At 45.3% G+C, this 55,875-nt stretch overlaps 1 protein-coding gene across 2 annotated transcripts; it reads left to right on the forward strand.

Moving 5' to 3' along the window:
• The first annotated feature begins 5,879 nt into the window (after nucleotides 1–5,879).
• On the forward strand, nucleotides 5,880–40,254 carry LOC146035468 (torsin-1A-like). 2 transcript variants are annotated; one of them, XM_083158946.1, is made up of 6 exons: nucleotides 5,880–5,996; nucleotides 14,810–15,091; nucleotides 17,961–18,226; nucleotides 19,259–19,434; nucleotides 35,597–35,724; nucleotides 39,999–40,254. In XM_083158946.1, the coding sequence occupies exons 2-6, from the start codon at nucleotides 14,929–14,931 to the stop codon at nucleotides 40,241–40,243; spliced, it is 978 nt and encodes a 325-aa protein (XP_083015072.1). In that variant the 5' UTR covers nucleotides 5,880–5,996; nucleotides 14,810–14,928; the 3' UTR covers nucleotides 40,244–40,254. The 2 variants fall into 2 exon arrangements, with proteins under 2 accessions (XP_083015072.1, XP_083015073.1); XM_083158947.1 differs by lacking the exons at nucleotides 5,880–5,996; nucleotides 14,810–15,091 and adding an exon at nucleotides 17,769–17,865.
• Nucleotides 40,255–55,875: the final 15,621 nt, after the last annotated feature.

The raw sequence follows: 55,875 nt of genomic DNA on the forward strand, positions 1-55,875 counted from the left end.
GCAGGGAGCTGCTCAGCCTCTCCATACTGCCGCCCTCTGTCAGACAGGCGCTGTGGGCGGCATGCAGAAGGCAGTGACAGTGAGGGCTGAGGCAGCTTTAGCAGAGCAGGGAGGGAGACAGCGCCTTTTCAGCATGGCGCCTCCCTGCTTTGCAGGAGCTGCTGAGTGGGTAGCGCCGGCCCTGAGTGAGAGATTTGGTAAGAAATCTCCCATTTTTTTTTTAAAGCGGCAATCATTTACACTGCAAAATCAAACTGGTTTTGCAGTGTAAATGATTGCTGCTTTAAAAAAACCTGGAGATTTGTTACCAAATCTCTCACTTTCTGAATCTCTCATCCTATTAAATTTCACCCTTATGCTGAGTACACACGGTGCAATATGATTGCTAGCGATATATTGCTAGCAATATATTGCCAGCAATCATATTGCTCAGTGTCTCAAGGAGACACTGCTACTGTCAGGGGGCGGGGGGGGGGGGGGGGGGAGCAGCAGCGTCTGATTGCTGCTATCACGCAGTGGGGTGGGGGAAGACCCAAACAGAGGAGGGAGGGAGGGAGGGAGCGAGCGAGGGAGCAGCAGCAGCAGGGAATCCTTCTGCCGCTGATCTCCGCTGACCTCCTGCTCAGCGCCAGGGGAAGTCGCTGGTCGCAGGAGCATGCTCCTGCGACCATCAGGGGCTGCACACGGGAGCACGCACCCGGCGATTCATCACCGACAGCACACACAAATCACTGGCAATATGGTCGCTCAGCGACCATATTCCCAGCGATATGTGCTAAAATTGCACCCGTGTGTACGCACCATAAGTATCCCTTATCCAGATATCTGTTATCCAATTATTGTGAAATCCAGTTTCCAGAATGTACTTTATTTTTTTTTAAATAAAGTTATTTTTATTGAGAGCAGTATATTACAAATAGAAAGCATAGTAAATTAAGCTTATGGTAAATCTAATCATAAGTATTAACAAACAAAAGATGTGGACATCAACAACATAATAAAAATGATCATACCGTGCAATGTATAATGCAATCCAGGATTTACTAATTGAACAAAATAAACTACAGCAAATACCTATGTTTCAAAGCGGTGTCATTTCTATTCTTATATTGGAGAAAAATAAAGAGATTATGTATATTTTATGTAATTATAACCTACTCCTTAACATAAAAACAACAAACAAAATAAAATTAAGACTATTAAAACTGAATACATAGATATATAAAGAGGTGTGCTAACCAATTCAATAAGGGTGTGGTATTGGACTCCGATAGTCGGGATCCCGACAGTCATTATCCCGACGTTGGGATCCCGACTGCCCGGAGTCAGACAGCATGGCGAGTGCAAAAAAGCCCCTTGCGGGCTCGCTGCGCTCGCCACGCAGCGGGCACGATGGCTCGCTACGCGAGCCACCTATTCTATTCTCCTTCTATGGGGGTCGTGGACCCCCACGAGGGAAAATAGCGGGTGGCCGTCGGTCACCCGGCTGCCGGCGTTTTGACAGTCGGGATGCCGACGTCGGGTAAATGACTGTCGGGATCCCGACTGTCGGGAACCCATCCGGCACCCTTCAATAAAGTATCTTAATAAACACAGGTAGAATCCATAGACGTATGTAATGTGCAATGAAAATCGTGAGGCATATACCGTACTTTAAACATGCAGCTGGTAGTCTGTGGAGTCATCAGTGCCACTCAAACCATTGAATGAAAATCTCGCAGAAGAGTCTAAAGAGGAGTAGACAGACTCAAGCCATTTACATCAGATTTTATCAAATTTGGTGCTGGCATTGTACCTGTCATTCATGAGTAATGGAGTCATTCACCAAGTTCGCAAATTGAGTGAAATTAGCGCTTCTAGAATCCAACCACAGTCTAACAATACACACCTTAGCAAGAGCACAAACATTAGTAATATACAGTATTACATCTCCCCATTTCCTCAGCAACTCAATTTCAGCATCTCCAATAATACACATTTTAGGAGTAAGTATTGACAAAGGTACTCCGTCTCCACTGACTACCAAAGCGGGTTTTAACCTGACACCAAAATGACTGTAAGATGGAACAAGCCCATATGAGATGCCAGAAAGTACCAGTGTCAACACCACACTTGGGGCAGACATCTGATTGTCTACCTCCAAATGTTACCATCCGTACTGGAGTCATAAAGGTTCTGAGCAAAATAAAGAGTTGTACCTGTTGAAACCATACAGATTTAGTGGCGACTCGTGGAGTGTCTGTCGTTAAGCCCACTCCTCATCACTCATAGATCCCACATTCCCCATCCCACATTCCCCCTCCCTCACCCCTTTTAAGGAAGTTAAGGAATCGGTACTCTTTACCTAGCACGGCGCCCACGATTTTGATCGTGGTCATCGCAGGTAAAAAAATCGCGGCCATCGCGGGCATTGAATGCACTAAAAAAATCGGGTGCGATGCGACCGACGCGATGCCCGCGATTTCCCATAGGGAACAATGTTAAATGTCTCGCGGTCATCGAGGGCATTGAATGCACTAAAAAATCGGGTGCGATGCGACCGACGCGATGCCCGCGATTTCCCATAGGGAACAATGTTAAATGTCTCTATTGACCCGATTTTCCTGTTCAATGCCTCAATTGACCCGATTTTTCCATAGGAAACAATGTTAAATGGCCCACAGAGGCCAAATAGGCACCCTCAAGTGTGAAATGGCCCCCACAATTGTTAACGCCACCCCACGATCAACGTAAACCCAAAGTGTGGCCATTTCACACTTCAGGGTACCTATTTGGCCTCTGTGGGCCATTTAACATTGTTTCCTATGGAAAAATCGGGTCAATTGAGGCATTGAACAGGAAAATCGGGTCAATTGAGAAATTTAACATTGTCCCGTATGGGAAATCGCGGGCATCGCGTTGGTCGCATCGCACCCGATTTTTTAGTGCATTCAATGCCCGCGATGGCCGCCCTTCTAGGTAAAGAGTACCAAGGAATCTTTATGACACTAAGGGCAGTATTCAATGAGAAAAATTCGCTGTGATTTCTGGAGAGTTTGTGCTTTTCACGCGGTGGAGAGAGGTTTTTTTTCTCCAAAGGCGAGCCACCCTATTCAATGTGAAATATTCTCCGTCTTTCTAAGTGATTCTCGCCGTCTCTCTCCGTGTAGAAATTCTCCATCTTTTGATGGAGAGCAGGAATGTGAACTTTTAAACTAAAAGGGTGTTTTTTTTAATTTTGGTGTCAAAAAAATCAGGTTTTTTTTTTCTGTGAAGGGCCATGTTATTTTTATTCATGTGCCTATAGCACATGAATATATATTTAATTTAAAAAAAAATATTTTTTTACATTTTTTTTTTTTTTTTTTTACACAGTGCAGCCAGCAGGGGGCCGGAGCGCTCGAGCCGCTCATTAGATATTCATATATTCACTGCACCCGAAGCACGTTCGGGTACAGTGAATACTGGGTCCCCCGCTGGCTATAGGGGGGGCAGCCTGTGCTGCCTGGGTCCAGGGGAGCCCTGCTCCCCTCCCCATATCCCCTGCAGCAGCCAAGAGAGACTTTAATCTCTCTTGGCTGCTACGTCCCCCGGCTCCCTGACAGCTCCCTGCCGCGGACGCTCGTCCGCTGCAGGGGTTAAGACTCGCCGCGAGTGGCGGCGAGTCTTTAACACGTTGAATAGGGGGAGCAGGAGTGGCAGCGAGCCCTCCGGAACACGGAGAGTGCACGGCGAGCAAAAAAAAATGCTCGCCGTGCACGGAGAATATCTTCATTGAATACTGCCCTTAGACGGGAGAAAATAATATGGTATCAAGACAGTTTTCACAGAGCCCAAGTTAACAGTAAAAGTTTTAATGGGGCATGGCGTAATTAATGGAGGAGCATCACAAATCTGTGTCTGTAGACCATGTCTAAGCTGAAGGAATTGAACAAAATAAAAATTTGGCAAACTAAACTCTTCCTTCAATTGTTGAAAGGAGTGAAGAGTCCCAGGCACACGTGCATGCGCAGAAATGGGAATACGCATTTCACAAACATTGTGTTCGCATGTGAGCGTACGGACCTGAATAAGGCCCTTAGAACAATTTATGAGAAGTCTAGAAAACTTTCCAAAAGTACCCATCACCAACAAAACAGGCATGGCTATAGAGTAATCCTGTAAAAATAACAAGAGATTATCTGCATACAAAAGGAACCGGAGCAGTGCGTTCGACACAAGGCTGATCAGCACAAACAGCCGGGAACCCTCTCCAGACGTGGGCTAAAGAATCAACTCCAAACAGTGGATTACAAAACGGAGCCTAAGTATCATTCCTATTGCATCTATTTTTAACAAAGCTTACTAACATCTTTAAGCTTATAAAGGGCTTTATTGACTGAGTTTAAATGAGAGAAAGTTTGGCTGGAAATCTAACCTTTGGCTGTGCATAACAAAGTGTGGTTGGTTGAAGTGCTTTGAGCCTCTACTCACAGACTAACATTGTCTTATACCAAAGACTGCTGAAAAATTAACCCTATGCATGCCTAAAAACTTCCTAATTGAGCTCTGCAAAAACGTATGTGCCATATCCTATGGTTAGCCATAACATAGGACAGCCTTTAAGTATTGCACAAATTTTGTGCAAAAAAATATATATAATATATTAGAGATGCTTTGATGGATTAGAGGTGCACCAATAGCTTTTTTACTGTTTAAATAATACCGGCCGGTGTTTTCAAGTTTATAACCATTATTGTGATAAATTGTCTTAAATAAATTTGCATTTTGTTTTTACTATAATACTATGTGTCTATAGTGTCCTTTAGCGCCGTCTACTTTGTTTCTACCCTTTATATCCAGTTGAGATCTAATAATACAAGCAAACGGCTCAAACAAAGAGAATAGGCGATTGAGGGCACCCCTGTCTAATATTTACACCCATTTCTCTAGTGTAATCTAGGGTGTTGTAGTACCCTTAATCAGTGAAAATTGAGAAGAGTTATACCCATTTACAGTAGTGATGGGAAATCTAGTTCGTTTTGGTGACTAGTTCATTATGATCTAGTTCACCCAAAAGATTAGATCAGAAGATTAGTTCATCTAGTTCATTTAGTTCATTATTCCAGCACTGACTCAGAGACTGAGAGGAGTGAATGGATCTAGATGAACTAGACTAGATTATGACACACAGAGCAGGCATTGTAATACCAGCTCATTGTAGGAGTTTAGTCTTGTTAGAATGATCATATACTGTAGGTTTAATAAATCAGATTATTTTAGAAAAGCAATAAATTATACAGCACACTTATAGTGACATGTTTATTGTTTAGCTCTGCAATATTAATCCCATTGTGGTGGTTATTTTACCTTCCATAATATGCAAGTAAAATACCCAAATTCAGAGTAATTTAAAAAGTCAATTTTTTTCTGCTTTTAAAATACAGTAATTAGAAAAAAACATGTCCCCTTGCCCCAATTTAGCTGACCTTAGAGAGAGATAAAGTAGAGACTTTGCAAAGTAACCAGTTGCTGATTGGTTGCTAGGGGCAACTGCTCCACTGTATGTATCATGAAGGTTCATACATATCCATCTCTGACTGTAATGTGGAGTAAACAGAGCTACTACAGTATACTGTATAACATGCAGCAGCCAGCACTGTGTCTGTGGCTGCATAGACACAATACATGTGCCTGAGCACAGCAGTGCCACACATGGTAGCTCACAGGTACTGTACAGTCTCATTATGGCTGTATAGTCAGAGATTAGTTCAGGGATCTGTATGATCAGTGAACTAATTGAACTACTGAACTATTTGCAGGACTCATGAGTCATCAGGACAATGTAGTTCATTTGGATCCGCAGAGTCCAGACCATGTGTGAGCTCAGCACTGCCATCTTTGGCAGCTAACATGTACTGCCTCCTGTGTATTGCATGAGAGCTGATAACATGGCTGCTGCAGAAGCTCCTACCCAGATCCCAGCAGAAGATTTAGCACAGCAGTATGCTCAGGACCCAGTACCAGAAGCAGCAGCAGTAAGTGTTTGGACATCTGAACTAATCATATAATGATAGTATCACATAAAGGTGAGCAGCATGAGCACACATTCTCACTCACAGACACACCACACATAGACTTTGGCTAGGCAGTGCATATTTATATTTTATTAGATTTGTATTTGCTGGGCTTTATTGTACTTTTACCTTTAGATTCAGAAAGTAAAGATCCAGTAAATGAGCCTTATGGAGCTGCTGGGCTCTGTCTGTCTGTGTTACACTGGGCTCTGTCTGTGTGTGTGTTACACTGGGCTCTGTCTGTCTGTGTTACACCTCCCACTTGCTTTACTTCCTGGTGAACTAAATGAACTAATCTTTGCCAGAGCAGTGATCTGAACGATTTAGTTCACTTTGAAGATTAGTTCATTTTGAACTAATCATTCACGAACTACCCATCACTAATTTACAGAGACCCGAGTTTAACCCCAAAACCCGCATGACCTCCCAAAGATACCTCCACTCCACAGAATCATAAGCTTTGGCAGCATCGTGAGACAATGTAACTGTGTTAAAAGTATTGCCATGCGGGGCATGGAGATGGGTGTACAACCGGCGCAGATTAATAGTAGACATGCCCGGCATAAATCCAGACTGATCTGGATGTACTATAGTAGCAACAACAGAATTAAGTCTAACAGACAAAATCTTTGGCAGTATCTTGGCATCAGTGGGAATTAAAGAAATTGGTCTATAGGAATCAAGGCGTAAAGGATCCATTTCTCGCTTGGGAGGACAATAATAATAGCCTCTGAAGCAGGAAATGTATTTGACATAAATAATTGTGAATGTAGAGTAGCAACCGAGGTACAAAAGTGTTAATATGTTTTTTTTTTTTTTGTATATTTCAATGAGTATGCCATCACTGCCAGGAGCCTTGCACCGGGAAAGGAACCGATAGCCATTGTCACCTCCTCCAAAGTTATAAGAGCATCCAAACTAGCAGCAGCCTCAGGGTTAAGCCTAGAGGCTTAGAGAGAGCAATAGAACCCAAATACTGTATGGGATCATCTGGAGAACAATGTAAACGAGATTTATAGATATCTTCATAGAAGGATAGAAAAATGTTAGCAATAGCTGGGGTAGTAGTCGCTATGTTTCCCACAGAATCAGCCAATAGGGTGATAATGGTCGAAGGATGTCAGAATGCACTAATAAGCTAGAAAGCTACCAGATCTATCGGCATGCATCTATAAGTTATTGGATCTAAACAATAAACTATGGGCATTTTTATCAGCCAGATGAGCCAACCATGCACTTTGAGCTGACAGCCACCGAGCCTTCGATACATTCGAACCATCACTTAAATACTGCATCTCTAGACCTCAGAACTCAAACTCCAATTTATTTTCAGTGTTCCTAAAAAACAGTTTGAAATCAGCAATACGTTTAATAAGTGTACCCCACATCTAAGCCTTAAATGAATCCCACACAATCGCAACTGATGCAAAACCCACATTATCAGAGAAGCAGCGGCGGTTTTTACCTATGAGCTGCAGCCCCCCAGGTAAAATCCTCCACTGTAGTGAAGCCAGGATGCAGTCTGTGAGACTGCACTGGCTTCACTGTGACTGGCAGTGACTTCCTATTGGAAGTCCGACCTGCCAGTCACAAAGGCAGTCCCATTGGGAGGTGTTCCCTCCCTCCGGGACACCTTTCTGCGGGCTGCCGTGCGAAAACGACGATTGCGCATGCGCAGTACTTATATCAGTACTGCGCATGTGCTTGCCCTGGTGCCTGTAACTTATATTGTACAGGTGCCGGGACCAAGATTCCTTCTATGGGCTGTTGCCCAAGCAGCCCATAGAAGCTGGCCGCATGCGCAGTACACATGTTTGTACTGCGCATGTGCCAGTACCGGCGCCTGTCATCCCAGAACAGGCGCCAGGAGGAGAGGAAGTAGCGGTAGCGACAGGGGGAGGGGGGTGCCTGAATCACGGTACCCCTGCTGCGGCCAGAGGCAGCCCCCCTCCCCAATAAGGTAGAAGCCGCCACTGCAGAGAACCCTCCCATAAACTCTCCAAGTCAGAGTTAGCCTTTAATTTAAGTAGCCATGAGCGATGAAGCTGCCAATACGACTGTTCCCTCTGGCTCTCGACCAACATGGTCATCAATAAAGGGGAATGGTCAGAAACCCCTCTAACCTCATAATGCACGTCAGTTATTCTAGGGAGAAGAGCAGGGGAACAAATGCTAAATCAATTCTCAAGAAAGAGAAATGAGTTCCGGAAAAATCAGGAATACTGTTGCACTGTGGGGTGATGGGATCTCCAGACGTCAATCCAACCCAACATCAATAAAGCTAGCAAACCCAGACACGCTGCTATGTGATAAAGTTATATGAGCGGAATTCCACTTATCCAAAATCAAAACCATGAGATTATTAAAGTCACCCACACAAATTACAGCGGCGGGAAGAGGAAGCAATAAAAGCGGCATCTTTTTTAAGAATATAATAAGAGAATAGGGGAGGGATATATACTGCCAAAATAAAATAGGGCTGGGAATATAGCCTGCCACCCCCCCCCCTCCCCCCGAAAAAGTGGCCAGATTTAATAGAGATCAACTCAAATTTTTCATTAAAATAGATACCACCCCACCCCCACCCCCCTTGAGTGAGAGGAGTGTGAGGCATGATACTCCCACCCACTCCTCAGAGGAAGCCGCTGACTAAGGAGAGGCGGGGAAACGCGTCATCAGCCCCTGTTTGTTTGCACGAGAGGCACCGCTGTGTGGAGACCTGGAAGCCGGAGCGTTCTTGATAAAGCTGGAAGAAATTGTCACCAACTCAGCTGGGAACCCGCTCAAGGCAGAGCCAGTCACCATTCCCCAAAGTGGATTATAAATGACAGCATCACACAAGCCGCAGAGCAGAGCATAAGTATACCTGTTTGCTTTATTTCCTGCTTGATTCAATTTATGTGCCAAATCTGTCACTAACTATAACAAAAACGTATGGCTGATTGACTAACCAATTACCAAGCTGCTGAAAGCAAGGTCTGTGCAGGCAGCACAGCGACAAAATCTGTCAACTAACAGCCCTTTGGCAAAAAGCTTGAATCCATCTAACCCTGCTTAAACGAGCAATTAACCCTATGTATGCTTAACCAAGCCGAAATGATTCATTGCTGAATTTTGCTCCCATTTTTATTTATTTATTTATTTTTATCATTATTTTTTAGTTATCTTGTGTAAAATGCTATTCTCATGGTACCATTTATGTATTGTGTGAATCCCACCGGCCGGTGACCTGTTTTAAAAGCTTGATTATATTTCTAAGAGATTTGTATAAAATAAACAGATTTAAATTTTAAACCAATGGGTTACTAAGTGTGTCCAGTCTGCGCTGTCTATTTGTGTGTAGATATGAATCAGGCCCTTATTGTGAGTTGCACACGGTACGATATACTTGCCTACTTTTGAAAACTAGTTTCAGGGAGATTATTGAAGAGGGCGTGTTATGCTCCACCCAAGGGGCTTGTCTAGTTCCATATATGGAGAGATTGTGAAAAAAGATTGTGAACGTGGCACCTAGAAGCGTGGCTGTGTACTGCTACATCTGAGAGGAATCTTTTAAAATGACTTAAATCTAAATGTAAATGGGCCCCAAAGCAGTTAGTAAGAGATACTATACTTGCTAAAGAAAAGTCGGTACTTGTTTTCTAGCATGGCGCCCATCGCATGCCTTAATTAGTGGTATGCGATGGGACCCGATTTTCGGGTCCTAAGAGCCGCACTGTACAATTTTTAAATCGCATCAATGGCATGCGATCAAAATGATGATTTAATTGTACATGCACCCTGATGGGTGATTAGTATGTTATATGCACCCCCATCGTTAATGCCACAGCCACTATTAACGCCAACCTGAAGCGGGGCGAGCGCAGCGGCGATAAGCGTTCTCCGACCTTTTCATACCCCCACTATCTACGTCGGCGTGGAGTTGATTTTAAATAGTGTGGCGATCGCAGCGAGCCCGAAGCGTGGCTAGCGCACGTGGAATACATGTGAAGTTATCCACGTCCGCTCGCCATGCTTCGGGCTCGGTGGCTCGCTGCGCTTGCCACACTATATAAAATCAACTCCACGCCGACGTGGATAGTGGGGGTATGAAAAGGTCAGAGGACGCGTACCGCCGCCCCTCGCGGGCTCGCTGCGCTCACCACACTTCAGGTTGCCGTTAATAGTGGCGGTGGTATTAAGAATGGGGGTGCATATAACATACTAATCACCCATCAGGGTTATTGTACAATGAAATCATAATTTTGATCGCATCGATGCAATCAAAACGATGTAATAAGATTAAAATCGTGGGCGCCGTGCTAGGAATCAAGTACCGAAAAGTCAATGGGCCAGAGTCTCTAAGCTTCAAATGTGATAAAATGGAGAGTGATAAACAGCCAGCCAATCATCTCCTACCTGCCATGTCACAGACTGTGTTTGAAAAATGTCAGGCTGGAGCTGATTGGCTGGCTGTTTATCATTCTCCATTTTATCACTTTTGAAGCTTAGAGAATCTGGCCCATTGTGTTTTATCACCAATGCTGGGAAATGGTGCCGATGATATATGTATCTCTTTCTCTCTGTTTCCTTTTATTCCCCCAAAAATGTAACGGCTACTTAATGTTGGCAAGGTGAAATGAGGGAGATTGCTAGACTAATGAGGGAGAGGGAGATTACTGTTATTTGAGGGAGTCTCCTGCAGAATGCAGGAGGGTAGGCAACTATGCCGTATGGAGAACCTGCCAATTTGATTACTGCCTAATACAGTGGTTCCCAAACTTTTTTGAATCACGGCACCCTAGAGCATCAAAATGTTTTCAAGGCACCCCTAGGCCAAATGTTTCTTATTGAGAAATTTAGAAAAATATATATTAATTTAAGTGCATTGTGTGTATATGTCTCAGTTATGTGGTGAGGGACAGGACTTGCTCCTGTTTGTCCACATATATTATGACTGGCAGCCACCAGCACTAGTTTTGCCTGTTACATTGACCATTAATAATATGAATCGATCCTGGTCCACCAACCCAAGGCACCCCTGCAAGTGTCCTGAGGCACCCCAGGAAGCCTAGGCACACAGTTTGGGAACCACTGGCCTAATATCAGCTTACCTTTGCGCAATATGGAGATGGATGGAAATAATTACTGCACATATGCTGGATCTCCATTATACACATGTGTAACTCTCAGGTCTGAGGTTACAGAGATTTACCTTGCGGGAACATCTTCAGTGGCAACTCAGAATTCTTCACAGAGAGGCAGGAATCAAACAGGTGACAGTGAAATAAAGGGGTTTTATTACAATTTCAGCTTCTTCAAGAAATAATAGCAATTGACACCATTTACTTAGAATACAGGTTCGGAGGAGTCTGCATTAGTCTGTGTGTCTCTTTACAGAAGCCACAGTTAAACAGTCTCTTTGTCATTAATGGGCCCTACACACATAGCGATGTGTGTAGGGCGACCTAGCTATGCTAGGTCGGGCTGTGCTGCGCCACTATCGCATAGCACACAGAGCTGACAGCCCACACACAGAGCGAGCTGTCAGCTCTGTGTGCTAAGCGAGCAGACAGCGCCAGTGTTCTCCGGTGGGAGAACACTGCCGATGCCGAGATTGATGGACACTGTCCATCAATCTCGGCCAGCGATAAGACGCGCGGGGACGCGCACGGCTGCCGATATAGCCCACACACATACACTGATGTGAGGGCATTTGCTAAGCGACTTTGCCAAACTAAGCAAAATCGCTTAGAAAATGCCTTAATATCAGCATGTGCGTAGGCCGTATAAGGCTCTGAATCCTTGCTTTTGCAGCCACAATCTCAAGTATATATATACAGTATCTAAAGTCTCTTCCAGCATTCTCAAACTACAGAATCAAAGTCTGCAGATGCAACCTTTAGTATCTTGCCTTATGTTCAGTACATTATCCGGATGGCACAGTGTCCAAATGTTAAACCAACAGTCTATGCATGGACTTGTCTTTTGCAGTATCAGGAATAAACTTTGTAGTATTATAATACAAACAGCAATAGCAGAAACTTGCAAAGGCTGGGTGACCAAATACAGACTAGTCACATATAAGTGCTGATTCAGCTGCTTGACTGGGAATGTCTTTAATGCTGGGGCTGTATTACAAACAAATGCCTGGCCATCACTGGTTACTTACTCACAGCAGCCAGGGTGCTCATCTCCTCTCAGCACTACCTTATAGTTTCGCTCACTGTGGGTATAGAGGGATAAGATAAACTCCAGGGCCTCCCAAAGTCTTTCTCTGCAGCTTAACTTAGACTCCATGGGCAGTATTCAATGAGGCTGATTCGCCATGTTTTATGGCGATTCTGTGCTATTTTCGTGCTGTAAGGCGATTTTTTTGACTAAAACGGTGAATCACCCTATTCAATGACCAGATGGCGCATACATTTCAAGGTTTTTATCGCCATGATTCACCGAGTAGCAATCGCTATCTTTTTATGGTGAAATGGAATGTGAACTTTTAAAATAAAGTGTTTTGTTTTTTACATTTGGTGTAAAAAAATCAGGAATTTTATTCTGAGGAGGGGCATGCTATTTTTATTCATGTGCTGTAAGCACATGAATATATATTTAATTTAAAAAATATATATATATATTTTTTTTTACACAGAGCAGCCAGCAGGGGGCCGGGAGCCGAGCCGCTCATTAGATATTCATATATTCACTGCACTCGATCATTGCATATGCACGATCGGGTGTAGTGAATACCCGGTCCCCTGTTGGCTATCACGGGGGGGCAGCCTGTGCTGCCTGGCTCCTGGGGAGCCCACCTCCCCCCCACAAACGTTCTGGGGCAGGCAGGGAGACTTCCATCTCCCTGCCTGCCGCCGTCCTCAGGCTCCCTGCGGCATCGCCGTAGGAGTTAAAATTCACCGGTCAGGGGCAGTGAGCCCCTGACTCGTTGAATACTGAAGCCGGTGAGGCTCCGGAACGCGGCGGGCAGTGGCGAATGTGCAGCGAATCCTAAACAGGATTCGCTGCACATCGTCAAAATTCTCATTGAATACTGCCCCATGAGACAGTGCCCTTGCTCCTTGAAATGCTGACTGCTCCTGCAGCTATCACTCAGCAACCATCAGCTCTCTCCATGGGCCTTATTTTGGTTCATTCTTTCTGACAAAATCCTTCTTAGATGGGCAAAACCATGTGCACTGCAGGTGAGGCAGATGTAACATGTGCAGAGATAATTAGATTTGGGTGGGGTTTTACTTCAAAGTGAGATCTATATTGCAGTGTAAAAATAAAGCAGCCAGTATTTACCCAGCACAGAAACAAAATTACTCACCCAAATCTAATTCTCTCTGCACATGTTACATCTGCCCCCCCTGCAGTGCACATGGTTTTTTCCATCTAAGAAGGATTTTGTCAGAAAGAATGAACCAAAATAAGGCCCATATGCTGGCTGACTCAGACCTCTCTTTACTTTCACTTTCTATATACATGTGGACACGTGAGAGAAGAAGGTAACCTCTGCAGTACCCAGAGTGTCCCTGAAATGAGGCAGCAGAGTAAATAAAGCACATGGATGTTTTCCATAACAAAACAACAGATATTCATACACATTCCTGTACATTGCTTACAAAAAACAGTCCCAGTATTTCTTTCTGGGGTGCTACACATGTGTACATACCTCCCAACTCTTGAAGCTCTGGAGGCGGGACGATGCTCCTGCGCGCCGGAGGCGCGTCGAGATTTTCGGGGGGCGTGACCTAATTTTGGGGCGTGGCCTATACTCGCTGCTCTTCCGCGAGGCCACGCCCCCATTTTGCCGCTATGGGGGCATGACCAAGAGGCTCTGTGAGCCTCTAGCCATGCACCCAGCCCCCTTGCTGCGGGAATAGACGCTGTGCGCGTGCGCACAGCGTTTATTCCCCGCTGCTTAGCAGCTGACAGGGGGCACTCCCAACAGCCCCCCCACACCGCGGGACACTGCCGCCCGCGGGTGGGACATCGGGACAGGCCCTGACAATCGGGACTGTCCCGATAAAGGCCCTTATTCTGATTCGGTCGGTACGGCCCGCGTGCGGCCGTACCGCCGATGTTTGGACTCTGCACATGCGCAGAGGTCAATCTGCGCATGTGCAGCCCCCTTCGCCGCAGACGTATTTCGTCCGCCGCAAAGGGGGCGTATAGGGGCGTGAGAGGCTTCATGCCCTCATTTCCCTATGTGTACGCCCCGCGTTTCATGGGCGTTCCCATGCAAACGCGGGGCGTATGCATGGTAATGAGGGCATGACGCCCTCATTACCATGACATGGGGGCGGAAAGCTGACGTCGCCGGATGTCAGCTTTCAGCCCCCATACAAGCTACCACACGGACGATTGTCCGTGTGGTCTTAGCTTGCGGGAGCTGCCGCGGCGTGCGGGCCTGCCTTCGATGGTCGACGACCATCGAATGCAGGGGGCAGCTCCCACCATGGTGGAGGCGTAGCCTCCACCATTTTAATGCGGATCGCCAGCCGTCCGTGTACGGACGGCCGTGGCGATCCGTCTGGTGGGCGGCCCTTGGTTTGTGCGGTCGGAGCCCCGTGTGCGGCTCTGACCGCACCAACCAGAATAAGGGCCAAAATCGGGACTGTTGGGAGGTATGTGTGTAGTAGACTGCAGTGCCACAAAGCTTTAGACTGGACTCTGCAGCACAGCATTATTTGAATAGCGAAAGGAAGGAACGAAGTGTAATTTACTGCAAAGTGAAACTGCAGAAACGAAACTTCCTTAAACACTTGCACATATAATTGGCTGCTCCCTTTCCTTAGGTCACAGACAAAAAAAATATGCATCAATACTGTACATAAGACACAACCGTGACTTCCTCCTGGAGACAGCAGGGATCCTGCACTGGGACACACAGCCTGGGTCATTATCTGAATATACAATGGCTGTAGCTCAGGGGTTCCATACTCGTACATGTGTCCTGCTCACATCGCTGGTTCTACTGCTGAAACCTACTGTGGCCTTTTCAAGTTACTTCTCGCCCAGTGGCTTGTACTGCAGCGTGATGGCATGCTGTGAGCAGGAAAAGCCATATAGCAGCACAGGTAAGAACCTCAGAGGGAGATGTATCAAACCTTAGCAAGGGACAATGTGAACAAGTTGCCCATAGCAACCAGTCAGTTCCTACATGTTATTTTATAGACGGTGTAGTTAAATGATAGCTACTAAAGAAAGAAATTTAATAGAATAGAAATAAAATTCACTGGTTTCTCCTGGGGGTTATTCTGGTTCACTTGCAAAAGGTACAATCACTCTCTAATGGACAAAACCATGTGCACTGCAGGTGGGGCTGATGTGACATGTGCAGAGAGAATTAGATTCGGGTGTTGTATTGTTTCTGTGCAGGGTAAATACTGACTGCTTTATTTTTACACTGCAATATAGATATCTGTTTGGAGTACAAACCTCACCCAAATCTAACTCTCTGCACATGTCACATCAGCCCCACCTGCAGTGCATATGGTTTTGTCCATTAGAGTGAATTTGCCTTTGCGAGTGAACCAGAATAAACCCCATAGTGTAGTCATTCTCAAATAAGGTTTTAAAGTTATTTTTGATATTAAGGGTCTCTGTCCCCAATAAGGGTGGTGGTTCTTATTCTTTATGGGGTCACCTCGGTGGGGATTCAACGATACAGCTCACAATCTGCTTACTTTACAATAAACGATGACAAGCATATAAAGGTATCTATCAATCATCACTCGCAACCAGGTTGCTTCTAAACAACGTTTCTTTATCCTTATCGGTAGATGATAGTGGATGATACAATAGTGCAGGTATAAAAGAAAGAAAGTATAGAAGATATAAAGGTACTTGTTTCCTAGCACGGCCACAATCGTAAGTAATCGTGTCCCTTAATTAAGGGACACGATTACCCCGATGGACCCGATTTCTTTTGAAATCAGGTCCATTTTGCCGGCTAGGAAACAAAAATCGGGGGCATCGCGTCGGTCGGGACCATTAACATTGGTCCCGACGCGACCGACGCGATGCCCCCGATATTTGCATTGACTTCAATGTTAAAAAAAATTTTAACATTGAAATCTTGTCGGGAACGGTAAAATATCGGGGGCATCGCGTCGGTCGGGACCATTAACATTGGTCCCGACGCGATGCGACGCGATGCACCCGATTTTTACATAGGATTCAATGTTAAAATTTTTTTTAACATTGAAATGGTGTAAAAATGTTAAAAAATGTGAAATGGGTCAATATGACCCATTTCACATTATAAATGTCCCCGTCGTCGCCCCACGATAGACGGCAACCCGAAGCGTGGCGAGCGCAGCGAGCCCGCGAGGGGCGGCGGTACGCGTCCTCCGACCTTTTCATGCCCTACTATCCACTAGGGCGTGGAGTGAGAATAGAATAGTGTGGCGAGCGCAGCGAGCCACCGAGCCCGAAGCGTGGCGAGCGCAGCGAGCCCCGCGAGGGGACGCGGATACCTTCACAGGTAAACGCGTCCCTTCGCGGGCTTCACAGGTGTCCGTGGCGACGCGGACACCTGTGAAGGCCGCGAAGGGACGCGATTACCTGTGAAGGTATCCGCTGCGCTCGCCACGCTTCGGGCTCGGTGGCTCGCTGCGCTCGCCACACTATTCTATTCTCACTCCACGCCCTAGTGGATAGTAGGGCATGAAAAGGTTGGAGGACGCGTACCGCCGCCCCTCGCGGGCTCGCTGCGCTCGCCACGCTTCGGGTTGCCGTCTATCGTGGGGCGCTGTGTACGCGCTTCAATTTGGGGGGGTTTGGAATTTTTTTCATTCAATCCAATGTAAAATTGGGTCCCAGGGACCCAATTTACATTGGATTTAATGAAAAAATCGGGTCAAAAATCGGTCGGATCGGTCGATCGCATCGCATGCGACCAAATCGCATGCGATGCGATCGACCGATTTTTTTCAGCACGACCACCCCGATCTTAATCGGTGTGGCCGTGCTAGGAAACAAGTACCGATATAAACAAATGAAAAAAAAACGGAGGTCACACCAAATGATAAACGAGCGCAGACTGCAATGGGAAGATGGAAAACCTGGGTAGTGGCTCACCAAATGTGCGGATCACTCCTGGATGAGGTATTAATCCCAACGTGTTTTGACTGATGAAGTCTTTATTAAGGCATAACCAAAGAGGATGTAATAGAAGAGCTTCTGTGCACTTTCACTTCCTCCTCTCCCCCTGCTCAGCACCCTGAGCCTCCGCTATGTCTTTACTGCTGCTTCTGCTTCTCTGATCAGAAAGTGCACAGAAGCTCTTTCCTATTACATACTCTTTGGCTATGCCTTGATAAAGACTTCACCAGTCGAAACGTGTTGTTTTTACCTCTTTCAGGAGTGATCCACACAATTTGCGTTAAGCCGCTAGCTGAGCAGCAAACAACCGTTGCTTAGCAAGCGGTACTGAATTAGGCCCTTAGAGCAAGGCTGGACAAGCCCTGGAGCTTGGTGCCCAATGCTCCTAAAGCAAGGTTGCCGACCCTCCCGGAATTTGCGGGAGTCTCCCGATAATCGGGTCCTTCCTCCCGGCCCCCGGAAGGGTGGGCAACCCTCCCGGAATCAGGGGGACCCCCACTGAGCCCCCCGATCGCGGCATTTATATGCCGCAATCCGCGGGTCTCGGGGGAGGGGGCGGAGCTAAAACGGCACAATCGTGACGTTTTAGCCCCGCCCCCTCCATGGATAACTGTTATTCAGGCTATGTGTTGTAATAGGGGCGGGGCTTAATGACGTCACAGTTAAGCCCCGCCCCCAAATCGCGTAATGCAAGATTCCTCTCCGGGCTTCTCCCGGAGAGGATTTTTTGAAAGTCGGCAACCCTGTATGTTACCCATAGCAACCAATCAGATTCTATCGATGATCTTCTATCTAGAAGATGCTAAATAAATAATTAATATCTCTTTCTCCTCTTTCTAGCTTTACGGGCTGACCTTAGTAACAAGCTGTTTGGGCAGCACCTGGCCCAAGATGTCATCTTACGGGCACTGACAGGATTTATGAGCAAAGAACACACCAAGAGACCACTGACCTTATCGCTACACGGCTGGACCGGAACCGGCAAGAACTTTGTCAGCAAAATTATTGCAGAGAATATATATGAGCTGGGGATGAAAAGCAAATCTGTCCACCTCTTTGTATCAAGCCTGCATTTCCCACATGACAGTTTGATCTCTCTGTACAAGGTACTTTTACCACCTGCAAATTGTACAGATCTGATTTATACTTTCATCTTACAGTACTTTCCATGGAAATGGAAGCTATGTCATATATGCTGGTATATTGGGATGTTTTATGAATGGGCCAAGTGGTTTTAGGCTTGCAGGTTGTAGTAGACGGTTTTTGAAAAGTGTTAGAAATAATTTTTTTAAAGTCTATCTATGTATCTATCTATCAATCAGATATATACTTCGGGGCCAATTCAGATCCATTCGTATGAGTCCATATTTGGCCATGGTGTCTCAATGGTGGGGGTCTGTCGGTGGCCAGCTCAAAACCGGCGGAGCAAACGCCTTCAGTGAGTTATACACTCACCATGGTGTTCCCAACATGATGTGCAGGCAGGGGATGGGAGCAGGGCACAGCCCAGTGCTGTATGGGCACACCCATAGCAACGCAAGGTGTACCCCTGCAAACACAAGCTTACGTCAACCCCCCCCCCATTCAGTGGAAAGTGACCATCTGAAAAGTACGTGTAGACTCCCTTTTCAGACCGAAGGCTTGAAAAATCATTCAATGCATCTGCATTGAATACCTCTGGTACCATTAAAGTGGGTAATAACTGAATTGCTCCGGGAGCTAAGTCTGCAATCTAAAGCTGATTGAATCTGCCCTTTGACTTAGTAGCAAATATAATCTTACCAAAGCACTGTAGTGCAAATGTTGGAAATACAGTTGATACAAATGGGCTGCCACAAGGTACCCTAGTGGCAAGTGATTGAGAAATATTGCTTTAGACCAGGCATGTCCAATCTAGTCCTTCAGCTGTTTTGAAACTAAATATCCCAGCATGCCTTGCCAGCTAGTTTTAGCATTCCCTAATAGCAAAACTGTGGCAAGGCATGATGGGACTTGTAGTTTCACAACAGCTGAAGGGCCACAGGATATGCCTGGTTTAGAATTAGGTCATGAAGAGCAACAAAATAATTTTTCTTGCTTTTGTTTAAAATCAGAATATAGTATTTGACATTAATCCGAATACCCCCTCCCTGTGACAGGACCAGTTACAGTCTTGGATACGGGGTAATGTCAGCAGTTGTGCTCGCTCCATATTTATATTTGATGAGATGGACAAGCTTCACCCTGGTCTCATTGATGCCATCAAACCTTTCCTGGACTACTATGATCACCTTGATGGAGTATCTTACCACAAAGCAATCTTCATCTTCCTCAGGTGATGGACACAAAGTTCCACTTTAAAAGGCTACAAAAATAATATATTAATATGATCATTTTATCAGATTATGGGGTAAGTGTAATTTGCAGAAGTAATTTACCGCCGCTAATTGACCCACTCTGGGTCATTCAGTTGTCTGTAATGCTGGCACTGATTGGGGATTTTTAATTTTCCTTGTTGCTTGAGTTTTGTTTAAAAAAAAGGTGATTTTGCCTACCTAACTATCCACGTGGACACTTACAATGTCCAAGTCGACAGGCACCAATTTTTTTTTTTTAGAAAATGATGCATGTCGACCTTTTGACCACGTCAACCTAATGCATGTTGCCTATTTCATGTGTTGACCTTTTAATTGCCAACCATAAGTAGTTGACCTATTGTCTATTGACCTAATTACTGTCGACCCTACGACCCATACCCCCGCAGAGCACCCAGGCCACCTAGGATAGCCATTCCAGGTAACGGAACGATGCCTAAATGATAGCTGATAAGCTGCAGAGCACCAAGGCCACCTATGATTATCGGGTACCTATGTAGTATCTGGATACCCGATTAAAAAAATCGGGTCCATCGCATCACATCGCATGCGACCAAATCGCATGCGATGCGATGGACCCGATTTTTCCATAGGATTCAATGTTAAAATGGACTGAGTCCATTTTAACATAGGATTCTATGGGAAAAAGGGTCCTTTTCATTTCCCCACTATCCAACTACACATGGAGTTGGATATAAACCGAGCCCGAAGCGTGGCGAGCGAAGCGAGCCCCGCGAGGGGATTCGGAATACTTTTTAACGAATCCGCTTCGGGCTCGGTGGCTCGCTGCGCTCGCCACAGGTTTATTCCAACTCCATGCGTAGTTGGATAGTGGGGAAATGAAAGGACCCTTTTTCCCATAGAATCCTATGGAAAATCGGGTCCATCGCATCGCATGCGATTTGGTCGGATGCGATGCGATAATCGGGTGGTCCAGATACTACATAAGTACCGATTATCGTTCCGTTTTCTGAAACGAGGCACACCCCAACTTAGATAGCCAATCCTGTGCTAGAACTGGCCACAGAGCACCCAAGGGCAACTATTATAGCCATTCTGTTTCAGGAATAGAGCCCATAGCACTTCAGTTAGCCGTTCCAGCGCCGGAATAGGTAAATACCACTTCAGATAGCTGTTCCGGTGTGAACGGCTCCAGAACAGGCCCATTCCATGTCAGATAGCCATTCCAGCACCAGAATAGCGCCAGAATGGGCCCATCCAACTACATCTGCCGGTATAAGTCTATGCAGCTAAGATAGCTGTTTCGGTGCCAGACAAGCTATTTGAAGTGGCATAAACTGATACCACATCAGACAGCCGTTCCACTGCCAAATGTTTACAGAATGGGTAAGACTTCATATACCTTATCCGGCTCCATAATAATACAGGAATGGATCCAAACAACTTCAGATAGCAATTCCGGCGACGGAATAGTACGGGAATGCGCCTATACCACTGCAGATAACCGTTCCAGCGACGGAATAGTGCCGGAATGGGCCCATAACACTTTAGCGATCCATTCCGGTGCTGGAATAGTGGCAGAACAAGTCCAAGACTCCTTAACCCCTTCACGACATTTGACGTATATATACACGTCATGGCCGGGAAGTACTTCCCGACCGTTGACGTATATATACGTCATGGCTTAAAACTGTCACTGCGTCTAGAGACGCAGTGACAGAGGGACGATGTCTGCTGTCCCTGACAGCAGACATGTCCGTGCATGCCCAGGGGGGGCTGCGATGCCGCCCCCCCCGTCGGCGATCGCTGTGATTGGCTGTTCAGTGTGAACAGCCATTCACAGCGTTTTCTGTGTCACCGGCGAATAACGTTCGCCGGTGACACGGGATCGGAGGTGATTGGTGCTGTAAAGTACAGCACCAATCACCGCGGGGTGTAAGGGTGACACTGGTGTCACCCCACCTCACCCCGCCCGCCCCCAAAGGCCGTGATTGGTTCGTCGGACCGACGGACCAATCACAGCCAAGGAGGGGGGTTTAAACTAACGGTGACTGCACTGCAGACGCCATTCCGGTCTGGAATAGCGTGCAGTGCGGTCACCGTGCCCAGCTGCCACCAATACTGACCAGAACCCATCCAAATACTTACCTGATCACTGCCTAGATATTGCTTATTCTTGTGACATCTTGTGACATCCTGTGACATCTTGTGCTGCTGCGAGTTATTAGATAGAGAGAGAGATAGAGAGAGATAGAGAGAGATAGAGAGGCCTAGTGCTATATTTTGTGCTGCTGCAGTGTGATAGAGCTATAGATAGAGAGATAGAGAGAGATAGAGAGAGATAGAGAGAGAGAGATAGTGACAGATTGTGCTATATATTTTTTATATAACTGAAAGAGATAGAGAGAGATAGAGAGGCCTAGTGCTATATTTTGTGCTGCTGCAGTGTGATAGAGCTATAGATAGATAGAGAGAGATAGAGAGAGAGAGATAGAGAGATAGTGACAGATTGTGCTATATATTTTTTATATAACTGACTGCTGCCCCCCCTTTTGTGCTGATCAGTATAAATTAACTGATCAGCAACTTTTTGGGGGCACAGGTTTTTTTTTATATATAGATATACCTGTCAGTGCTGCTGCTGCAGTGTCATAGAGTGATAGATAGTGAGAGATAGAGAGATAGAGAGAGATAGTGACAGAGAGTGCTAAATTTTGTGTCTGCTGCCCCCGCCTTTTGTGCTGATCACTATATCTGAGGTGATCAGCAACTTTTTGGGGGTACAGAGGTTTTTTTTTTTTATATATACCTGTCAGTTGCTGCCAGTTGCACTGTCAGTTGCACCAAAGGTTGTGCACCTGCTGCCCCTCACTGGTAATCAGTGTCGCATCACTGATCACCTTTTTTTATTTTTTGTGAGTGCTGTGGGGTCTTTTTTAAATTTTTTTTTTACACACACTGTGATTTTGTGTGTGTCCTGTGGCCACTGTGCGCTGATCAGTGACGTACATCACTGATCAGCTTTTTCGGCACAGGGTTGATCTATTTTTTTTTTTTTTTTTATCAAATTCCTGTTGCCTTTGAGCGCTGTTCAGTGACGGACGTTACTGACCAACATCTGTGCTCAATTTTTGGCGCAGGACCTTTTGGTACTTGTTTCCTAGAACGGCCACAATCGTGAGTGATCGTGGCTCTTAATTAAGGGACACGATCCTCACGATGTGGCCGATTTTTTACAATTTTTTCACTTTGATTGACAGAAATCGGGTCAATCGGTCGGTCGCGACCAATTAAAATCGGCCGCGATGCGACCGACCGATTGACCCGATTTTTCCATAGACTTCAATGTTAAAAAAACTTTTAACATTGAAATCGGGAGGATCGCGTCGGTCTTGTGCCATTATAATGGCACAAGATGAGATGGACTTGATTAAGTCCATCTCACATAGGGTAAAATGATAAAAAAGGTGAAATGGCCCAATATGACCCATTTCACATTTTTTATGTGCCCGCCATGACCCCACGTGGCGAGCGCAGCGAGCCCGCGAGGGGCGGCGGTGCGCGTCCTCCGACCTTTTCATTCCCCTACTATCCACTAGGGCGTGGAGTGAGAATAGAATAGTGTGGCGAGCGCAGCGAGCCACCGAGCCCGAAGCGTGGCGAGCGCAGCGAGCCCCGCGAGGGGACGCGTATACCTGTGAAGTTAGACACGTCCGCTCGCCACGCTTCGGGCTCGGTGGCTCGCTGCGCTCGCCACACTATTCTATTCTCACTCCACGCCCTAGTGGATAGTAGGGGAATGAAAAGGTCGGAGGACGCGCACCGCCGCCGCTCGCCACGCTTCGGGTTGACGTCTATCGTGGGGTCTAGCCCACTTAGTAACATTTGGGGGGGCAATTGAAACAAATCTGGTGAAAAAAAAAAAAAAATCGGGTGAAAAATCGGTCGGTCGGATCGGTCGCATCGTATGCGACCAAATCGCATGCGATGCGATCGATCCGATTTTTTATCTTACGACCACAACGATCTAAATCGTTGTGGCCGTGCTAGGAAACAAGTACCGACCTTTTTTTTTTTTAACCCCTTCCATTTTTTTTTTTAACCCCTTCCATTTTTTTTTTTTTAACCCTTCAATTTTTTTTTTTTTGTATTTTTTTTTTCTGCACTACATACACACTACACACTACGGTTGAAATAAAGTTTGTACCCCCCCCTACACTATACACGTGTTGAAACATTTCACTACCAGTAACACAAAAATATAAATGGCATCCCAAATGTCATCCCAGTCATCCAGGAGAATGTATTCAGTGGAGGAGGCATATGCCATGCTTGCCTCTGACTCTGACACAGCCAGTGAGGCAAGCGGGGAATTTGAAGGATTCGTCTTAAGCTCTTCTTCCTCCTCTGGTGATGAGGGACCCCCTCAAAGACGCCCCCGTAGAGCAGCTGAGACCCCCCCCCCCCAATAATTGATCTCGTATGGACCCCACCACCAGACAATTTTGAGCCCCAGGTTCCTGAGTTTTTGGCCATCCCAGGAATCCAATTTGATTCAACAGGTCTCAGAGAAATTGACTTTTTCAAATTATTTTTCTCTGATGATTTTAGAAATTTAATGGTGGACCAAACTAATTTATATGCCCAGCAGTTTATTGCTCAAAACCCCACGTCATCATTTGCTAGGTGGACCCCTGTAGATGCAGTAGAGATGATGACGTTTTGGGGTCTGGTGTTACACATGGGCATAGTAAAAAAGCCACAAATTAGGCAATATTGGAGTACAGATGTTCTGTACAGCACCCCATTTCACCGTATGGCCATGCCCCGGGCTCGTTTTGAGGCAATCCATAAATTTATACATTACACCGATAATGCACAGTGCCCACCCAGAGATGATCCCACCTTTGACAGGCTATTCAAAGTCAGGCCGGTCATTGATCATTTCAGTGCCAAATTTGCAGAGCTATACATCCCTGATAAATGTATTAGTATCGACGAGTCCCTTATACATTTTAAAGGAAGGGTTAAATTCCGCCAGTACCTTCCCAGTAAGAGGGCAAGGTATGGCATAAAAATGTATAAGCTGTGTGAAAGCACCACAGGGTACACCCACAAGTTTAGGGTATATGAAGGGAAGGATTCAAGAATTGAACCACCAGAATGCCCCCCCTCCCTCGTAGGTGTTAGTGGAAAAATTGTCTGGGATTTAATGCACCCCTTCCTGGATAAGGGTTATCACCTCTATGTGGATAACTTTTACACCAGCATCCCCCTGTTTAAGGCCCTTGGTTCAAGAGGTACAGCAGCTTGCGGTACTGTGCGCAAGAACCAAAGAGGCCTCCCCAAAACGCACATTGCCCAAGTAATGAGAAGGGGTGAAAGCAGGGGAATATGCACCGAAAATATGTTGTTGGTCAAATATAAGGACAAGAGGGATGTCCTTATACTGACAACAATTCATGGAGACAGTACCACCTCCATCCCTGTACGAGGTACCAGTACCCACACCTCAAAACCAAATTGTATCCTAGATTACAATAAGTACATGGGCGGAGTGGATCTTTCAGATCAGGTACTGAAGCCGTACAGTGCCCTGCGGAAAACAAATATCTGGTACAAGAAGCTGGCCGTGTATATCATCCAGATGGCACTGTATAACGCTTACGTGCTATTCCGTTCTACCGGCCAGAGGGGGACATTTATGCACTTTCAAGAGGAAGTCATAAAGAGCCTAATATTTGGGAATCAGCAGGCAGAGGGCCCCAGTACTTCTAGTACTGGCCCCCGTATTGTACCAGGGCAGCATTTTCCCAACGAAACCCCCTCCACTGCAAGAAAGGGCAGGACACAAAAAAGGTGCAAAGTTTGCTATAAAAAGGGAATAAGAAAGGATACTATTTTCCACTGTGAAACTTGCCCCGACAAACCCGGCCTATGTATAAAGGAGTGTTTCAAAATATACCACACATCTATGGATTATTAGGTTCATCATTTCACCGTGCTTCGGGGGTCTTGCTAATGCCACATAGCACCCACCATTCATTCCACCAGAATCTGAGCTGCAAAATCCAAAAATCACTCATTCCCTTCTGAGTCCTGCCATGCACCCAACTGGTATTTTTGGTCACATGTGAGGCATTGCCGTACTCTGGAGAAATGGGGGCACAGATTTTGGGGTGCTTTGTCTCCTTCATTCCTTGTGAAAATGAAAAATTTTGAGCCAGAAGTACATTTTTGTGTAAAAAAATGTATTTTTTTCATTTTCACTGCCCAGTTGTACCAAAATTGATGAAACCCCTGGGGGTTTGAAATGTACACTATACCCCTAGATGAATTCCCTGAGGGGTGTAGTTTGCAAAATGGGGTCACTTGTGGGGGGGTTCCACTGTATTGGTAATGCAACATAGCACCCACCATTCATTCCACCAAAATCTGTGCTCCAAAATCCAAAAATCACTCCTTCCCTTCTGAGTCCTGCCATGCACCCAACTGGTATTTTTTGGTCACATGTGAGGCATTGCCGTACTCTGGAGAAATGGGGGCACAGATTTTGGGGTGCTTTGTCTCCTTCATTCCTTGTGAAAATGAAAAATTTTGAGCCAGAAGTACATTTTTGTGTAAAAAAATGTATTTTTTTCATTTTCACTGCCCAGTTGTACCAAAATTGATGAAACCCCTGGGGGTTTGAAATGTACACTATACCCCTAGATGAATTCCCTGAGGGGTGTAGTTTGCAAAATGGGGGTCACTTGTGGGGGGGTTCCACTGTATTGGTAATGCAACATAGCACCCACCATTCATTCCACCAAAATCTGTGCTCCAAAATCCAAAAATCACTCCTTCCCTTCTGAGTCCTGCCATGCACCCAACTGGTATTTTTTGGTCACATGTGAGGCATTGCCGTACTCTGGAGAAATGGGGGCACAGATTTTGGGGTGCTTTGTCTCCTTCATTCCTTGTGAAAATGAAAAATTTTGAGCCAGAAGTACATTTTTGTGTAAAAAAATGTATTTTTTTCATTTTCACTGCCCAGTTGTACCAAAATTGATGAAACCCCTGGGGGTTTGAAATGTACACTATACCCCTAGATGAATTCTCTGAGGGGTGTAGTTTGCAAAATGGGGTCACTTGTGGGGGGGTTCCACTGTATTGGTAATGCAACATAGCACCCACCATTCATTCCACCAAAATCTGTGCTCCAAAATCCAAAAATCACTCCTTCCCTTCTGAGTCCTGCCATGCACCCAACTGGTATTTTTTGGTCACATGTGAGGCATTGCCGTACTCTGGAGAAATGGGGGCACAGATTTTGGGGTGCTTTGTCTCCTTCATTCCTTGTGAAAATGAAAAATTTTGAGCCAGAACTGCATGTTTGTGTAAAAAAATGTAATTTTCCATTTTCACATCCCAGTTGTACCAAAATTGGTGAAACCCCTGGGGGTTTGAAATGTACACTATACCCCTAGATGAATTCCCTGAGGGGTGTAGTTTGCAAAATGGGGTCACTTGTGGGGGGGTTCCACTGTATTGGTGCTTGGGGGGTCTTGCTAATGCGACATAGCACCCACCAAAATTCCACCAGAATCTGAGCTGCAAAATCCAAAAATCACTCCTTCCCTTCTAAGTCCTGCCATGCACCCAACTGGTATTTTTTGGTCACATGTGAGGCATTGCCGTACTCGGGAGAAATTGGGGCACAGATTTTGGGGTGCTTTGTCTCCTTCATTCCTTGTGAAAATGAAAAATTTTGAGCCAGAACTGCATGTTTGTGTAAAAAAATGTAATTTTCCATTTTCACATCCCAGTTGTACCAAAATTGGTGAAACCCCTGGGGGTTTGAAATGTACACTATACCCCTAGATGAATTCCCTGAGGGGTGTAGTTTGCAAAATGGGGTCACTTGTGGGGGGGTTCCACTGTATTGGTGCTTGGGGGGTCTTGCTAATGCGACATAGCACCCACCAAAATTCCACCAGAATCTGAGCTGCAAAATCCAAAAATCACTCCTTCCCTTCTAAGTCCTGCCATGCACCCAACTGGTATTTTTTGGTCACATGTGAGGCATTGCCGTACTCGGGAGAAATTGGGGCACAGATTTTGGGGTGCTTTGTCTCCTTCATTCCTTGTGAAAATGAAAAATTTTGAGCCAGAACTGCATGTTTGTGTAAAAAAATGTAATTTTCCATTTTCACATCCCAGTTGTACCAAAATTGGTGAAACCCCTGGGGGTTTGAAATGTACACTATACCCCTAGATGAATTCCCTGAGGGGTGTAGTTTGCAAAATGGGGTCACTTGTGGGGGGGGTTCCACTGTATTGGTGCTTGGGGGGTCTTGCTAATGCGACATAGCACCCACCAAAATTCCACCAGAATCTGAGCTGCAAAATCCAAAAATCACTCCTTCCCTTCTAAGTCCTGCCATGCACCCAACTGGTATTTTTTGGCCACATGTGAGGCATTGCCGTACTCGGGAGAAATTGGGGCACAGATTTTGGGGTGCTTTGTCTCCTTCATTCCTTGTGAAAATGAAAAATTTTGAGCCAGAACTGCATGTTTGTGTAAAAAAATGTAATTTTCCATTTTCACATCCCAGTTGTACCAAAATTGGTGAAACCCCTGGGGGTTTGAAATGTACACTATACCCCTAGATGAATTCCCTGAGGGGTGTAGTTTGCAAAATGGGGTCACTTGTGGGGGGGTTCCACTGTATTGGTGCTTGGGGGGTCTTGCTAATGCGACATAGCACCCACCAAAATTCCACCAGAATCTGAGCTGCAAAATCCAAAAATCACTCCTTCCCTTCTAAGTCCTGCCATGCACCCAACTGGTATTTTTTGGTCACATGTGAGGCATTGCCGTACTCGGGAGAAATTGGGGCACAGATTTTGGGGTGCTTTGTCTCCTTCATTCCTTGTGAAAATGAAAAATTTTGAGCCAGAACTGCATGTTTGTGTAAAAAAATGTAATTTTCCATTTTCACATCCCAGTTGTACCAAAATTGGTGAAACCCCTGGGGGTTTGAAATGTACACTATACCCCTAGATGAATTCCCTGAGGGGTGTAGTTTGCAAAATGGGGTCACTTGTGGGGGGGTTCCACTGTATTGGTGCTTGGGGGGTCTTGCTAATGCGACATAGCACCCACCAAAATTCCACCAGAATCTGAGCTGCAAAATCCAAAAAATCACTCCTTCCCTTCTAAGTCCTGCCATGCACCCAACTGGTATTTTTTGGCCACATGTGAGGCATTGCCGTACTCGGGAGAAATTGGGGCACAGATTTTGGGGTGCTTTGTCTCCTTCATTCCTTGTGAAAATGAAAAATTTTGAGCCAGAACTGCATGTTTGTGTAAAAAAATGTAATTTTCCATTTTCACATCCCAGTTGTATCAAAATTGGTGAAACCCCTGGGGGTTTGAAATGTACACTATACCCCTAGATGAATTCCCTGAGGGGTGTACTTTGCAAAATGGGGTGACTTGTGGGGGGGTTCCACTGTATTGGTGCTTTGGGAGTCTTGCTAATGCAACATAGTACCCACCATTCATTCCACCAAAATCTTTGCTGCAAAATCCAAAAATCACTCCTTCCCTTCTGAGTCCTGCCATGCACCCAACTGGTATTTTTTGGTCACATGTGAGGCATTGCCGTACTCGGGAGAAATTGGGGCACAGAATTTGGGGTGCTTTGTCTCCTTCATTCCTTGTGAAAATGAAAAATTTTGAGCCAGAACTGCATGTTTGTGTAAAAAAAATGTAATTTTTCATTTTCACATCCCAGTTGTACCAAAATTGGTGAAACCCCTGGGGGTTTGAAATGTACACTATACCCCTAGATGAATTCCCTGAGGGGTGTAGATTGCAAAATGGGGTGACTTGTGGGGGAGGTTCCTAACTTTTAGCACTTATGGTGCCTAGAAACCTACATGGTGCCTAAAAAAAAATCTCATAAAAAGGAGGCTCCAAAATCAAGTAGGTGCTCCTTCTATTATGAAGCCTGTGGTTTGGTCAACGTGCACACTAGGGCCACATATAGGATATTTTTGAAAACAAAAGAATTGGGGGAATCAATTTTTAGTCACATTTCTCTAGTAAAATCTACTGTATTCGTTAGAAAAATGTATTAAAATTGAAACTCTGCAAAAAAAAAGAAATTTTGAAATTTCACCTACACTTTGTTTTAATTCCTGTGAAACACCTAAAGGGTTAACAAACTTCCAAAATGCTGTTTTGAATACTGTGAGGGGTGCAGTTTTTGAAATGGCATCATTTATGGGGGTGTCTCACATACAAGTCCCTCAAAGTCACATCAGAACTGAACTGGTCCCTAAAAAAATCAGTGTTTGAAATTTTCTTGAAAATTTGAGAATTTGCTAGTCATATTTGAAGCCTCCTAGTGTCCAAAAAAATGAAAAGGGGGTGGAAATAATGATTGCAACATAAAGTAGACATATGGTCTTTGTTAGTTATTAACTATTTTGAGTGGTATGATTATTTGTCTCACAAGCAGAAAATGTGACATTTTGCATATTGCTAAATTTTCCATTTTTTCACGATATTTTGGTATTTTTCACAAAAAAACACAGACTGTATCGACCAAAATTTACCACTAACTTGAAGTACAATGTGTCACGAGAAAACAATTTCAAAATCACTGGGATAAGTAAAAGCAAAAAAAAGTTATCCCCACTTAAGTGAGACATGTCAGATTTGAAAAAAAGGGCTCTGTCATGAAGGCACAAACTGGCTCTGTCATGAAGGGGTTAATACAAGTGTTCTAGTGCCAGAACGGGTTCATACCACTTTAGATAGCCTTTCTGACACCAGAGTAGTACTGGAACAGATCAACAACACTTTAGATGGCCTTTTCCGGAGTCAGAATAGTACCGGAACTGATCAGTAACAAAGGATAGGGGGGGTAAAACTCGCACTGGATCCTTCCCTTACTATAAGAATATCCAAGGGAGGATGGATAGAAATAAGGGGAAAACAAATAATTAATTCCCAGTCTATGTATTGCATCACCTGAGTGGTAAGTATTATCTAGTGGGCGGTGCTCCCCAGAATCTGTTATGCGATGCAAACAGAAAAAGAAAGAGAAGACTCTTTTTGTGGGGGCACCCAGTAGAATGTAATGTATTCAATTTAAAATGTAGCTTTTATTCAAACAATTTAAAATGATTTTTAGACATAAAACATATAGACATCCATCTCTGCGTGTTGTAGAAGGCATTCGTAGCAACACCAGTAAATTGTATCCCGGTGTGCTCTTCTGCTTATCTCCTGCAGCATTTTTAGTTTTTGGTACTTATATGTTAGTTGGGCGCCCACTAAGCTATTTGCTTAGTTTTACGTGTCCGCTCGCCACGCTTCGGACTCGCCACACTATATAAAATCAACTCCATGCCGACATGGATAGTGGGCGTATGAGCGTACTAACTATAGTGGGCTGCCAACTAACATAAGTATCTAGTTTTTATAATAAAGGCCCTTATTCTGAACTAGGCGGTACGGCCCGTGTGCGGCCGTACCGCCGATGTTTTCACTCTGCACATGCGCAGAGGTCACTCTGCGCATGTGCAGGCGAAATCGCCGCACACAAATTTTATACGCCGCAAAGGGGGCGTGAGGGGCTTAATAGCCTCATTTCCCTATGCATACGCCCCGCGTTTCATGGGCGTTCCCATGCAAACGCGGGGCGTATGCATGGTAATTAGGCTATGACGCCAGTGATGGGGGCGGAAAGCTGACATCGCCGGATGTCAGCTCTCCACCCCCATACAAGCTTTCACACGGACGATTGTCCGTGTGGTCTAAGCTTGCATGAGCGGGGGGAGCGTGCGGCCCTGCCTTCGATGGTCGTCGACCATCGAATGCAGGGGGCAGCTCCCACCATGGTGGAGGCGTACGCCCCACCATTTTCATGCGGATCGCCAGCTGTCCGCGTACGGACGGCCGTGGCGATCCGTCTTGTAGGCGGGGATTGGTTTGTGCGGCCGGAGCAACGTATGCGGCTCCGGCCGCACAGATCAGAATAAGGGCCAAAGACTTATTATACACCAACAATTCAGGTGAGTGTGTGGTAAAAACTTATTGAATAAGTGACAGGATTTCCTATTACTTCTGTCCTGTCTGAGATGTTCTAATTGCAGGTGCAGTTATTTGCACAGCCTGGCGGATATTCCCTTTTTGAATTTAGGGTTGAGGACAATTTCTTATAGCTATACAAGCTTAGGTTAGCTTCCTATCTTGTTTCTAAAATTGTATCACACCCTTTTATTAATGTAAACAGATAAAAAATGGTATTAAAATCTGTAACCAAATGGATCTCACAAAGGATACCGTGGGGCAGATGTATTAAGCCTTAACAAGAGATAAATGCAAGTGTGATAAGGAGAGATAATCGTCCAGCCAATCAGCTCCTTACTGACTTTTTTCAAACACAGCCTGTAACATGGCAGTTAGCAGGTGATTGGCTGGACGTTTATCTCTCCTTATCACACTTGCATTTATCTCTTGTTAAGGCTTAATACATCTGCCCCAATGTCTGTTCATAACTTTATACACTTGTACTCTTTACATATCTACTGCACACATGGGCAGCTATCCTGCTGTTACGTCAGTTGGAAAAAGCAGTTACAAATACTCCAACAGATTTTTAAATGTTTTCCCCATCCGAATGCAGCGGTATCTGGCAGATTGTACAGGGTACGTGTGACCCCGCCGCTTTAAGTACAAAAACAAAAATATATATTAATTCACAATTATACGGCCTACACACCTGCCGATTTGAAGGCATTTTCTAAGCGACTTTGCTTAGTTTGCCAAAGTCGCTTAGAAAATGCCTCTACATCGGTGTGTGTGTAGGGGCTACAGCGACAGCAATGCGCATCCCCATTGCTGGCCGAGATTGATGAACAGTGTCCATCAATATTGGCATCGCCAGGGTTCTCTCACCGGAGAACACTGGAGATGTCCGCTCGCTCAGCACACAGAGCTGACCGCTCGCTCTGTGTGTGGGCTGTCAGCTCTGTTTGCTGAGCGACAGAGGAGCAGAACAGCCCGACCTTGCATAGCTAGGTCTCCCTACACACATCGGCATGTGTGTAGGGCCCATTAGTTTACTGTAATCGGCAGCTGTAATACATAAGTATTCAAATCATGTAGATAATTAGTCTTATTATCTTAATTGGAGACCACTTAGATAAGCGTTTGCAATTGATCTCAAACGGCTCCTGACTTTATATGGTCAAAACGCAATATTTACACAGTATTGTTAGTATGTAATCGCATATATCACCTATACATGCAGGAATTGCATCCGCTGCTCTGCAATATCTCCAACAGTCATTGGGCCAGATGCACTAAGCTTCATAAGTGATAAAATGGAGATTGATAAACAACTAACCAATCAACTCCTGCCTGACATTTTTCAAACACAAACACAGTCTGTGACATAGCAGGTAGGAGCTGATTGGGTGGCTGTTTATCACTCTCGATTTTATCACTTAGGAAGCTTACTGCATCTCGCCATTTGTGTCCTTGTATATCACACACCTACTAGTGTCTCCCCTGACACACTGCTGCAGGAAGAACCGGTATTGCAGGTACTCTGGATGCACAGCAAGACTGCATGACCGCAGAAGGTAGAGATACCTGCTTGAGGCAATTTTTCTCCTATAATAACAGTGATTATGTACTCTACCTACCTATGGTCACATACTAACTTGCTGACAACCAACAGTTAGGGAGTACCGGGTACTAATACACTTAAGTATCAATATTTATCTTTTGTTACAACCAATTAGGAAAAAGCACTGTATTCATTTATGCCATAATTCGGTCACATACGGATCTGTGTTTGATACACAAGGACACAAAGGGCCAGATTATCTAAGCTTCAAAAGTGATAAAATGGAGAGTGATAAACAGCCAGCCAATCAGCTCCTCCCTGCCATGTCACAGACTGTGTTTGAAAAATGTCAGGCAGGAGCTGATTGGCTGGCTGCTTATCACTTTCTATTTTATCACTTTTGAAGCTTAGAGAATCTGGCCCAAAGACTGTTGGGAGATATCGCAACAATACCGATCTTCCCCAATGCAGAGCAGCGGACGCAATTCCTGCATGTATAGGTGATATATGCGATTACATACTAATGTCTAACAATACTGTGTAAATATTGCATTTTGAACATATAAAGTCAGGAGCCATTTGAGATCAATTGCACACACTTACCTGAAGTGGTCTCCAATTAGGATAATATGACTGTAATTATCTACATGATTTGAATACTTCTGTATTACAGCTGCAGATTACAGTAAACTAGTTCAAAAAGGGAATATCCGCCAGGCTGTGCAAATAACAGCACCTGCAATTAGAAGGTCTCAGACAGGACAGAAGTAATAGGAAATCCTGTCACTTATTGAATACTTATTTACCACACACTCACCTGAATTGTTGGTGTATAATAAGTATTTATTATAAAAATAAAAATTATACAGGAGATAAGCAGAAGAGCACAACGGGTTACAATTGAATGATGTTGCAATGAATGCCTTCTACAACACGCACCATCAATCCAGAGATGGATGTCTATTTGTTTTATGTCTAAAAATCATTTTAATTTGTTTGAATAAAAGCCACATTTTAATACATTATATTCTACTGAGTGCCCCCACGGTTCCTTTTCTTTTTCTGACTGATCAATAACAGAAAGCCGTTCTGGCACCGGAACAGGTCTATGCCACTTCAGATATAAGTTTCTGGCTGCAGAATTGTGCCTAAATGGGTCCATACAACTGCAAATAACTGTTCCAGCACTGGAATGGTTCCGGAACAGGTCTATGCCACTTCGGACAGCTGTTACAGCGCTGGAATTGTACCTGCACGTGTCCCTACCACTTCATATAGCTGTTTCCAAGGCCGAATGGTACCCATGCCACTTCAGTAGTTTTGTTACCGGAATGGGCCTATACCACTTTGGAGCCATTTCGGCCAAGGAATAGTGCCAGAACCAGCCCATACAACTACAAATAGCCTGTACTGGAACGGTCAACTATATCAGCCGTTCAGTAGCTGATCCAGTACCGGAATGGTGTCAGAACACAACCATACCACTGCAGAGAGCCGTACAGCCAAATCCCCCCCCCCCCCGCCTAATACTCTCGGTACAATGCGAGGTAGAGATGGGTCGTTCGCGAACGAACCGGTTCTTTTAAACGGATCCCACCCAAGAACGAATGAGCCGCCGATCCCAAAAAGGTGATCCGTTTCAGTTTACAATGCATTTTCCTGATCTCAGTGCTGCAGCACCTGTGGCAGCTGAGATGTACTACCTCTGGAGAACTGAGTACAGTGCTCTGACTACAAGTGATAGAAAGATTAGCTGTTGCTGCCAGGGATGGCCATCGGTGCAGACCCCATCGATGGTTGCCATTGATGGCGATTCTGCACCCAGCCATCGATCAGTGTTTTTACTCGGTCATGTACATTCCACCTTTTTTTTTGTTTTTAAGCGAGCCGAGGGCCCTTTTAAAAGATACGTATCTTTTCACCGAATGATCCGGCGGATCCTGGCTCAGCTTAATGATCCATTTCGCCCATCTCTAATGCGAGGTGATGTGTACGAAAACACATCCCTTCCCACGCAGACAAAGGTGAGAGAAATCATTTGATGGCCGCCGACCATCGAATGATTTCTCTTGGAAATAAAATCAGTCTAAACAAACTTAAAATTCTGTTGGAGTCCGTCAAAGAGGGGGCGGGCACTCCCTGAAGTCATGTGACCTCAGCCGCCCACCCCCCGGAAGTCATTGCAGAAATGCGCAAACCCCAACCATCGGGGCTGGGGCCGAATTCAGATCTTACAGAGTGATCCTGAGTCGTCCCCATAGGGTGTCATTAGACTCAGCCCCTATAGCGGCAGACATTAGACAAGGACGGGGCTTAACGACAAAAATACACATAACTTAGCCGCCCTCAAAATGGAGCCACAATTCCCATTGTTTTCTCCCACATCCTGTACACTTCACTAAGAAGTTGGGGGGGGATGCGGGAGATCCGCTATTCTGGGGGTGGGGACTACCTGAAATCTTTGAATTTGCACACAGAGCGGGTTAGTATGCTTCTATAAAGTGTTTTCTAATCTGTTTCCTTTTAGCAATGCAGGAGGTGATGTGATCAACAGAGAGGTGCTAGAAAACTGGAAGTTGGGGAAGAGGAGAGAGGATTTACAGTTACAGCATATGGAGTCTCTGCTCTCCTTAGAATTATTTAACAGCAAAAACAGTGAGTCATTTCATGCTGCATTTTGGTCAGTGGTTCCAAAACATTGAAAGCTGCACAACTTTGGTGTGCTGATATTGAGGGTTATTCAGACCTAATTGTTGGACTACTAATTTCAGTGAAATCCCGCCCTGTGCAAGGCTTGCAAAGGTTACAACAATCAGTGATTAGTAGCAAATCCATACGCAAGCCACTCAACATGGAATGATTTTTCCTGTACGTGCAGTCTGTGGGTAACCCAGGAGTTATTTGGCGGTTGTGATAGAAACAGGCTGATCGGGGCCAGAGCTGACGTCACATGACTTCTCCGCATTCACTTTTTCCCTGACATGCCCAGAAAACAGCCTGTTACCACCCCCAAATGCTGGCTTCCTGTCATTCAACTTGCAAAATGGCCAGTGACTCGCTCGTTCTGGGAAAGGGTTGCAAAGTTATTTCTGGTTACAGAAGGGTACCGTATTGTATAGATACTATGGGGTATATTCAATTGCTGTCGAACCCGCTGTCTTGTAGGAAAGACAGCAGTTTCTGACTTGAATAGGCTGGAAGGGGTTCGGACCTATTCAATAAGCTTTTTTATTTCCCCCCGACAGGTGGATTGGCGGAATAGCCACCAATCCACCTGCTTTTTGGCAATCTCAATTCGGATCTGTCCTCCGGCCCGCCTCCTGCATTGGTCAGCTGTCCCGCTGCTGGGCCGCAAAGAGCAGCTCACCCGGTGCTGTCCCACCTTCTCCGTCGCTCACCTGGTCCCAGGCGCAGGCTGCGTGAGCAGCAACAGCCAAATCAGAAAAGTCGGAATTGGCTGCTAATCGAATAGCCCAAGTCGGATCCATTCTGACAAAAGAATGTTGGAATGGATCAGACTTTAGTTTATTATACCCCATAGAGTTATATATTCAATGTAAATTGAAATAGTAGCCCCCTCCCCCCCAAAAATACTACTGCAGGCTTCTCTTCCTTAAAAGGTCAGTGTAAATGATTCCACAGAAAGAGGAAACATTGATGGTCAAGAGAATATCCTGCCTGGTCAGCCAAGTCAACACTAGGGACAGCCATCATTGCGGTCAACATCAATGGTGATGTTGTTGCAAACAACCATCGATGACCGCATATTATGCTATTGATGATCAAAGATGGCTTCACCCATCAATGGTTATCCCTTTTCTTTTACCAACTCAAAACATGGGGGTGGGGCTTCACGGGTGTCAGAGAAAAATAAATTAAAAATGTAGTTTTGCTGTGCCATCGATGTAGGGAAACTATCTGGTGCTCCCACATCACTGCCAAAAGTATTCTACATAAACCATCCACACATTGGGGTTTATTCTAGTTCATTCTTTCTGACAAAATACTTCTTAGATGGACAAAACCATGTGCACTGCAGGGGGGCAGATGTAACATGTGCAGAGAGAATTAGATTTGGGTGAGTTATTTTGTTTCTGTGCAGGGTAAATACTGACTGCATGATTTTACACTGCAATATAGATCTCACTTTGAAGAAAAACCCCACCCAAATCTAATTCTCTCTGCACAAGTTACATCTGCCCCACCCGCAGTGCACATGGTTTTGTCCATCTAAGAAAGAATGAACTAGAATAACCCCCATTAATAGGCCCATCATAATGATCACCAGGCACCAGCTGGCCACATGGTTGGTAATAAATCATAAGTATTAAAATTGCATTTTTATTTTAGACATCTATGCAATTTATGTACTTTTATATATTTAGGGAGACACTGGGGCTTATAGAGTATTTATTTATTACCAGATATGCATATAGCGCACACATATTCTGCAGCACTGTACAGAGAATAGTTAAACATTCACATTAGTCCCTGTGCCAGTGGAGCTTACAATCTATATTCCCTACATACACACAGAGATTCTAGGGTTAATTTTGCTGGGAGCCAATTAACCTACCACTTTATTTTTGGATTGTCGGAAGAAACTGGAGTACCAGGAGGAAACCCACGCAAGCACAGGGCGGATGGACAAACTCCACAGTTAACGGTGTATAAATGGTGTATGGGTTCAACATGCCTACATAGCATTGGCCTCAACGCCACTTTTCATAATAGGGCAATAAACGTTTTCAGCACCAGGCCCATTAGTCTTTTAATACAGCCCTGGTTGTACGTGACAGCAGTCACCAGGGAGGTCGGAACAGTGAGATTACAGCCTTCCAGTATGGTCTTTACTGTTCTGATCCATGTCCCGGATCATATAGAAAGGTTGTTCCATATGAACCCCCCTCCCTTTATAATGCCTCCAGCTTTGGGCAAACTACCCTATGGCAGGCCACAATGCCATGCACCATTGCTAGTTCCTCTGCTGTTTTACATGGTGTACCAAAGCAGAGACAGCATTCCACATTAAAACATCAAACGACAGTTAGACATAATGGTGGTAGTGTGATGATGTGGGGATGATTTGCTACCTCAGCACTTGGGTGACTTATTGAACATGAATTATGCTCTGTATTAGTGAAACGCGTACGAGAACACCTGGTCATTGATCCGCGAGGTAAAGCATTGTGCTATCATTATTTGAAAACACACATGTTCCAAAACACACAAGCATGTCTATGGCTGAATGGCCATAAAGATGGTACATTAAAGTTTTGGATTGGCCTTCTCGCAGGCCAGACCTAAGCACGATGAAATGCTGTGGCAGGACATGACGTAAGCAGTACATATTTGAAACCCTGTCTGTGTTTCTTAATAAAATCAGAATAATCAGAAGTAAATCCCAATCACAAAGTTGACAATCCTGATGAGGGCCATTGTGAGGCTTCCCTAAGCAAAATTGGAGGCTACTGCTCCTCTACACATCCCCACACTGCCACATACCCACTTTCTAACCACTCAAGGGAAAGTGTGGAGTGGGGCGTCTTAGAAGCTCCACAGCCGAGACCTGCATGAAGTACAACTTAGGAGGTCTTCCTCATAAACATCATTCATTTTGTAATAGGCAGACTCGTTGGCGAGTGCCCAGGTACCAGTGCCATAGGCCTTTCCAGCAACTTTGGTTTAAACTTTAAATGTCACCTAATTTAATAGGTTGCAAGTTTGAGGCTATGTTTGTAGCCTTTTGATGTTTTGCTGTGGAAAATTAAACACAAATCACCGGCATTCCTGCATGTTTTCAACATGTTACCTGGAAATAAGGGAGTAATGCAATAGAACATAACCAGCTCTAACAATCCTGAGAGGACAAAGAGATTGGGGTTCCCCCCATTTCTTCACTACACTCAAGCCCTGGTTCTGGTTGACTCACAAAGCAGCGGTTTTTCGCTGGACGCCAAATGTTTTTGGATTGTGGGAGGAAACCTATGCAAGCACGGGGTGTATACAAACTCTGCACAGTTAGGGCCATGGTGGGAATCATACCAGTAATGTGAGGCAATGCTAATACTGCCCAAATGGACAGTATAAGTGTTGGCACTGAGGTCATGGGTTCCATGTGTTACCAGCACTATGCTTGACCAGCCAGGGTTAGTATATATGCAGTATGGTAGTCCCCCCTGGCTATTATTACATAAGCAGTCAGCAGCAGTAACGCTATAGAAACATTACTGCTGCCAACACTGGACTCTGGAGGGCAAGGGGTCTGTGTGCATTGTACACACAGCACCCATTATAAATATGCCAGCATTACCAGCACTGTGTTTGAACAGGCAGGGTAAATGGAACCATAGAGGGTATATCTGCAATTATTCCACCAGACCTAGCCAGCTGGCACCAGTGATTGTTTCCCTAAAGAAGTGGTGCCCGCAATAAAACAAACACATGCAAACCTCTATTCCTGGGTACAACCAACCCTAGCATCAACACCACTAGGCACGGATGGTGTAATGGTTAGCATTACTGTCTCACAGCACTGAGGTCACGCGTTCAATTCCCACCATGGCCATAATTGTGCGGAGTTTGTATATTCTCCCCGCACTTGCGTGGGTTTCCTCAGGATACTCTGGTTTCCTCCCACAATCCAAAAATATACTGGTAGGTCAATTGGCTTCCAACAAAATTAACCCTAGAATGTCTGTGTGTACATGTGGTAGGAAATATAGATTGTAAGCTCCACTGGGGCAGGGACTGAATGTTCAATTATTCTCTGTAAAGCGCTGCGGTATATGTGTGCACTATATAAATAACTGTCCTAGAAGATTTATTTATTAACAGTCACACCACACCTGTTTTGCTGCAGTCATTGTAGCAGACTAGGTAACACCAGATCTTTCCAGTATTATGAAGTCTGTTTTTTATTTCTTCAGGTGGATTCTGGCACAGCAGTCTGATTGAGAAGAACCTAATTGACTTCTTAATCCCCTTCCTGCCACTGGAGAACAGCCACGTGAAAAAATGCATTATGGCGGAACTAAGAGAACGTGGGCTGAGAGTAGACGAAGAGCTGGTATCACAGGTGGCCAAGGAGATGACTTATTTCCCAAAAGAAAATAAGATATTCTCTGATAAAGGTTGTAAAACAGTATTGTCTAAACTGGACCTTCATCTGTAACACCACACTCACACCCCCCCCCCCCCCCCCCCCCCCCCCGAACCTTCCTACAAATCTCCCAGGGTGTGATTTGGGATCATTTCTAACCACAATAAATGACTGTTACATCTCTCTCAGAGACCCTGTGCCCTTCTCTTTGTTCATGACTTCTTTATCTAGTCCTCCTAAGCGCTTGGCCTGTTTTAGCTCTGTGCATATGAATTTAATGACTATGTATTGTACAGGAAATTCTGTATGGAATGTGTATTTGAATTTATATAAAATCTTTGTTTTATTTCTGGCTTTAGTTGTTGGGTACACAGTCAACCACACTTTCAATACGACACTACACAAATCGTATGTTCTGATCACAGTGCCGATACACACCTATACTTTGTAACTTGCTCACCCATCCTGAGATAACAAACCCGATTCCAAGACCCTTTGGCGGCTTCTGTGATCCACCGCTGCATCCAAGGAGGCAGCACTGGATCAGCGGAGTAAGCATTGGACATCTGAGTAAATTTTGGATTACAGCATGTCCTGTTAGAGTCATGGTCAGTTACCACTGGCTTTGGCTTGTCAAACACCAGGATCGGCATGTCTCCATTTTATGGGATGCTTCCTGGCACTGCTCTCAATCAATCATACTGCAGGATTTGGAGCACTGAGAGCCATCACAGCCAAATAGAGCTGTACATGGTGAGAAGCAACCCTCTAAAAAAGGTACATTGGGCACAATTCAGACCTGCTCATTAGACTGCAAGTGTTCAGAGCCCAGTGAGCAGATATCCGCCGCACCCCCTGCCTTGCAAAATATCCCTTTGTGAGGGTATATGCAGGGCTGTGAACGGATGTGTACACAGAAAAAAATATGATGTTTACTTACCAGCGAATAATTGTTCCTCCTCTTCCTGCCACTTGCAGTAGCCACGTAGCCCAATCAGCAGCTGCGAGGGAAACAGAGGCATCCGAACAGGCGCTGGCGTCATGTGCCCACCCTTAGCAGGTATACGCACGCCTGCATTTTGCCAGGCCCTCCCAGCTTTTCATTGGGTGTGCCCACGTTTTTTGCATGCACGCCCATGATACACCGGGAATCATCCCAGACACGCCCATGCCCCTTCACTCAGGCTATGAGCACCTTACAAACAGCGATATTGGGAAGCAAATGTATCTAAGGCATGGAACTTCAGAAACATGTGGACCGAAGACTACGTTGCCGCCTTGCACAACTGTACAGCAGAAACACCATGACGTGAAGGCAATGAGGAACCCACTGACCTAGTGGAATGTGCTGAAAGTGAATTAGAAACTGGTAGACCCACTTTTTCATAAGCATGGGCAATAACCAGTTTGATCCAGCAAGCTAACGTCTGTTTGTGCGCTGGTCATCCTCTTTTATGAAAACCATATAAGAAGAACAGAGAATCTGTGCGTCTGATAGATTCAGTGCAAGCAATATAGGTTTGAAGAGATTGCACTAGATCAAGAGACTTTTCTTAAGAAGACAAAAATGAGGCATTGAAAACCAAAACCACAATGTATTGATTAATGTGGAATTTGAACACTACCTTCGGTAGATGGGAAGGTCTTGTACGCAGAACTGCTCTATCTTGGTGGAAAACCAAGAATGGAGAGCGACAGGATAATGCTTGGAAATCTAAAACTTCTCTGGAAGAGGCAATTGCCAGGAGAAAGACCACCTTACCCTTGAGAAATTTCAAGTCCACCGAGGCTTAAGGCTCAAAGGGAGGCTCATAAAGAGCCTTAAGTACCACCGAAAGATCCCAAGGAGCAATCAGAGGAGTATATGGTGGCTGAATTCTAAGTACCCCTTGAAAAAAGTTACGCACATCTGGCAAAGAGCTTCTTCCCAACAGCTATTCAGCTATTCAGCTATTGAACAATAGGTACTTGTTTCCTAGCACAGCGCCCATCGCATCGTATACCATAAGCCTTACAATAGTATGCGATGCGACGCAATGGCACCCAATGTTATACAATTTATAATTGTATACCATTGTATATGGCATACAATTTTAAATTGTACAAGCATCCTAATAGGTGTTTTCAATGTTAAATGGCCCCCCTATAAGATTATTAATTGTATAAGCACCGTAATGGGTGCTTACAATGTTAAAAGCGCCCCCACGACACCCCCAACCCGAAGCGTGGTGAGCAGCGGCGGTACGCGTCCACCGAGCCCGAAGCATGGCGAGCGCAGTGAGCCTCGTGATGTGACGCGGAATACATGTAAAGTAATACATGTCCCCTCGCCACACTATATAAAATTAACTCCACGCCAACGTGGATGATGGGGATATGAAAAGGTCGGAGGACGCGTACCGCTGCGCTCGCCACGCTTCGGGTTGGCGTTGATAGTGGCGGTGGAGTGGGGGTGCATTTAACATTGTAAGCACCTATTAAGGTGCTTATACAATTAAAAATCGTATAGGGGGACCATTTAACATTGAAAAAACCCATTAGGGTGCTTATACAATTTAAAATCGCATTGCCATTTACAATGGTATACAATTTTAAATTGAATACAATGCCATACGACTGAATATCGTGGGCGCCGTGCTAGGAAACAAGTACCGAACAATGTACTCTAAGATACTGCTAATCTGAGCGTAAGGGAGGGATCGCTGTGTCACCAGGACCATATCAGGAGAAAGGGATTTGAACGGTAAGTTCTTAATCTCTCTTTCAATGGTTCTGGTGACACAGCTCAACACTGGGACGTTCCAGATCCGGTCCTTTGGCTCAGGTCTGCAGCTCTCAGCACTGCTCGCCCGAATGATGCGTCCTCCGACGCGAACTCATGGAATCTATAGAATTTGGCAAAGGTATGAACAGATGACCAAGTGGCAGCCCTGCAAACCTGCTCAGCTGTTGCCCCATGTCGAACCGCCCAAGAGGTGGCAACTGACCTGGTGGTATGCGCATTAATTCTGGCCGGTACCGGCCTTCCCACTTTGGTGTATGTAAAAGCTATTACAGATCACAACCACCTGGCAATAGTCTGCTTAGACGCAGGCCAACCAATTTTGTGTATGTCATACAATACCAACAAGGTGTCAGTCTTTCTGACACTCTTTACTCTGTCCACATAAATGCGTAAAGCACACACAACATCCAAACTCTTCAACTTGTCCCTTTTCTTAGAACCCTCTGGGGGTTGAAACACAGGTAGAATTATCTCCTGATTTAAATGGAAGGCAGAGACTACCTTCGGTAAAAACTGAGGCACTGTTCTAAGAACTGCCCTATCGTCATGAAAAATTAAGAAGGGAGATTTGCATGACAAAGCTCCTAACTCTGACACCCTCTTAGCTGATGCCACTGCCAACAAGAACACCAGCTTCCATGTGAGAAACTTAAGGTCCGCCGACCTTAAAGGTTCAAAGGGTGCCTTCTGAAGGCATTCCAAAACCAGCGACAAATCCCAAGGCGCTACTGGTTGTTTGTATGGAGGTTTCAACCTAGATACCCCCTGTAAAAAAGTTTGAATTTCCGGTAAAATGGCTATCCTCTTCTGGAAATAGATGGACAAAGCCGAAATCTGCACCTTCAATGACTGAAGGCTTAAGCCCGATGAGAAACCATCTTGTAAAAATTCCATCATTTTTGATAGCTTAAAATGAGATGTGTGAGACTTTCGTCTCTCACACCATCGAATGTAAGTTTTCCAGACTCTATAATAATTTGCCGAGGATACAGCTTTCCTGGCTTTTATCATAGTCTGAACTACTGCCTCAGAAAAACCTTTCCTTTTCAAAATGGCGGTTTCATTAGCCAGGCCGTCAAAATTAATCGAGCTGAATCCAGGTGATTGAATGGGCCTGGTCTTAGAAGGTCTGGCCTCAGAGGTAGACGCCATGAGTCCACAGACAACCTCTGAAGCCTCGAGTACCAGGACCTCCTTGGCCAATCTGGGGCCACTAAGATCACCGGGACCTTCTGCCCTTGTATTTTCTTTAAAAGTCTCGCCAGCATTGGTACTGGTGGAAAGGCATAAAGGAGATTTCCCTGCCAGGGGATAGTCATGGCATCCACTGCCTCCGCTAGTGGATCCCTCGTTCTGGCATAGAACCTGGGTACTTGATGGTTGAACCTGGATGCCATCAGGTCCACATCCGGAGTTCCCCACTTCAAGGTGATCTGCTGAAACACCTGAGGGTGTAAGCTCCATTCCCCTTCCTTGAGCTCCTCCCTGCTCAGGAAGTCGGCTTCTATATTCTCCACTCCTGGTATGAATATAGCTGATACAGCTGGAACATTCTGTTCCGCCCATAGGAAGATTCTGGACACCTCCCACATGGCCAATTTGCTGCGTGTACCTCCCTGGTGATTCAGATACGCCACAGCTGTTGCATTGTCGGTCTGAATCCTTAAAGGGAGGTTCCGTAAACTGTCTCCCGCCAAAGAAATCACTTTCCAAACACTTTCTCAGCTCCAAGATGTTGATCGGTAGAGCTGACTCCTCTGCAGTCCACAAGCCCTGCAGCCTGAGGTCCAAGACTACTGCCCCCCAGCCCCTGAGGCTGGCGTCGGTAGTTACTACCAGCCAGTTCCAGGTCTGCAATGACCGACCCCACTGAAGGGAATCCACTTCTGTCCACCATTTCAAGGAGTCTCGAGTGTCCGAAGACAGCACTATCATCTCCGACTTCATGGTCTGTGTGTTTCCTGACCAAGCCGACAAAATGTTCCATTGGAACACCCGAGAGTGGAACCTGGCAAATTGAAGTGTCTCGAACGACGCCACCATTTTCCCAAGGAGCTTGAGGCACCTCCATACTGAGATGCTCCGAGCTCTGAGAATCTCCTGGACTAAGGCGACCAGATCCCTGGCCTTTACCTCTGGGAGAAATACCCGATGGAGATGGGTATCTAGGATGACTCCCAAGAATTGGAGCCTCTGTGATGGTACCAACTGAGATATTTGCAAATTTAAAATCCAGCCGTGAGCCTGTAAAAAACTGATGGCTTCTGCCAAGTGACTCTGAAGCATGGCTGCTGACTCTGCTTTGAACAGGAGATCGTCCAAATAAGGTATCACTGTGATTCCCCTGAGCCTCAGCACCGCCGCCATCACTGACATTATCTTTGTGAATACCCTTGGCGCGGTTGCTAGCCCAAAGGGTAACGCCCGGAATTGTAAATGCAGGTCTCCTATAGCAAACCTCAACAAGGTCTGATGTTCCGGGTGTATAGGGACGTGCAGATATGCGTCCTGGACATCCATGGACGCCAAAAATTCTCCCTGGTCTAGGCTCAGGAGCACTGACCGTAGAGACTCCATTTTGAAATGGTCTACCCATAAATGAACATTTAGGGACTTCAAATTTAGTATTGGTCTGAAAGACCCGTCTGGTTTGGGCACCAGAAACAGAGTGGAGTAAAAGCCTTTCTTCCACTCTGCCCTGGGAACCGGCGTAACCACCCTTTCTCTAATAGGGAGTGAGCTGCTCTCACCAGAGCTGTACAAAGCCGCGCTTCCTTCGGTAAAGATGTGGGGATAAACCTTTTCGGAGGCGGACCTCTGAAAGGAATTTTGTAGCCCTGGGCTATAATGTCTAACACCCAGGCATCCTGGTCTAGAGAAGCCCATGCGTCCCTGAAATGTGAGAGACGCCCCCCCCCCCCCACCTTTATCACTGCCGGGCAAATCCCCTGACAGTCATGCGGAGGGTTTGTCCTCTCCTTTGGTGGCAGGCTTCTTGTGAAAGGAGCCAAACTTGTACTTCGGGGTCTTGCCCCTAGAGGACTGAAACTTTCCCCTGAATGACTGTCCTCGAAAGGACGCACCACCTCTAGGGGAGGGCCGAAAGGACGGCCTGAAGGCAGAAAATCTGGATGCCTGCTTAGCCGAGGGAGCCGTCAGAAATGTACTTTTGCCACCCGTGGCCTGTTTAATTATTGCCTCTAATTCTGCTCCAAATAGTAACTTTCCTTTGAAAGCTAAAGTTTCTAGGGCCTTTTTGGACTCATTGTCCGCTTCCCAGGCCTTAAGCCAGAGCACTCTCCTGGCATTAATAGAAACTGTGGACACTCTAGTCGCCATTTTGAGTGCTTCCTCCTCTGCTTCCACAACATATTCTGCAGCAGCCTTAAGCTTCTCCGCCAGCAGCAATACACCAGGGTCAGCCTGCAGCCTGGTGCATAATTCACTAGCCCACTCAATCATGGCCTTAGAGACCCAGGCTGAAGCAATGAGAGGATGCAGGGTGAATCCCACCCCTTCAAATATAGCCTTGAGGTTACCCTCCAGCTTTTTATCCACAGGATCTTTAAAAGCTGCACCGCACTGTACTGGTAATACAGTAGCCTTGGACAAACGTGCCACTGAAGCATCCAGAACTGGCACCTTTTCCCAGAGCTCCGCATGAGACTCTGGCATGGGGTACAGACTAAGGAATCTCTTAGGCATTTGTAGCCTCTTATCAGGGGTCTTACAAGCCCCTTCCAACAATTCCTGTAAACCTTCATCTGAAGGAAAGGTAACAGCCTCCTTACGCTGTCGCTTAAACACACCTTTAGCAGGAGTCTTATCCTCCACTGACAGTTTCAAAGCCTGTTTCACAGCTACAATAAGATCCTCTACTCCCGCAGAATAGGTCTCTTCAAAATTATCACCCTGATCCCAGGGGATGTCAGTATACGCTCCCTCCTCCTCATCTACCAATGTAGGCATAGCATAAGACCTTTTAGGGGTCCCTGCAACATCAACATCAATCTTGTCTAGTATCTCACTAAACCTGTTGATCCCCCTAGCAGTATCCTGCATCACCTGAATAAAGGCAGGATCTGCCTGGGTAAGAGGCAAGGAACCAGAGGACTGCTGAGATAATGGCATAGGTCTCTGGGATTCTACCAACACATCACTCTGTCTGTCCAGTAGCTGCACCAAAGCGTTCACTGACCTGCCTAGGGCACTGGCCCACGGGGGTTCAATCTGCTCTGCCCTCTGAGGTTCACTCCCCATGGGTCTCACAGCAGTGCAGGTATTACATAAGCCCCCCTTGGCCATCTGCTCAGGGACAAATTTCTGTGTGCATACATTACACGCGCTCAGTGCAATAAGGGCTCCCTCCCCCAAAACCACAGCATGTTGCTCAGACATGATGCAAAGTGAAATCTATATATATACAGTGCATACAATGTACCAGCGATTATACAGGTTTAATGCACTCAGTCACTTAGCTGTCTGTAGGTTTCAGATGCGGGGAAACGATGCCCAGGAAATCCAAACACTCTGCCAGGATCAGTAAGCCAGCTCAGCTCCGCTGCAAGCGTTCTGAAAGGCGCCAAACACAGAGTGAGGGAAGAGACCAAAGTCCCTGCTGCTGCGGGGTCCATGACTTTTGGCGCCAACCACCCCCAGTCAGCCGCTCCCTAGGTAGGATTTCCTAGTTCCAGTATCTCCCCCTCGACTGGGGACCACTTGGAACATGCCTGTCACAACGCTGCTGTCCTCTCATATAGGAGCTCAGCGTGTAAGCTCCGCATAAAATGGCCGCCGCCATCACGGAGCGCCTGTCCCCCATGATCCCCACCTAAACGTGGAGCCGGTTTCAGGACACTCCGGAGCCCAGGCAGCTTCTTAAAAGAAGCTGTAAGCGCTGCACAGGGAGACCAGACAGCGTCTCCCTTGTGCACAGTGAGCTGACAGGACGCGCTTCTGTCAGCTCCTGCTGCGCTAGCAGTGTGAGGATTCACTATAAGAATCCTCACACTGTGCCTACCTAGCTAGAGTATAATTAATAAAATAATAAAATTCCCCTAACTACTCTAATTCTTCAACTGCTCCTGCAGCTCTTTAGAATAGCTCCCACTCCAGTGGGCACCTAACACGAACTGAAGAGTCAGGGATGCAGTAGGGGAGGAGCCTACCCTCTAAAAGCTTTAGGATAGGTGCCTGGCTCCTTCGGACCCTCCTACATCCCAGTGTTGAGCTGTGTCACCAGGACCATTGAAAGAGAAATAAGTGTGCCAAACTCTACAATAGATCCTAGGTGAGGCTGATTTACGTGCCTGGATAATGGTTTTGGCCACCTTTCCAGAAAAAAAAACTTAAAAAAAAAAAAAAAATCAGGATAGCTGTCTCAAGAGCCACAGCCGACCTAGATCCGGATGCAGAGAAAGACCTTGGCTGAGCAAATCCTGATGTAGTGGCAGAAGAAATTGAGGCTCCATAGACCGTCGTAGAAGATCTGAAAACCAATGTCTCCTGGGCCACGCTTGGGCATTTAGGAGGAGGTTTCCTCCTTCCTGCTTTAGTTTTCTGAGAACCTGAGGAAGGAGTGCCACCAGAGGAAAGACATAAGGAAGATGGAACTTCCACAGTATGGACAAACTGTCTGTGAATGCCACTCGAGGGTCCTGGGATCTGGCTCCGAACAACGGTACCTTGGCGTTGTGGTGGGATGCCATGATGGGCAGACTAGATGGGCCAAGTGGTTCTTATCTGCTGTCAAATTCTATGATGTCTATATCTGTTTTTTCAAATTCAAAATAGTAATTAAAACAGGTAAATAACATTATGCTATTTTTCAGTAATTGCGTGTATACGAAACAGACGTTTGAATGTGCTTTGAGTGGCGTACTACAGTACACTTCATATATTTTTCTGAGCATGCTCATTACAATATAATGTGATGTGCGTGTGTGTATATAGATATATTGTTTACTTAATGTGAATATCAACATGTTTGGACTAATAAGAATCAGTATTTTACCAGCAGTAACCCAGTCATTACGAATGAATAATTGCACACTGTATTCGCAAGTTATGAGTATAAGTAGAGGGAGGCCCGTCCCTTCAGACTGCAGGTTTGTCTGGCTTAACAGGGGGCTGTCCGGTGGCCCAAGGCTGTTTAGGTTTGGGTTGGACAGGTTTTGAGGAGCTGGTTTGCCTGGTAAAGGCCTGCTTGGTTTTTCCTAGAGCACGAAAGGAAGGCCCCTTCGGTCGCTGTGCGAATGCCGCTGGGGGCAAACATGCCGACTTGGCTGTTGCCAGGGCTGCCACTATTTTTTCACTTCCTGAGAAAGGTAGTACTTCTAAAGCATGTTTGGATTCCATATCTACTTTCCAGGATTGTAGCCAAAGCATGTGCTAGAACTGGAGTTGCTAAGGCTTTAGCTGCTGAGAGAGCTGCATCCATGACGGCTTCACCTATGTAGGTCGCAGCTTGTTGAATGTTACAAACACTATTTCTGCATTCCTTCGAAGCCTCTTGAGGTAATTCATCCTTAACCTTGCAAAAAAATGGAAAAAAAAAAAAGTCTGGGTATTCTCTAGCGCTCCTTAACCCCTTCCCGACATTTGACGTACATTTACATCATGGTCGGGATGTACTTCCCGACGCATGGCATAAATGTACGTCATGCATTTAAAGTGTCACCGCGTCTATAGACACGGTGACAGAGGGGAGATGGCTGCTGTCCCTGACAGCAGACATCTTCCCTCATTGCCCAGGGGGGGCAGCGATGCCCCCCCATCGGCGATCGCTGCGATTGGCTGTTCAAATGTGAACAGCCAATTGCAGCGTTTTCTGTGTACCGGCGAATAACGGCGCTCGGTAACACAGGGATCGGTGGTGATTGGTGCTGTTAAGTACAGCACCAATCACCACCGGGTGTAAAGGGGTTACTGGTGGTCACCCCACCTGCCCCCAAGGCTGTGATTGGTCCGTCGGACCGACGGACCAATCACAGCCATTACACCTCAGAGAAAATAACGGAGACAGCCCTGCAGCCGCCATTCCGGTCAGGAACAGCGTGCAGAGCGGTCTCCGTGCCCATCTGTCCTCTTATACTGACCTGATCAGCGTTGGTGGTGTGGTGGCATCCGTGCTGCCTGCTGCTGGTGCTTCCTGGTTGTTGTGCTGCTGCTGCAGCGTCATTGTGTAATATAATTTTGTGCTGCTGCAGCGTCATTGTGTAATATAATTTTGTCTCTGCTGCCCCCTGCTGCCCCCCTTTTGTGCTGATCAGTATAAATTAACTGATCAGCAACTTTTTTGGGGTGCAGGTTTTTTTTTTTTTTATATATATAACCCATCAGGTTGCACCAAAAGTTGTGCGCCTGCTGCCCCTCACTGCCAATCAGTGTTGCATCACTGATCAGCAGTTTTTTTGTATTTTATTTTTTTGGAGGGTGCTGTGGAGTCTTTTTTTTTTAAAATTTTTTTACACCCACGGTGATTTTGTGGGTGTCCTGTGGCCGCTGAGCGCTGATCAGTGACGTACATCACTGATCAGCATTTTTGGCACAGGGTTGATCTAATTTTTTTTTTTTTTTGGATCAAATTCCTGTTGCCTTTGACTGATTAGCAGGTTTTTTTTTTTTTTTTTTGAGGGTGCTGTGGGGTCTTTTTTTTTAAATTTTTTTACACCCACGGTGATTTTGTGGGTGTCCTGTGGCCGCTGAGCGCTGATCAGTGACGGACGTTACTGACCAACATCTGTGCTCAATTTTTGGCGCAGGAGTTTTTTTTTTTTTTTCTTTTAACCCCTTCAAGGTTGTATCAAAAGCCGCCTTGAAGCTGCTGCCCCTTAAGTGCACTTACACGTGTTAAAGCACTACATACACACTACATACCCCCCGTGTTAAAATAAAGTTTGTACCCCCCCTACACTATACACGTGTTGAAACACTACACTTACACAAACACAAAAATAATAAAAATGTCCCAATCATCCCAAAGACTGTTTTCAGCGGAGGAGGCATATGCCCTTATTGCCTCTGACACTGACACAGCCAGTGATGTAAGCGATGAATTTGCATTCGTCTTAAGCTCCTCTTCCTCCTCTAGTGATGAGGGACCCCCTCAAAGACGCCCCCGTAGAGCCGCTGAGACCCCCCCCCCCAAATGATTGATCCCGTATGGACCCCACCACCAGACAATTTTGAGCCCCAGGTTCCTGAGTTTTTGGCCAACCCAGGAATCCAATTTGATACTACAGACCTCAAAGAAATTGACTTTTTCAAAGTATTTTTCTCTGATGATTTTATAAATTTAATGGTGGACCAAAGTAATTTATATGCCCAGCAGTTTATTGCTCAAAACCCCACGTCATCATTTGCTAGGTGGACCCCTGTAGATGCAGTAGAGATGATGACGTTTTGGGGTCTGGTGTTACATATGGGCTTAGTTAAAAAGCCAGAAATTAGACAATATTGGAGTACAGATGTTCTGTACAGCACCCCACTTCATCGTATGGCCATGACCCGGACTCGTTTTGAGACGATCCTTAAATTTTTGCATTACAACGATAATGCACAGTGCCCACCCAGAGATGATCCCACCTTTGACCGGCTATTCAAAGTCAGGCTGAGATGTACATCCCCGAAAAATTCATTTGTGTAGACGAGTCACTTATACATTTTAAAGGAAGGGTTAAATTCCGCCAGTACCTTCCCAATAAGAGGGCAAGGTATGGCATAAAAATGTATAAGCTGTGCGAAAGTACCTCAGGGTACACCCACAGGTTTAGGGTATATGAAGGGAAGGACACAAGAATTGAACCGCCAGAATGCCCCCCCCCCTCCCTCGTAGGTGTTAGTGGAAAGATTGTCTGGGATTTAGTGCACCCCTTCCTGGATAAGGGTTATCACCTCTATGTGGATAACTTTTACACCAGCATCCCCCTGTTTAAGGCCCTTGGTTCAAGAGGTACAGCAGCTTGCGGTACTGTGCGCAAGAACCAAAGAGGCCTCCCAAAAACGCACGTTGCCCAATTACTGAGAAAGGGTGAAAGCAGGGCACAATCCACCGAAAATATGTTGTTGGTCAAATATAAGGACAAGAGGGATGTCCTTATACTGACAACAATTCACGGAGACAGTACCACCTCCGTCCCTGTACGAGGTACCAGTACCCACACCTCAAAACCTATTTGTATCCTAGATTACAATAAGTACATGGGCGGAGTGGATCTTTCAGATCAGGTACTGAAGCCGTACAGTGCCCTGCGGAAAACAAAAATATGGTATAAGAAGCTGGCCGTGTATATAATCCAGATGGCACTGTATAATGCTTACGTACTATTCCGTTCTACCAGCCAGACGGGGACATTTATGCACTTTCAAGAGGAAGTCATAAAGGGCCTAATATTTGGGAACCAGCAGGCAGAGGGCCCCAGTACTTCTAGTACTGGCCCCAGTACTTCTAGTACTGGCCCCCGTATTGTATCAGGGCAGCATTTTCCTAACGAAATCCCCTCCACTGGAAAAAAGGGCAGGACACAAAAAAGGTGCAAAGTTTGCTATAAAAAGGGAATAAGAAAGCAAACTATTTTCCACTGTGAAACTTGTCCCGACAAACCCGGCCTATGTATGAAGGAGTGTTTTAAAATATACCACACATCTATGGATTATTAGGTTCATCATTTCACCGTGCTTCGGGGGTCTTGCTAATGCGACATAGCACCCACCATTCATTCCACCAGAATCTGTGCTGCAAAATCCAAATATCACTCCTTCCCTTCTGAGTCCTGCCATGCACCCAAATGGTATTTTTTGGTCACATATGAGGCATTGCCGTACTCGGGAGAAATTGCGGCACAGATTTTGTGGTGCTTTGTCTCCTCCATTACTTATGAAAATGAAAAATTTTGAGCCAGAACTGCATTTTTGTGTAAAAAAAATGTAATTTTTCATTTTCACAGCCCAGTTGTACCAAAATTGGTGAAACCCCTGGGGGTTTTAAATGTACACTATACCCCTAGATGAATTCCCTGAGGGGTGTAGTTTGCAAAATGGGGTCACTTGTGGGAGGGGTTCCTAACTTTTAGCATCTTATGGTGCCTAGAAACCTACATGGTGCCTAAAAAATAATCTCATAAAAAGTAGGCTCCAAAATCAAGTAGGTGCTCCTTCTATTATGAAGCCTGTGGTTTGGTCAACGTGCACACTAGGGCCACATATAGGATATTTATGAAAACAAAAGAATTGGGGGAATCAATTTTTAGTCACATTTCTCTAGTAAAATCTACTGTGTTCCTTAGAAAAATGTATTAAAATTGAAAATCTGCAAAAAAAAAATGAAATTTTGAAATTTCACCTACACTTTGTTTTAATTCCTGTGAAACACCTAAAGGGTTAACAAACTTCCAAAATGCTGTTTTGAATACTGTGAGGGGTGCAGTTTTTGAAATGGCATCATTTATGGGGGTGTCTCACATACAAGTCCCTCAAAGTCACATCAGAACTGAACTGGTCCCTAAAAAAATCAGTGTTTGAAATTTTCTTGAGAATTTGCTATTCATATTTTAAGCCTCCTAGTGTCCAAAAAAAATTAAAAGGAGGTTAAAATAATGATGGCAACATAAAGTAGACATATGGGCTTTGTTAGTTATTAACTATTTTGAGTGGTATGATTATTTGTCTCACAAGCAGAAAATTTAACAATTTGCAAATTGATAAATTTTCATTTTTTTTACGACATTTTGGTATTTTTCACAAAAAAACACAGACTGTATCGACCAAAATTTACCACTAACTTAAAGTACAATGTGTCACGAGAAAACAGTCTCAAAATCACTGGGATAAGTAACAGCAATAAAAAGTTATCCCCACATAAAGTGATACATGTCAGATTTGAAAAAAAGGGCTCTGTCAGGAAGGCAAAAACAGGCTGCGGCGGTAAGGGGTTAATCCCTCGGCCGCAGTTGTTCTCAATGGTGTTTCAATCTCAACAACACCCCAATAAGTACAAAAGTTTACAAGTGAGATGAGAACCGTTCTGCAGCGCTGGACAATATGTATCAATTTACTGGAAATCCCAAATAAAGGCGGTCTACTCCTCAATTTCAAGGTAAAAAAATAACTGAATTCTTTATTAAATAAAACGTCACATAAAAAGAAGGAATTTCCTTAAAAAGTCACACAAAACAGTCTAAAAAGTATATATATTTTTTAAATGTAGCTCACCAGATTCTCGGAGACGTAAGTATTCCTGTATAATCCAGGCTGCACTATAGGTCCTTACGGTGGGTACACCTATATAGGTGTATGGGGTGCTTCAGGGCTGGAAGACCGTCTGCCACTTCGGTTAACTCCCTAGTCCTTATGGTTTCCCCAGGTCTCAACGGATATCCACCAGGACTTGTGGTGTAGCACCTCAGGTTCTGGAAGCCGCACTGCCACTACGGTTACTCCCTCCTCCTTCTGCGTTCACCTATAGATCTTTAATGTGCAGTGAATCTGGATGGGTACTTTCAGGACAAAGAGACCGTACTGCCACTTGGGTCCTAAGTCCTTACTATTTCCCCAATGGGATCCCCGGTGTTCGGTATAGCACGAATTGGAGGGCCGCACTGCCACTGCGGTTTTTTCCCTTTACGTGGTTCACCGTCCCGGGTCCCGTTTAAAGAGTGTCCGGCTTAGATGTAAACGTCGGAACACTCCTTCGCCTCTGCTGCCTGCGCTCGCAGCGTCTGGCGGGCACACAGGTCCAAAGTTCTTAGCTGGATACTGTGATAAATACCGGGAACGTTTAGTCTGTTTGGAGTCTGGTCTCTCTCCTTCTCCCCACGAGCAATATCCTCCAGCTGCTCACCAACGCGTTTCTACCAATTAAGGTCTTTGTCAAGGTGCAGCTCGTAGGTGTACCCACCGTAAGGACCTATAGTGCAGCCTGGATTATACAGGGATACTTACGTCTCCAAGAATCTGGTGAGCTACCTTTAAAAAAAAAAAAAAAAAAATCTCTCCCATGCAAAGAAGAGAGTGAACCCTTTTTTATATATATACACTTATATATACACTTTTTAGACTGTTTTGTTTGACTTTTTAAAGGAAATTCCTTCTTTTTATGTGACGTTTTATTTAATAAAGCATTCAGTTATTTTTTTACCTTGAAATTGAGGAGTAGACCGCCTTTATTTGGGATTTCCAGTAAATTGATACATATTGTCCAGCGCTGCAGAACGGTTCTCATCTCACTTGTAACCTTTCATCCTTAACCTTATCCCAGGCCTCAATTGCCCTCGCTGCCCATGAGGCCGCAATGGTGAGCCTGTTAACTGTTCCAGTGAGACTAAAAATAGATTTTAGACAGATCTATCAGTTACGTCCTTAAGAGATGCACTGGAGGTTACTGGTAAAACGGAAGGCTTCAATACCCACCATGGCCCTAACTGTGCGGAGTTTGTATATTCTCCCCGTACTTGCGTGGGTTTTCTCTGGGTACTCCGGTTTCCTCCCACAATCCAAAATATACTGCTAGGCTAATTTGGCTCCCAACAAAATTAACCCTAGAATGTCTGTGTGTGCGTGTACATGTGGTAGGGAATATAGATTGTAAGCTCCACTGGGGCAGGGACTGATGTGAATGGTCAAATATTCTCTGTAAAGCGCTTCGGAATATGTGTGCGCTATATAAGAAACTGCTAATAAATAAATAAATAAGGCTTTACCAAATGTGTTACATGGGAATCCACTGGTGGGGCTTTTCCCATGTTTTACAATCATCCAGTGGTAATGGGTATTTGGAGTAAGTCCTTTTAGGTATAGGAAACTTTTTTTCCCCAGAGTTTTCCACTGTTCCGGTCTGACTTCCTTAAGACGGTCAGAGTGAGGGAATTCAGATCTAACTATCCAACTACTTTACATGATTTAAATACATCAGTTTTCTTAG

The sequence above is a fragment of the Crinia signifera genome, chromosome 9, assembly GCF_055691185.1.
Source record: "Crinia signifera chromosome 9, ASM5569118v1, whole genome shotgun sequence".
Lineage (NCBI taxonomy): Eukaryota > Metazoa > Chordata > Amphibia > Anura > Myobatrachidae > Crinia > Crinia signifera.

What these genes read in the sequence shown, in the direction of transcription:
- LOC146035468 (XM_083158946.1), top strand. Translation starts at nt 14,929, where the DNA reads ATGGCTGTAGCTCAGGGGTTCCATACTCGTACATGTGTCCTGCTCACA. An exon ending in GTTTGATCTCTCTGTACAAG is followed by an intron (nt 18,227 to 19,258) that starts GTACTTTTACCA and finishes TCCCTGTGACAG; the next exon opens with GACCAGTTACAGTCTTGGAT. An exon ending in GCAATCTTCATCTTCCTCAG is followed by an intron (nt 19,435 to 35,596) that starts GTGATGGACACA and finishes GTTTCCTTTTAG; the next exon opens with CAATGCAGGAGGTGATGTGA.